This window comes from Amblyraja radiata, chromosome 12 (genome assembly GCF_010909765.2).
Source record: "Amblyraja radiata isolate CabotCenter1 chromosome 12, sAmbRad1.1.pri, whole genome shotgun sequence".
NCBI classification, from domain to species: Eukaryota; Metazoa; Chordata; class Chondrichthyes; order Rajiformes; family Rajidae; genus Amblyraja; species Amblyraja radiata.
The window spans coordinates 34,259,485-34,331,573 of record NC_045967.1 but is presented as its reverse complement, the minus strand read 5'-3'; the positions used below and the strand labels follow the sequence as shown (position 1 = coordinate 34,331,573).

At 42.9% G+C, this 72,089-nt stretch overlaps 2 protein-coding genes across 11 annotated transcripts; one reads left to right on the top strand and one right to left on the bottom strand.

The window, feature by feature from the left end:
* The first annotated feature begins 23,451 nt into the window (after positions 1 to 23,451).
* Positions 23,452 to 62,927, top strand: LOC116979055 (calnexin-like). Of its 9 annotated transcripts, XR_004413622.1 has the most exons (15): positions 23,458 to 23,630; positions 26,100 to 26,236; positions 26,986 to 27,059; positions 29,903 to 29,955; positions 30,818 to 30,959; positions 35,886 to 35,967; positions 36,643 to 36,835; positions 37,327 to 37,516; positions 40,034 to 40,147; positions 40,879 to 41,032; positions 42,620 to 42,835; positions 49,369 to 49,488; positions 49,863 to 49,962; positions 53,542 to 53,650; positions 54,380 to 54,763. XR_004413622.1 is itself a non-coding variant. In XM_033030474.1 (14 exons), exons 2-14 carry the CDS (start codon positions 26,105 to 26,107, stop codon positions 62,913 to 62,915), a joined length of 1,629 nt encoding a protein of 542 aa, XP_032886365.1. In that variant the 5' UTR covers positions 23,452 to 23,574; positions 26,100 to 26,104; the 3' UTR covers positions 62,916 to 62,927. The 9 variants fall into 9 exon arrangements, 7 of the variants coding, with proteins under 7 accessions (XP_032886365.1, XP_032886366.1, XP_032886363.1 ...); XM_033030474.1 differs by lacking the exons at positions 53,542 to 53,650; positions 54,380 to 54,763 and adding an exon at positions 62,840 to 62,927 and having other exon boundaries at positions 23,452 to 23,574; positions 49,863 to 49,945; XR_004413623.1 differs by lacking the exons at positions 49,369 to 49,488; positions 54,380 to 54,763 and adding an exon at positions 56,587 to 56,958.
* Positions 62,928 to 62,999: 72 nt separating this feature from the next.
* On the bottom strand, positions 63,000 to 71,746 carry LOC116979056 (short coiled-coil protein B-like). 2 transcript variants are annotated; one of them, XM_033030481.1, is made up of 5 exons: positions 71,571 to 71,746; positions 70,584 to 70,670; positions 68,518 to 68,601; positions 64,645 to 64,830; positions 63,000 to 63,187 (listed from the first exon to the last, which is right to left on the bottom strand). In XM_033030481.1, exons 1-4 carry the CDS (start codon positions 71,626 to 71,628, stop codon positions 64,688 to 64,690), a joined length of 372 nt encoding a protein of 123 aa, XP_032886372.1. In that variant the 5' UTR covers positions 71,629 to 71,746; the 3' UTR covers positions 63,000 to 63,187; positions 64,645 to 64,687. The 2 variants fall into 2 exon arrangements, with proteins under 2 accessions (XP_032886372.1, XP_032886371.1); XM_033030480.1 differs by having other exon boundaries at positions 64,692 to 64,830; positions 71,571 to 71,742.
* Positions 71,747 to 72,089: the final 343 nt, after the last annotated feature.

The following is a 72,089-nucleotide window of genomic DNA, read 5'->3' as shown; positions in this document are numbered from 1 at the left end:
AGATGAGGAAGTCAGAGTGCCTGCCAGAAGTCAGGAAACCTGGAAATACAGGAAGAGCAGAGGTCCTGCTGAATTTAACAGCAGGACATCAGTGAAATGTTTCTATTTCATTTCCCACCTGGCAAATGAGCGCATGCGGAGACTAGCTAATTCCAGATGAGAATGGGAGGTCAACGGGTCCACAGCTGGGAACCACAGAGGAGGAAGGGAGGGTTTGTTAGCAGTGGGGAGGGGTACAGAGTGAAGGGAGGGGGGGGAGTAGGTGGAGTGAGAAAGAGAGAGAGCACAAGAGAGAGAGAGTATGTCAGGGTGTGAGAGAGCAGTAGATATCACTGGGAGGGTAGTGAAAGAAGAAAAATGGAGAGATTGGAGGAGGAGGTCAGAGGCATGGAAAGTATAGACCATATTTTAGGAGGACAGTGACCAGGTAAAGAGAGATCTCAGGGAAGTTAATTGTTGGGGGAGAGGGAGAATACAGATGGGAGATGTCTGCAGGGAGCTCGGAACAAGGAAAACCAATTGCAGGGGATATAAAACCATGAAGTGCTGAAATTACCAAGCAGAGCAGACTACCAGAGTGTGGTAGGGAAACAATGCAGAGGAGTTTGGTGAAGAAGGGCAGTGGATCATGGTAGATTTGCAAAGTAATGGGAGAGCTAGGGTACAGGTCAGGAAAGGACAGCACGGTTAAGCCAAACGTAAGAGAATTTGCAAAATGTTTTTGAGCTTAGTTTATGTTGAGCATGCTATTTAAAAGATTTTAGTCTCACAGCACACTTTAAGATACTATATTTCACAGTGGCACAATGGTTGAGTTGCTGCCTTATAGCACCCGACAGCTGGGTTCATTCCTGACTATGCTGTATCTCTAAACTAAACTAAACCAAAGCAGTACAATCTGTTGTGCATCAAATGTACCTCAAGGCCCTAGGAGAGATATTTCTGGAAGACGGGTCACTAATGTTGTTCTGTTATTTAAGAAGAGCAGCAAGGGAAAGCCAGGGAACTACAGGCTAGTGAGTGTGATGTCAGTGGTGGGAAAGTTGCTGGATAGGATCTACCAGCATTTGAATAGGCATGTACTAATAAGGAATAGTCGGCATGGCTTTGTACATGGCAAATTGTGTCTCTCAAATCTGATAAGGGTTTTTTGTAGGAGTTACCAAGGAGGTTGATGAGGGTAGAGCAGTGGATGTTGTCTCTGTGGTTTTTAGCAAGGCCTCTAACAAAGTAACACATGATAGGCTAGTCTGGTAGGTAAGATTGCATGAAATCAAAAGTGAGCTTGCTAATTGATTTCAAAATTGGTTTGGAGGAAGAGTCAAAGGATAGTTATGAAGGATTGTCTTTCCGATTGGAGGCCTGGGGGCAATGGAGCATCACAGGGGATCAGTGCTGAGTCCACTGTTGTTCGTTATCTACATGAATGATTTAAATGACAATGAAATTGATGGTGTTAGTAAATTTGAAGATGACCCCAAAATAGGTGGTTTGGTGGACAATGAGGAAGAATATCTAAGTTTCTTCCCAACTGATCTAGATCTCTAAGGATCTAGATCAGTTGGGAAGGTGGGCCAAGGAACGGCAAATGGAATGTAACTCAGACATGTGTAAGATGTTACACTTTGGTATGTCCAGGACCTCCAAAGTAAATGGTTGAGCCCTGGAGAGTATTGTAGAACAGCGAGATCGCGAAGTACAGGTGTGTGGTTCCTTGAGAGTGGCGAGTCAGGTGTGAAGGGTGATGAAGAAGGCGTTGGCATGCGTATCTTTGTCGGGAGGGTATTGAGTACATTATGATGCAGCTGCAGAAGGTGTTGATGAGACCACACTTGAGAGTACTGTGTGTAGATCTGGTTACCCAACTATAGAAAGGATGCCAATAAGCTGGAAAGGCACAGAAGAAATTCACCAAGATGCTACCTTAAGTTGCAGGTTTGAATTTTAGGGAGAGGCTTGGACTATTTTGTGTAGGAGGCTGAGATATAGCCTTACTGAGGTGAACAAGACCATGAGGGGTGCAGATCACGAGGGGCGTAGATCCAGTCTTTCCCCAGATAGAGGATTCCAAAACTAGAGTGGCATAGGCTTAAGCTGAAAGCGGGATCTCCAGGGCAACTTTATCACTCAAAGGAAATATGTATCTGGAATGGGCTGCCAGAAAAAACTATAAAAGCAGATACAAATACAACTTTGAAATTACAACATTTGGACAGATAGGAAGAGTTTAGAGAGACATGGACAAAATGCTGGCAGATGAACGTCCAGAATTCCACTGTTGTTGGCATGGAAAATGTGGGCCAATAGGGCCTGTTGCCATGCTGTGTAGCAATGATTCACTGACTCTGATCAACACCTGAAATTACTTAGTACTCGCAAATAAAAAACAGGATGTATCATTAGCCATAATTCTACTCGAACAAAGACATATCTGGCCAATATCTCTCATTGCATGTGGACACAAGGAACAGCAGATGCTGGGTTACAAAAAAAGGACACAAAATGCTGGAATAACTGTCTGAAGAAGGGTCCTGACCCAAATGTCACCTATCTACCTTCTTCTTCAGAGATGCTGCCTGACCAACTGTTATTCCAGCACTTTGTGTGTTTTTTATCTCTCATTGAATGCCTTCCTCAGATATTAAAGAAACCCAAAAATCACCAATAGTAATGCAATTGGACCTAACTACACTAATCCATTAATTAGGTGACATAGAAACATAGCACAGGAAAAAGCCCCTTAGCCCACAGTCCATTCTGAACATGTATGCACATTAACTAATCTTCTATCGCCTCCACATGAACCATATCCCTTCATTCCCTGCATATCCATGTGTGTACCCAAAAGCCCCTTGAATGCCGCTATTGTGACTGCTAAATGCCACTATTGTATTGTGACATTGACAACTATTTCTTACCAGGGTTATTTAAGCTTGGTTTATAATATCTGATAAATATTAATTTAATCCTTTCTACTTTCTAAAAAGTACAACTACTGCCAAGTACAATGCGGCAATCAGTTGGCATTAATTATCTAATAGTAGTAATCATTTTTTGCTGAATCAATATCAGAATTTATTTCACAAATTCCAAATCCTGAAATCTGGAAAAAAAAAGGTAATAATGTCTTCAACACTATAATATTTCCATTGGCTCTTTTTGCACTTGATTTACTTCGAGCAAAACACAGACTGTGTTTATGGAGCAGGAAGGGTTAAGGACTAAATTTTTAATTAATCTTCACAGAACAAAGTATTGATTTTGCTATCATTGCAGATTCCTATTGCTCTGTCACTCTGGAAGACTCGATTATCCCTTGTGAGTTCTATCCGAAGTATAGTAACTGGGAATAACCGAATTGCATTCAGAGCCCTCTCATCCTTGGAAACCAGAGGCGGATTTAGTCCCAGGAGTTTGACCAGAAGTACGCAAAGGAAAACAGACAGAAGGAAGCAGGATAGCATCCTGCTTATTCAGGAAAGACAACTCAAGCTAGGGTCAATATGGGACACATGTGAAGCAATGATACATCCCCACTCAATTTAAATGAAAGGCTGGGATTCCAGATTTTCCCATAGATTTTTACATTCTTCCCCCATTATGTCACCTAATGACTAATATGTTTATCAGGAGTGTATAGTTGTTTAACAAAGCAGACTTCACAGAGCTGTAAGTTAATTAATTTTCCAAGTAACTTTGTTACACAAGGTCATCAAATATGGAAGGAAAATTTGACTTAGCAGACGAGGGTCAGGAAATAAACCCAGACTTTGTGAGTGTTTTTATCAGATCTCTTTGTTAAATTGTGAACATCAAGTTTGCTTCTGCTTCAGTCTGTATTGTGTCTCCCAGTTTTTTTCCAGTCTTCCAGTCTTGTTCAACAGAGCTGAATCATATTTAGGGTTCATTCCCATAGGCATTTCTCCCAGGCCTCCAATCGGAAAGACAATGCTTCATAGAATCTGCAGCCCCCTGTGTTATATGAGAAAAATGATTGTGATTATCTCCTAGTTATTCACTCATAAGATTGCAAATAATCTGCTTAGATTTAGCATTCGAATGCATACACTTCCCAGTAGATTTACTTTTTAACAATCATAAAGAGAGAGATGTCAAATGTTTTTCTCTCATTTCCTCAAACCAAAGAATTCAAATGAAGATGCACCATTCCATAAGCTCATAAGTTCATAGATTCTAGGAGTAGAATTAGGCCATTCAAGTCTACTCTGCCATTCAATCATGGCTGATATATGTTTCCCTCTCAACCCCATTCTCCTGCCTTCTCCCCATAATCACTAATCACCCTTTACTAATCAATTGTGATGCAATCACGATGGAGGAATATGGGAATTTGGTTGTATGATCCTGTGAGTACAAATGTCAAGGTTGCAGTTGACTAGTCTGTGGTACACGTTTCCAAATGAGGACACTCATCTCCAGATGTTTGTCATGAGGATCTTGCCACATTGGAATCCAGTGCTTTGAAATAGCCAAGTGGCCCATTAGTTTTACTCACTCAATTTCAACACAATAATTTTACTACAATTCTTTGCACTGCTGGATCACTGGACAATTTTGGAGGGCAATTAATCGTTGCGATGGTTCTAGATTAACTTCTAAGCAAGACACAGCAAGCATGATAGATTTCTTTAATTGAAGTACATTTTTGAGCCAGACAGTTTTTACAACAATAGGGCCCTACAGCTCCAGAAACCAGGTTCCATCCTGACTTCAGGTGCTATCTGTACGGATTTGCATGTTCTTCCTGTGACCTCTAGGTGGTCCGGTTTCCTCCCACATCCCAAAGACATGCGGGCTTGTAAGTTAATTGGCCTCTGTAAAATTTCCCCCAATATGTAGGGAGTGGATGAGAAAGTGAGGTAATGTAGAATAAGTGTGAACGGGTGATCGATGGTCACCGTGGTACCAATAGATCAAATGTCCTGGTTCCATGCTCTAAACTAAACTAAAAATGTATTTAATTGAATTTAAATTTCCTAGCTGCCAGTGTAGGATTGGATCTCATGTTTACATATTTTATATTTCCTTACAGCATAGAAGGAGAATATTCAACCCATTGAGTCTATGCTGGCTATCGGAGCAATCCCATCAATCCCATTACCCCACCTATTTTCCTGTTCTCGCTTACATCCCTATTAATTCCCTCCTGATTCTCCCACCATCCACCGACACAGAGGGTAATTTAGAGTAGGCACCAGGAGAAACTGTAGATACAAAGAACTGCAGATGCTGGTTTATTCCAAAGATAGACACAAAGTGCAGGAGTAACTCAGCAGGTCAGACAGCATCTCTGGATAAAAAGGTTGAGTGACGTTTTGCATCATGAGTCTGAAGGAGGAGCCCAATCCGAAAGGTCACCCATCCTTTTTCGCCAGTGACGCTACCTGATCCTCTGATTTACTCCAGCACTTTTGTGTCTATCTTTACCAGGTGAAACCCACGTGTTTCATGGAACACCTGCAAGCACACAGTAAACACTGGAGATCAGGGTCATATCTAGGTTGTTGGACCAGTGAGACTGCAGTAATACTGCTGAACCATGTCTCCAGATTGCAAGTTCAGGCCTTTGGTTTGCTAATCAAGTAATTTAACTGTCATGGTTCGTTTGATAAAATGGACCCTGTTGTACCATGAGGATTTGAGAATATGCTCATTAATAACATAATCTAATGGGTTGTCTTCTGGCTGTCCAACCAGAAATGGGGCTTCTTATATGCTCTCCTCCCTTCCTTCCATTATTTCTCTCACTACCAACACTATGCCCATGTGATTGTTAGGTTACATAGCCTAATTACATCATAGAGTCGCCTTCCAGAGGGAAGTGATTCAAAGAGTTTGTGGCCAGGGTGAGAGGGGTCAGAGATGATCTTGCCCGCTCGCTTCCTGGCCCTTACAGTGTACAGTTCATCAATGGAGGAAAGGTTGCAGCCAATAATCTTCTCTGCTGATCGGACGATTCGCTGCAGCAACCAGGTGTCGTGCTTGGTGGCTGAGCCAAACCAGACCATGATGGAGAAGGTGAGAACAGACTCTACGATGGCCGTGTAGAATTGGACCATCATTGCCTGTGGCAGATTGTGCTTCCTCAGCTGCTGCAGGAAGTACATCCCCTGTTTTGCCTTTTTGACTGTGGAGTCGATGGTAGCCCCCACTTAAGGTCCTTGGAGATGATGGTTCCCAGGAACTTAAAAGGCTCCACAGATGTGACTGTGGTGTTGTTGATGGTGAGTGGGGTGAGGGGAGGGGGGGCTCTCCTAAAGTCTACAATCAGTTCCACTGTCTTAAGAGCATTGAGCTCTAGGTTGTTGCGACGGCACCAGGACGCCAGCTGTGACACATCCTGTCTGTAGGCAGATTCCTCCCCATCCTGGATCAGTCCAATCAGGGTGTGTCGTCCGCAAACTTGAGAAGCTTGACAGAGGTGTCTGTGGAGGTGCAGTCGTTGGTGTAGAGAGTAGAGGAGAGGTGAGAGTACACAATTACACATTTAAATTCAAATTTCACTGTACCTTAACTGGTACATGTGACAATAAACTGATCTTGGACCCTTGAAGATCATGTCCATTCCAGTTACGGTGTCTCAAAGGTTTGGGAGAGAAAGGGGCACAAACTTGAAGACTGGGCTTAAGAGGTGAAACTGAGAAACGGAAACAAATAAAAGATGGCTTAATAGCCATGCAAGTATTGTATAACAAATGAGTCTGCACTGTTATTTTAAGTTAACTTGGGATAATAAAGCAATGGAATACAAATTCAAATGCATGAAAGAAATATAGTACTTGGAATATATTTTCACAAATGAATAGATAGCTAATTAAAACAGTAAAAGCAATATCCTAGCATTAGTTCGGAAGCAGCTAGATGCTGTGATAGCGAGTATGAAATAGGAAAGCTTTCTTTCATCCACTAATCTTACTAATTCTACAGGTTGACAGAACCATTTTTTTTTAGTTTGGAGAAGATTATCTGACTCACAAGTTGAGAGTTCATTATCCTGTTCTTGAATGTAAAGCAGGCAGCCTTGAATGAGGCTCCTCAGAAGAAATGAATGCTAAAGTAAAAGCCCAAGGGATCAAAGAGGAAGTTGTCAACTGGACAATGAATTAGCTGAATGATAGGAAACAGAGAATAGCTAACACTGTTAAAAGTTCTAATTGAGCAGCTGTAACCAGTGCAATTCCCCAGAGACCAGTCCTTAGACTCTACTGTTCATAATATGTATTAATAATCATGGTAGGAGTTATTGCAAGTGGGAATCCTGAGCCTGAGAGAATATCATGTGGTGAGGTAAAGCATAATGTTCTGAAAGGAAGCTTATTTTTCGTAGACATTTGCAGATACTGGGCAGATGGGACGTAAAGGCACTATGAGTCACTGAATGAGGATGAATGGGAAATATTTAAAGAATGGCAGTCTGTTTTGAACTAGAAGATGTTTGCTCAAATGATTGGAGAGTGCATTCTCTAATCATGTATTCCTTCTTAAAAAAAGAAGCACAAAACAAGAGATGTAACAAGGAGGGCATTTCTGTACTCCATAACTGCTGTTCTTCTTTAATGAAAGTAAATCCAATTCAAAAATTGGACTCCGCCATGTCAAAGGAGACTTTGTTGTTTCTATCAGCAAGAACGTTGTAGTCAGTTTGTCTGGCTCAAAGCTTCTGAACTAAGTTAAATCATATTATTGGTACTTTGAAGGATACTGGGTATTTCATGTTAACTTCAGCTAATGCCAATCAGATGAACAGTTGTCATTTTAATTGCTATGAGGTTCCAAAGGCACAAAACCATTAACCACCAGACTGTGGTTCAGATCTTACAGTTTATTTCTCTGCTCCACCCATCCCTTCCATTCAATCTGGTGTAACGGATGTGCATTGCTCTTGCATTAAGCCAAGATTTCTGGCCCATATCATTTATATAAATTCCTCCAGTGTAGGCCTTGAACTGTCAATTAAGCTTAGGTAGTGCTAAAGAACTCTAAACAGGAAAAGGCAACCAAGTCTTAGCATGGACTTTTAACAGTTCAAAGATAGAATGCAGGTAGACGAAAAAAAAATTATGAATTATGAATGCATGGAGCATGCGGATTCACTGCTGCTTGGATTCCTGTACAAAGGTAATTACCATATGATGATTGGAGTCAAGAAAAGAGCGTTCACATCGCTGCTCTGTTTCCACCAATCTTTCCACCACCACGCATAAGAAGTACAAGAAGCACAAGAAACGCGAGACGCCATTATATGCAGATGTCGAGAAGTGTGTTCAGCTCTGGCTGAACAATTTCTAATCTTGTGAGGTGGACTCAATAAGATAAGATATGATGATTTATACCCATGTGGGAGCATATCCATTTCAAGTAAGACATCTTAGGTCGCCCATCCTCATGCCTCTGGTTTGGTGCCAATTTTTGCCCAATGATCCCTGGTAAGCGTGCATTATAACTGCACACTAATTCAGTATAGATAGAAGAGGTGAGAAAAGAGAGGAGACAAGGGGGCAACCCAATCCATTGCTTAAAGTATAATTCTGGAAGGCCTCATATCATCATGAGGACCATCCCAAAAAAAGTCTTCTGAACACACTTACATTGTAAGCAGCCTAGAATTATCGAAGCTGATCAAGGGAAACCTATTCAGAATTGGTGCTGTTGAGCTACATAAGAGAATTAGACTTTAAACTTTAGAGATACAGTGCGAAAACAGGCCCTTCAGCCCACCGGGTCCATGTCAACCAGTGATCACTTGGTACACTCAAACTATCCCACACACTAGGGACAATTTACAATTTTTACCAAAGCCAATTAACATATAAATCGGTACGTCTTTGGAGTGTGGGAGGAAACTGGTGCACCCAGAGAAAATCCACCCGGTCAAATGGAGAACATACAAACTCCATACATACAGCACTCATAGTCAGGCTCAAACCCAGGTCTCTAACGCTGTAAGGCAGCAACTCTACCGCTATGCCACTGTGCCACCCAAATTAATCACAACTTAATTGTAAGTTTAATCACACCGTGGAACTATTGTTGCATTCCAATATTTCTGAACAGTCAAAAGCAAACTGCTTTGACCTCAGAATAGTGCAGAACAATAGAGACACAGGGGTCTACAGATGTTGGGATGTCTAGCAACAAACAATCTACTGGAGGAACTCAGCAGATCAAGTAGCATCTTTGGAGGGACATGACCTGTGGATGTTTTGGGTTGGTACTTATCATCTGGACTGAAGGAGTAGAGGGGAGATGGTCAATATAACAAGATGAGACCAAGTGCAGGCCCCCACTGTTCCCATTTGCCCTCCCATTACCTCCGTTATTTGGTTCCATGCTTCACATTCCTTTCCTATCAAATAGTTTTCCCCTGGTAAGGGTATCGAAAACAAGAGGGCATAGTTTTAAGGTGAGAGCTAGGAGATTTAAAGGGGATCTGTGGGATAAATATTTTACATCATGTGTAGTTGATAGCTAAAATTTGTTTAAAAGGTGTTTAAACACTATGTCTAAAAGGTGTTTAAATAGGCACTTAAATAACCAAGACACAGAAGAATACACTCTGGAGAAAATGGATAGGTGACGTTTGGGGTCGGGATTCTTCTTCAGACTGATTGTAGGGGAGAGGAACTTTAAGCAAGAAAAGACCAGGATAAATCACGGCCGGCAACAGATGACATCAGATGGTGGCTCCAATAGGCTGATTGTTGGCTCGGGACGGTGTGATCCCAAGAGGGATACATTGTTGCGAACTGTGGAACTGGTTAACTGAAGTATAATGGAGGAGCCTAAAAGGTGCCTAAAATTAGAGAATTCAACATTCATTCTGCTGGGTCATTAGTCACCCAAGCGAAATATGAGGCGCTGTACCTCTAATGTGCCTGTGGCCTCACTCTGGCAAAGGAGTAGGTTGAGGACAGTAAGGTCAGTATGGGAGGTAGACAAAAATGCTGGAGAAACTCAGCAGGTGCAGCAGCATCTATGGAGCGAAGGAAATAGGCAACGTTTCGGGCCAAAACCCTTCTTCAGTATGGGAATGGGAAGGGGAGTTAAAATGAATTACATTTATACTGTTACAGACCCTGGATGCTTGATTTTCTATGCCTTTAAATCTAGGGCACCTTTTGGGAGGGTTGATTTGTTGCATTTGATAGATAATCTGTTTCTTGTATCCATCCATCATCAGTCTAATACCAGGCATAATGGTGCTGCTTTACTCAATGATGTTGCCTGTCAGATAGACAGTGGATAAGTTAAAAAAAAATTTTTAAAGGACCTATGAAATATTGCCAAGATTGATGGACCAGATAATTTATATAAATTCCTCCATATAAATTGTCATCTATATTAATGATTTGGATGAGGACATACATGGCAAGATTAGCAAATTTGCTGATGATACAAAAGTGAGTGGTTTTGCAAATACTGAAGATGGCTGTAAAAAAAATTGCAGCTGGCTCTTGATCAATTGGCCAGGTGGGCTGAGGAATGGTTTATGGAATTTAATACAGAAATAAGAGGTGTTGCATTTTGGGAAGTTTAACATGGGCAGGACCTACACAGTGAATGGTAGGGTTCTGGGGAGTGTTGTAGAGCAGAGGCATATAGGAGTGTAGGTGCATAGTTCCTTGAAGGTGCAGTCGCAGATAGATAGGGTGGTCAAAAAGGCTTTTGGCACATTGGTCTTCATCAGTCAGAGTGTACAGTATAGAAGTTGGGAGGTCATGTTACAGTTGTATAAGACGTTGGTGAGACCCAGGGCCGGTGCTAGGAATTGCGGGGCCCAATTAGAAAACTGATGGCGGGGCCCCTACTCTAGAAAAGTAAAAATTTATGTATGTTTATATTTCGTGTAGTTTCGGGAATTTTAAGGCAAGCTGGTTGGTGATTGGATGCAACCCCCTTAGAGACAGCGTTTGATTGGCCGCCAAATAAATTTGTCAAATCTGTAACAAAAATCGCTGGTCGGTGCGAACTCAGTGGACTATCTGGTTGTATCTCCAAACTAATCTGGTTGTATCTCCAAACTAATCTGGTTGTATCTCCAAACTAATCTGGTTGTATTAACCAGACTATCTGGTGGTATCTCCAAACTAAACAGTATAACATGCAGGTACATTCATTTAAAATTAAATTCAGTGCTTATTTCACATGATTTCTCACTGTGTAAAGCTCAATATCTGACCAATTTCTGTTTAACACGTTTGGTCTGCCGTGAGCATTTTTCGTTGCATCTCGTTGCATCTCCCCTTTTCCTAATCGGCCACAATTCAGATAATAGTCTACTTTCCTGTTTTTGCCACCAAAGTGGATAACCTCACATTTATCCACATTATACTGCATCTCCCATGCATTTGCCCACTCACCCAGCCTATCCAAGTCACCTTGCAGCCTCCTAGTTTAGAGGGGTTTAAACGGTTTAGAGATGTTTAGAGGGCTTCAGATGGGTTCAGGTGTGTTTACAATTGTTTAGAGGGGAATAGAGGGAAATAGGGGGGCTAGAGGAGTTTTAGAGGTGTTCAGAGGGTCCCAGAGGGGTTTAGAGACGTTATAAGCCCCCCGTGAGAAATTGTATTTCTCTGAAATTGAAGATAGACATAAAGCTGGAGTAACTCTGCAGGACAGGCAGCGCAGCGACTTTAGAGAGAAGACCCTTCTTCAGACTAAACTGAACTCTCGTCGGTGAGATTAGTTGTGATTGTCTGAAGAAAGGTCTCGACCAGAAACGCAACCCTCTCCCCAGAGCCCTTGCGCGTCCCGTTGAGCCACCTTCAACTTCAGAGCCAAACAAAAAACACAGAGTGCTGGAGGAACTCAGCGGGCCAGGCGACTGCCTCACCCGCTGGGTTTCTCCAGCATTTTTGTCTACCGCAAAACGTCAATGATTCCGGGAATGCCGAGGCGACAGTGTGAGAGAGCTAGAGAGAGACGAGATGGGGAGCGGGAGAGGGAGAGAGGGAGGGAGAGAGCAAAACACAAAGAGACACAACGTGGGTCGGTAGGTGAATGACTAACCTGCACACCAGGAAGAAGCCCCTTCTCGCGCTCCGGGGCCCTCACTCATGATGGTGAGTTTAAAGAAATTCTCAACGTGTCATCGATCTACATTACATCTACATGTAATTGTGTTTTAAACAAGTATTAATGACGCCGCGTGAATTTTATTCAAAGGAACACGACGTTATTAATACTTGTTCAAAACACAATAACATTTACTGAGGAAGGCGGATGGATGCATTGATGACATGATTGTATAACAACGAGTTAAGTACTTGCTGATAAGAAGTGCTAACAGTACTAGTTAACACATCGTTTGTGTCTGATGGCCGTGCAGCGGTTGTTATACACAAAGATCCTATAGTGGAGCTCTGCTAGAAGATCTTTGGTTATACATGTTCGTTTAAAAAAAAAATCCGGATGGCGAATTAAAAAAAACTTTAGTTAACAAAGAGAATTCGTATTTCCATACGAAGTATGGAACATTAGTGCGGGGCCCCCCTAGGCGCGGGGCCCAATTGGGAGCAATCGGTCAAATCGGCTTAAAACCGGCCCTGGTGAGACCACATTTAGAGTATTGTGTTCAGTTCTGGGCACCATGTTATTGGAAATATGTTGTCAAACTGGAAAGGGTACAGAGAAGATTTACAAGGATGTTGCCAGGACTAGAGGGCCTGAGCTATTGGGAGAGGTTGAGTAGGCTGGAACTTTATTCCTTGAAGAGCAGGAGGGTGAGGGGTGGTCTTATAGAGGTGCATAAAATCATGAAAGGAATAGATCAGGTAGATGTACAGAGACTCTTCCCCTGAGTAGGTGAATTGACGGACAGAGGACATAGGTTTAAGGTGAAGGGGAAAACCATTTAATAGGAATCTGAAAGGAAACTTTTTCACACATAGGGTGGTGGTTGTATGGAACAAGCTGCCAGAGGAGGTAGTTGAGGCAGGGACTTTACCAACGTTTAAGAAACAGTTGGACAGGTACATGGATAGGAGCTGGCATATGTTGGCCGGTGTGGGCAAGTTGGGCCAAAGGCCCTGTTTCCACGTTCTATCAATCTATGACTATGACACCAAATGGACCACTGTGAGCTCTGCCTTAAGATTTTGTAAAGTTACACAGAATGATATGGAATGTGCAGCATAGAAAGAGACCAGATGGAGACATAAGTGACTGCAGATGCTGGAACCTTGAGCAAAAAGGTGGAGGAACTCAGTGGGTCTGGAACATCTCTGGAGGAAAATGATTGGTAATGTTTTGGGTCAGGTTGCTGCTTGAGACTGAAGAAAGGTCCTGACTAAAAATGTCAACTGTGCATTTCATCATCAAAAGGTCATCATAAGACATAGAAGTAAAATTAGGCCGTTTAGCCCATCGAGTCTGCTTCACCATTTGATCATGGCTGATCTATTTTTCCCGCTCAACCCCATTCTCGTTTAGTTTAGTTCAGTTTAGTCTAGTTTAGTTTAGTTTATTGTCATGAGCACCGAGGTACAGCAAAAAGCTTTTGTTGTATGCTAACCAGTCAGCGGAAAGACTATACATGATTACAATCGAGACAATCGCAACGTACAGATACATGATAAAGGGAATAATGTTTAGTTCAAGATCAAGTCCAATGAAGTCCGATTAAAGATAGTCCGAGGGTCTGCAGTGAGGTAGATAGTAGCTCAGGACTGCTTTCTAGTCGTTGGACGATTCAAATGCCTGATAGCAGCAGGGATGAAACTGTCCCTGAATCTGTAATCCACAATTTATAAACCACTTAGCATGACAAAAAACAGCCTTGCAAACTGTAAGAGCTTACTGCAAACAAAATGGTTGCAAAAGCGATTACTTTTCATAAGTCTTCATTCCCAATGCAGTTCATTGGGGGCATGTGAGGTTAATGGTGCTATATACTGTAAATACATACCTAAATTAGAGGAGACAGACTTGAACATTTGGAGGAAGCTTTTGGTTTTTATGGTTCCAATGTGACAGAATGGATCAGCAGCTGTAAGCCACACTATGACAATTAATAGATGGATATGCAGCAGATGCCCCTAGTTATTATTTATTCCGTTCATTACTGTGCATCAGCACCTCCCACATGCAGGATGTGAAGTCCTGTAAGCGAATTGCCACCATGTAGATGCTGCTAAGCATATGATTCAACTACAGCAGCAACCTCTCATGCTCTGAAAGCATTCTTTCCCTTAAGGCTAAACCACAGAGGTCTGTAATCCTGATGCAGCTGCTGGAGAAGGCTCTTATCCACCAACAACAGGCCTCCTCTTCCTTCTGCTGCTCTTCTGTCTCTGCTGTCTGACAATCAGTAATTGCACCTCATTGAGATCTTCATGCTCATGTCTATAACTCCTGCCACTCCGTCCCACAGGCTGCTGCACATCATGCCTCAGAACAGGAAGATAGTCCAAGGGTCTCCAGTAAGTTAACCCTATGAAACCAAAACAAAGCAAACCGGCAATTAATGGATGGATATGTGACGTCTTTGCCATTACTCTCATCCATATGGAAAAGTCCTTAAGGTTTAAGTTGGCCGCTGCATTGAGCAGAATTGAGAAGGAAGTGAAAAGGAAGTTAAAGGTTCCACAGGCTTTACATCTCACTTCTTTCTGCCACCTCTGTGAACTTGCATTAATGAAGATCTATTACCTTCTCCCAAATGACTGGGGCTTCCGTGTAGAGTGTCAACTTCCCTTCTGCCTTCTCATGTAGAGCCAAAATTTACACCTGTGAGATCCTGCTACAATTAGCAGGGCCATTTATCTTTACATTCAAATCACTCAATGAAGGTGCTACTGATCTGTCATGCATTCAACCCTTGCGGAAGTGCCTATGGCTTGTGACTATCAAACTAATCTTTATTGTACAGTGGATTCTATCCTTATTGTGTAATGCCATTTAACAACCTAATAAAACTGAGCATGAGGGATACTCACCAGATCCCAGATGTCTGGCATACATTTTAATCATTGTAATGATTCGCACAAAATGCTGGAGTAACCCAGCGGGTCAGGCAGCATCTCTCGAGAAAAGGAATAGGTGACGTTTCGGGTCGAGACCTTCTTCAGACTTCAGTGTAAACCATCATCTGCAGTTCCTTCCTACACATAATGATTCGCACATTGGTTTCCGTCTAGTAGAATATCATTCTCAGAGTGTCATAGAGTCATAGAGCACGGAAACAAGTCCTTTAATCCAACATGCCAATGCTGACCAAGTTGCCCCATCTACACTAGTCCCACCTGTCCACATTTGACCCTTATCCCACCAAACCTTTCCTATCAATGCACCTATCCAAATCTCTTTTAAATGTTGAATCACTCACCTTCTTCGGGACTTACACCTTGACAGAATGCTGTGGTTGTGATATCCTCAGCTACCTTTTGCAATGGTCAGCATGACTTTATGTCTCTGGGATGACATTCTTCATCTGTTTCATTTCCTGACAGCTGCTTTATGAACATAGCAACCATTTGCAATCAACCCATTTACATGCATGTTGATCAAATGTTGGTTTCATTGCTTTGCACTGTCACTGTGCTATTACTTTCTGGCAAGGAGAAACATTGAAAATTACTTCTGAAAAGCATTCCAGGATATTTGTCTGTAAGGTTTTGGTTCCTGCATGGTCAGTCATGTCCAATTGACTCCGCAAGCTATCTCAAGGCCCAAAGATGCCCAATTTCTATGTTGCCAGTGTCCCACAATAGGGCCTCACAGTGGCACAGCTGATAAAGTTGCTGTATCACAACTCCAGAAATCCAGTTTCAATCCTGACTTCTGTTGCTGTCTGTGTGGAGATTGCATGTTCTCCCTGTGACCATGTGGTCACAGGGAGAACATTTGCTAGCAAAAGGATTTGAGTATAGGAGCAGGGAGGTTCTACTGCAGTTGTACAGGGTCTTGGTGAGACCACACCTGGAGTATTGCGTACAGTTTTGGTCTCCAAATCTGAGGAAGGACATTATTGCCATAGAGGGAGTGCAGAGAAGGTTCACCAGACTGATTCCTGGGATGTCAGGACTGTCTTATGAAGAAAGACTGGATAGACTTGGTTTATACTCTCTAGAATTTAGGAGATTGAGAGGGGATCTTATAGAAACTTACAAAATTCTTAAGGGGTTGGACAGGCTAGATGCAGGAAGATTGCTCCCGATGTTGGGGAAGTCCAGGACAAGGGGTCACAGCTTAAGGATAAGGGGGAAATCCTTTAAAACCGAGATGAGAAGAACTTTTTTCACACAGAGAGTGGTGAATCTCTGGAACTCCCTGCCACAGAGGGTAGTCGAGGCCAGTTCATTGGCTATATTTAAGAGGGAGTTAGATGTGGCCCTTGTGGCTAAGGGGATCAGAGGGTATGGAGAGAAGGCAGGTACGGGATACTGAGTTGGATGATCAGCCATGATCATATTGAATGGCGGTGCAGGCTCGAAGGGCCGAATGGCCTACTCCTGCACCTAATTTCTATGTTTCTATGTTTCTATGTGGGTATCCTGGATGCTCCAGTTGTCTCAAACATCTCAAAGACAGTTAATGGCTAATTGGGTACTATGAAAATTCCCCAGTGTGGAGTTGAGTGATGGAATCTGGGGAAAGTTTATGGTATTTGACTAAAATAAAAAACATGATTAGTGTAAGATTGATGTAAATGGACACTTGATGGTGATGCTGTCGATACGACAAAGGACCCATTTTCGTGCCTTTTAACTCTTAGTTGGAGAGCTCAACAGCTCATTTATCTGAAAACCATGCAACCTCCCCATCAGACAGGATGGATTACATCAAATTCTAGCTTATCAATTTGCCTCCATGTAGACATTGCTATAGACTTGCTATAGACTTGTACAACATCAGATCTAATGTCCTGCAGGTGACCCAAGAACCCAAATGATGACCTTCTCAATCTCAAAGTGTTGTAATGTTGTTTCACGAGAGTCTCTCAGCATCTCACTCTGATTCCTAAAATACAGACTAAATCACAAAATGGTCACATCTTCCAAAGTTTACAACAACCTCTGGTCAAAATTGAGCAAAGTGACCTAGAATTAGCAACCACAATTAACAGGGAAATTGCCGTGATTCTCTCAGCTGCCACATGCTTTAATGGGATTTGAATACCCTGTAGGCAATTGTTGTTTATGAGTGGATTATACAAAATGCTGTAAATCCAGAGACGGAAAACAATAATGACTTCTAAAAGTCACCAATACATGAACTATTGTGAAACAATTAAAAGGGACTTCTTGACAATATTTTTTCCTGAAATGTTTTCCAATTCACAGCATTTATAATGAAGACAAATTATTGCACAAAAGGACCATATCTTCATGATGAGCTTTTTCCCAGGGGACATGGTTCTTTAAACTGAGGAGGAGAATTGGATGTGGGCCAGTTCTCTTATGGCATTGCTGTGTGTTCTGCGGTTCTCCGATAAGCCTGGCTGCAAAACTTCCAGCTGTGTAAGCCAGACTGCTCTAATCTACGCCTATCAGTCCAGCACGGAAACTTCAGCGTGGACAAGATGCAAGCTATCAAACTGCAAGATATCAAACGCTGACTCTGGATCCCAGACTTGAACAGGCCTACAGGAGACAAATAGCACCCCCCTGTGGACACTCAATCACACTAAAAGCAAGAAAGAAAGTATTTGAAAGGTGCCCCAAACTGAGACTTAGTTGCCGTGGGGTGAGGATGGGTGGGGTGCGCAGCAAAGTTAAAAACGATGAGGGGTCCATTATATAAAAGCAAATCATTTTTACATTCAATGTTTAAAACCTGAGTAAAGAATGGAGGGAGGGTAATAGTGAAAGCACTAATCTGAGCGAATAATGCCTGGGAAGTTCTGATCCACAAAATACACGATAAAACTTGGATTCTCTGATGATTAAAAGTAGAAATTAACCTAATTGTGGTCCATCTAGTAATTATGAAAAATTAATACACCATGTATTTTAGGATGTTAGTTTACTGTCCTCTGATGTCATATGATGAATGTCTTTTACTTCATGTGGTATACATTGATCCAATAAACTAGCTACAGCAAAGGGATTCATGTCAATTTGGTCAACAGCACTGATGACATAACAGATAACAAAATCTAGCAGTTGGTGGATATCCGAAACGAAGGTGAGAGATACAGTTGAAATATTTGCAGCCATTATCATCTGAAAGAGTCCAAGTGTGCGACTCATCTTGGCTTCTCATATGATCCATATAATCGGAAGGACCAGTCTTACAATTAATCTTTCCAGGAAATGGCTGGATACTGTAAAGCAGTGCTCTCAACCTGCTGGGGATCGCTGAAATCGGCTCCGGCAAGCATCAAACAGACCTCGTCTGCTCCAAGAACGCCTGTTCGAATAGCAGACACGGGCGATGCCCGTCCATCTGGGCCAGCATCTTCGCCATGATGGTGGATGGCCGCCGATCGCCGACACTGTCCATGTGCAGGATCTTCGCTGCCCTGTCTCTACGGCTGAGACCAAAGGTGTATAACAGCAGGGCCTTCAAACCTTCGTACTTTGCGATCGTCGGTAGGTCTCTAATATACGGCAACAGCCTCGAGGCGCAGTCCTGTCGCAGAGCTCCTACCACATGGAAGTACATTGTGTCATCCGCAATTATTCGATGCAGATGGAACTGTGCCTCAACGTTGGCGAACCACACCTGAGGTTGATCTGGCCAAAAGGAAGGTAGCTTGAAGCCCGGTGAGCCCTGCCTCGTGCCGGCCAATTCTGCGGGGACGTAGTCCTCCTGCATGATCTCTTGTCTAACGACAGCTAGACATGTCGGGGTCACCAATTTGGCGGACGCAGAGACGACAACCAAGTTTTCTGAACTGATTTATTAACACAATCGCTCCTTGGCATACAGGTCTCTGCAAACACGTCTGATCACAACGGTGGTCAGCAACACAACTTTGGTGCAAAAGCGAAACCGCGCGAAAACAGCAGCCCGTCCCGGGTCACGTGACCGCGGCTTCCGAAAGCCAGGTTCGATACCTGTGTGCGCCAGCAGGCGCTGCTACAGTACAATTATAGTTGAACTGTGGATTCCTGTAAATTAAACTGTTGTATAATTAATTTCCACATGAGGGCAACAGTGAACATAGATCATAGTAGCAGCTTCTTCTAGCATCTTGTAATTCTGGTTGTGCAGATATTAAATTTACCGCCAGGACTAGGTGTTGGTGGAAGGAGTTGGGTCTGGATTTGCAAGATCCAGTCTGGGCACAAAATGTAAGGGGTTTCCGCTGGCCATGGGAAAAATTACATGAAAAAGCACGTAGAATGGAAGGAGATGGCCAAATGGGGAATACAGGATGTTGGCGATCTAGAGGTTTGGGAGGGGGTGTTCAAAGATCAAGGAGTTTATTATAGTTCGAACCAAGGTCAAATTTCAAGTTAGTGCCAGGGTGATTTGAGGGTGATGTAAAGAGAAAGAAGGAGAATTGGTGCTATTGTGGTTGGGCTCAAAGGACAAAAGAAAGTGGCGGAATTACCTTAGTGGAATCCCAGTCCAGAGCATTGGTAATAAAACCTGGTCACCCCATGAGGAACCAATACCTCACCATTCCAGGGCAAGAGGGTCTAATTTCTTCCACACAATTTCAAACGGAGCATTACATTGGAATGCAATCATTTGACAAGGAATAAAAGCCCCATATAAATTCAGAATGATCAGAATCTGCACCCAATCTGAGTGAATCTTTAAATGACATGAATGCCAATCATGGCCTAGGGTTCTTGGTCAAAATCACATTGAGCAGAAAAAATATTGTCAGACACTATAATGGAGGGTTCAGGATGTATTGAAATGTTCAATCATTAAAATGAGGCCAAACTGGACGAACAAATTTAATATGCAAAAAAGATGCGGCAAGAAATGTCCCAAGAGTTCTGCAGTTCAGTCCAGGCAGGGAATGCTTCACCAGGCCAGGAAAGGAATACAGTTGCAGGTTTACATTCACAGCCTTGGAACTCATTCCAACTATTCTTACACAATTAACCTTGTACATGCAGCACATCCTTTGCTTCAAATCTCCATCCGTCCATCCACAACTGCCAGTTACCATCATCAAATGCATTCCCTTTGTTGTGAGAGAGCACATCAATATGCACATGCATGGATCTGAATTTTATCCAATGATGAGGAAGCACAGAACAACAGTGAGTTAACAGTTCTCTGCATATCTCATACAATCAGAATGCACTGGAGGACAAGAACATTAATGATGGAAGACAAGAGCTCAGTTACCCGGTGATGCAATTACATATTGTAACATAACACTCACTTAAATTTTGTAGGTATAGAAGGTTACAAGGTAAGAGCTTGAAAATAGGATTAGTAGGGATGGGAAGCCATTGATCTGCATGTGGTGGGCCGAATGACCTGGTTCTGTGTACTATGACTCCATGACTCATGCCCATGTCAGTGATCTGATGAGCAAGGAAATGTGGTTGTATATGTGTTAATAACGTAGAACATAATCTTACAATGTTTTTAGTACCACCCGTCTCTTTTATCGCTGATTAAATCTTCAAATTGATCTCTAATGTGCTGGACAATAATTCTTCAGAAGAACTGGATTCTTCTAGGCGTGGTCTATCACAAGATCTGTTTATTATGCACCAGCTCATTTATTTGCATTTTGGTGGGACCATAAGATTAGTTGGGTTTACACCTCACAACACACATATCACAAAGTAAGGGCAGGAGCAGCTAGTGCTGCAGGAACAGCAGTGGAGAGTTCGTACCAGAAGATACTATTTTTCCCAAACGCTGCTTCAAGAGAAGGAGAATAATTTAGCAGCAGTAAAGAATGTGTTATGCACTAATAGGCCAGCCAATCACATGAACAACATTTGCAGAGATAAGAAAGGTAAACCTCCTCACTTGATGTGGCATGAAATTGCAAGGATGCTTTACTGCATAAAGACAGTGGCCAACTCCAAGGATCATCAAATAATGCAATCCCTTGTACACCTTATCATGGCTGTACACACTCTGGAGGCCAATACAAGTCTCTTCGTATTTTTAGAGATCACAAGATCATAAGGAATTGGAGTAGAATTAGGCTATTCGGCCCATCAAGTCTACTCCGTCATTCAATCATGGCTGATCTATCTTTCCCTCCTAACCCCATTCTCCTGCATGCTCCCCATAACCTCTTGGTTTATCACCTTATTTTTGGTGATACACTCCTTATTTGGGGCCTTGGAGCGCTGCATTAATCTGTACCAATGTACCGTCCAACAGAACTGTGAGAGTGAAGTATGGTGGGACCAGGAGACAGATGACATTGAAATGTGACATGAAAATAGAGATTTCCTTGCTTTCACTTCTCAGTCATTGCCAACTCAATGTCCTCAGTGCCTAACTGACATGCTGCCTCTTCAATGAGAGGGATAACAGGGAGGAGTGGTTCAAGTGGATGCACGTAAAGCAGACTTTAGTGAGATTCTCGCACTCCAAAACTCTGAGACATTAGTCAAACATATTCCAACAGTCAAATCTGAGATATGCTGCTTTGAGATATGCTGGCAAGGCAAGTAGTAAATGCCTGTTAGGGAGCAAAACATAAAGTGCTGGGATAACTCAGTGAGTCAAGCAGAACCTGTGGTGGGAAAGGGTAGGCCAAGTTTTGGGTCGGGACACTTCTTCAGTATGATTATAGAAGGGGTACAAAGAAGTGAAATATATGGGGGGCAGGACAAAGCAAGTGATAGGTGGATAGACACAAAAAGCTGGAGTAACTCAGATCCGAAACGTCACCCATTCCTCTCCAGAGTTACTCCAGCTTTTTGTGTCTATCTTTGGTTTAAACCAGCATCTAAGGTTCATAAGATTCATTTATTGTCACATACACCAATTGGTGTAATGAAATTCAAGTTGACATTGCAGCACATTAATAAGAATACAACATAACATTATAAAGAAATGTCACATAAAACATAAAAACACCCCCCCACAATGGTTCTCACTGTGAGGGAAGGCACTAAGTCCAGTCCCCATCCCCTTGTCCACCCATAGTCGGGCCTATTGAGGCCTCCGCAGTCGCGGCTGCGGTGGCCCGATGTTTCAGGCCCTTCTCGCCGGGGGATGGTGCTCCGGCGTCGGGAGAACCCTCACAGCGGTTTGGGGTGCCTGGAACGACCGCGGCTTCCGAATCCAACAGGCCGCGCTGGACGAAGCTCCACCACAGGTGATCTCGAAGGAGCATCTGCAGTTCCTTCTTACACAAGTGATAGGTGGATACAGGTGGGGGAGGGGGGTGATTGGAAAATGGGTGGAGTAATTGACAAAGGCTAAAAGGAGATGAGAGAAGAGGAGTGAAATGTAAAGACAGAGAGAAGATAATAGGTTGAAGGGAACCGGGGATGGAAAGGAACAGGGGCAGGGGTGGGATCGAGAGAGAAATTGGTGCATATCATGGGTGTTACTTAAAATTGGCAAATTCGATATATCATTGCAATGTAAGCTACCCAAGCGAAATAAGAGGTGTTATTCCTCCAGTTTGCGCGTGGTCTCACTCTGGCATTGGAGAAGGCACAGCACAGAAAGGTCAGTATGGGAATGGAAAAGGGAGCTAAAATGATTAGTAACCGGGAGATCCGGCCGGCCTTGGCGGACCAAACACAAGTGTTTGGCGAAATGGTCACCTAGGAAATATTTAAAACATTGCACAACAAATAAATTGAGGCTGTAAAATTGCACATTGAAGAGCTGAAATATACTTATTTAGAAAACATCACATGGCCCCTTACATGACAAAGAGGGTAAAAATATTTAGGTAAATGGAATAAAGGAATGGTGTGATCCACAAAGAAGTAGGAAGGGTGGCTAATCAAAATAATGAAAAACATTTTAGAGATGTTAAATAATTTTTAAGGGATATTTGGAAGGTTAAGGTAGCTGGAAGCTTTATCTTCTGGAGGAGATACGAGAGACTGAAAGAGACAAGGCCCAAGGAAACAAGAACAATATTTTTAATTTAATAAGTTGTGGAAGATCAAGTCCCAGTATATACTTACCAGCGAGTCAGTGCTTTTATACCAGTCAGGAATAAACATCTGATTTTTATGGTGTAACATCACAAAAACATCTTATATGGAGGTTGGCACCTACTTGATTTCTCCAGTGCAGAAACTATCCAGGAACCAACTTCTCCGGATATTTGTGGAGGATTCATTCGGTCGACGAGTAAAATTTATATGGTTTAGAAACAAAAATATGAATGGCAACTACATTCAATAAATGGAACTGAATTTATATCTCAAAGTGAAATACTGCAAAGTGAAAATATGTAACATTTTGAAAGTGAGCGAGTCGCACTGAGGAGAGCAAGCTTGCTGCACGTTCTAGTCCTGGCTGGTTGCCATGACTCCACCTGGTGAAAGTTCCCTCTGGTTGCCGGGGGCAAAGGTTGAGAAGTTAGAAGCTGCTCCGGCCTGCTCTGCGCAGCAGTGTCTGTGAGAGGTGCCACAGGATTACATAGAGGAGCTGGGAACACCCAGTGCCCAAGGCATAGTTTATCAAAAAGTAGCACTAAATGTAGGTGAAGATTATAGTTCCTTTCACTTACTAAGCTCCTTATTTTGAAGCAGTGGGTGAGTAATGTTCCTGTTCTATGTAATATAATAGCTGTTATGATGTGTTATCACTCCTCATTATTACAAGAGTGTTCGAAGCAGGAAAATGGAAGGCCTCCCTTACCTGGGGAGAGATATGCCCTTGTCTGACTGGAACAGAGAATCTACAGTAATGTGCTCAATTGCCTCAGCAACCCCTTAATGCGCTATTAAGATGACGGTGTCTGCCAAAATTAACAAATTTGATTCACTTTTTTGGGAGAGCGTCCAAATAATAATAAGCATAACATCTAAAATAATGCAAGCTTGTAAATAATACTGTTACCAGTGTACACTACAAGGTAAGTTACCATCATGCACACTAGCAAACAATATGTGTTCCTTCTGCAGAGCAATCCTGAGCAGTTTGTGAAGAACAGTGGCCACCATCAAACTCCTGCCACTCTCATTCATTTGGGTTAATTTAATTGGGGAATATTATTAGGTAGGTGAGAATAAGCACCGAGTTTACGAAGAGGTTGAGAGAAAAAACATATGGTGTGCTTGCGCTCATCTTTCGAGGCATTGAGTACAAAGGTCAGGAAGTCATATTCCAGCTTTGTAACACTTTAGTTAGGCCGCATATGGTGTACTGGATGCAATTCTGGTTATCCCATTACAGGAAAGATGTGGAGGCCTTGGGGTGGGTGCAGAAAAAGTTTACCAGAATGCTGCCTGGCATGGAAGGATATTAGCAGAAAGGAGAGGTTAGGCAAACTTGGATTCTTTTCTCTGGTGCATCGGAGGTCAAGGGGAGATCCGATGGAAGAATATAAAATAATGAGAGGTAGACAGTCAGAACCTTTTTCCTAGGGTGGAACTGACAAAGAATGGAGGTCATAGCTTTAAGGTCAGAGGAAGAATGTTTGAAGAAGATGTGCAGGGAATTTATTTTACACACAGAGAGGTGAGTACCTGGAACACACTGCCAGGGAGCAAATACAATAGTGGGATTTAGGAAGCTTTCAGATAGAAACATGGATATGCAGGGTATGGAAGGATCTGGATCACGCGACAGCAGGGAAGATTAACTTGGCATCATGCTTGACACAGACATTGTGGGCTGTTGGACCTGTTCCTGTGCTATACTATTCAATGTTTTGAAAGTTAATATTGGGTAGTAACAAGCAATGATTAAAGCAAAATCAATGAATATAATCCAATAATGTCCTGAAATCTGAATGTAAGGTTAAACATGGATATATGGCAGTGGTTGACTGAGTTGAACATTCCTTCAGCCTTTAGTGTTGTCCCTCACAGTCTGGTGCACCATTGAATTGAACTATGCAAATTGAGTGCACTTGCACAGTAGACATGAATTGAACTACCGACCGAAAGTTAGATTATCAACCAGAGATTTTTTTAATGCAAGTAAATTAATAAATATATTTGAAATATAAAGCAAAACATTATGGACATAAAGTGCTGGGAACACTTGGCAGGTCAGGCAGCATGCGTGGAAAGAGAAATAGAGTTCATGTTTCAAGTTGAAGATCCTTCACTCTGGAAATACTCAGCAGGTCAGGTGTCATTTGAGTTCTCATGAAATCTCATTCACCTGAAATAGTTATTGTTTGTCTCTCCACAGATGGTGACGTTAAGTATTTTGAAAAGTTTTCCATTATGGTTTGTGATTTCCAGTATCTGTAGTAACATTTCATATTACTAAACTTTGAAAGATGTAGAATATATTTTTAATTTCTATGAGATTGACTGGTGTACACCTGTCTAACCAAATAAATGATTTTTGTATATTGTTAGTCATATTCAGTGTTATGAATGAAATTCAGTCATTTTGATGAGAGATCATCTACATGAAATGTTAACAATCTTTTCCTCTCTCTGCAGCTAATGTATGATTTGCTTAATATTTCCAGCAATTCATGAACTAACACTGTGATTTAAAATGCCTAGTTTTTATGAGATATTTTCTGGATTTTCAGCTCTAACTTTTAAACTTTACATATACAACAAGGAATATATTTTGAAATATTTCTTAATATAAATGATGATTTAAATGCAATCTGATTGCACAGGTTTATATCAAATCTAAATTTAGTGAATGAGTTTGAGTGGAAAACGACAGAGGAAACACACACACACGCGCGCGCGCGCGCGCACACACACAGAACTTATCAAGCTCTCAGTTTTCCTGGAGCATCACTTGAAGGGTTATTGAAGCCCCAAAGTTAATCCAATGATTCTAATATAGGCTTTTCTTTCTCTCCTGTATTATATTTTATGAGGTTATGGAGAAAAGATGTTTGTAAAATGTGATGCAAAATAGTTTGTCTGGGAACATACAGGACATTGGACTTTATCTATGGGACTGGTGCTCTACACATGACAATAATAAACCTCAATGTTAAAGGCTGAAGTGGGATTTGTGGGAGTGGACAATGGCTGTGTTACCATCTATTAATGAATTGATTACTTCACTTCCACAAGATAGCATGTGGCTACATTTCTTCACCTGTCTCGGCATTTCTGGACTGGCTCTGGTCTTTGCACAAAGACCAGATGTTGATGATTCCAAAAAGGATGAGGAGTTTCAACAAAATCCTGACTCCAGCCAACCGCACAGGGTGAGAACTCATCTTGTACAATTAAATATATTGTCCAATATTCCACGTGTAATTATTGTTGAATTTTATGTAAATATTTAAATTCTCTGACACAACAGCCAGAAGTGAAAACATGCCAGTTGAAATGGAGATTACTATCAAACATTAGTAATCAAGATTAGAAGCATGAATTCTAACTGATTTTTATTTCCATTGTGAAACTCCATTAGTCGAACCACAACATATTGGGGATTGATCCTGAGACCATGTTGATCTACTTCTCTCAGTTGCAAACCAGGTGGTTGATCCCACATTTAATTTTTTTTTTGCGGTGAGACAGCCTGAAGAAGGGTCCCGACCCAAAATGTCACCTATCCTTTTTCTTTAGAGATACTGCCTGAACTGCTGAGTTACTCTAGCACTTTGTGCCTACCTTTGAGACATTGTTATTACCCATTAATAATGTATTGATACAGATCAGATCTACCAGCTTGCATCTGATTTTCCAATATTAGCAGTCAAGAGGTTTATTAGATCTGCACAAAAACTTGTATGTTTGCTTTCTTTCCTCAGTGTGAAATTTCCATAAACAGACTGTATCTGAATCCACAGTGAGATAGATTCAAATTGCAACACTGAAATATAACACAATATTCTCAGCTCAGGTCATTAATTCACCCAATACAAGTAGCTTTCTAAAGAGTAGATCTTCCCTCCCACCAATCTTTTAACAGATACACTCTGTTTTCATTGTACCATTATTTTTTCAGAGTGTTCATAAGCCACCAAAGCCTGCTGGTGATGCCCATTTTGTGGCTTCCTTTGACACAGATGGTTTTGAAGGGTAAGCTTGCCTCCATGTTTGATCTCACTACAAGCGTGTAAGTAATCTATATAGGTGTCTGTGACTTTCTTGACTGAAGCTGGGAGTAGATGAATTAACGATAATTAATAATATTCTTTCTGTAACTATTACGTACAAATATCTGATCATTCAGGTGAATGGGTTAGATGCAGTTAATTGCTGTTTAGTCCAGTTCCACTGTGAAAAGCCAGCTGATAACTTGATTTTCCAACAGACAATACAGGTGACAGGATGCACTTGGTTCCCAGCCCATTCCAGCAAAGATTTTACCATCCTACCGCAACCAGAGAACAGTCTTGAACTACTAACGGACTATGTTTGATCAAACTTTACACTGTGAATGGCTCGATTGTAATCATGTATTGTCTTCCTGCTGGCTGGTTGGCACGCAACAAAAGCTTTACACTGTACCTCGGTTACCATGACAATAGTCAAGTCAAATCAAGTCACATTTATTTATATAGCACATTTAAAAAACAACTCTCGTTGGCCAAAGTGCTTTACATTTGTTATAAGAATAGTATAAACAAACAAACTACATACATATATACATGTAGCCCTCGCTCAGTGGACGTCAGGAAAGGCTTGGGAGTATAGATAAGTTTTTAGTCTTGACTTAAAGGAGTCGATGGAGGGGGCAGTTCTGATAGGAAAGGGGATGCTGTTCCACAGTCTAGGAGCTGCAACCGCAAAGGCGCGGTCGCCCCTAAGCTTATGCCTAGACCGCGGGATATTCAGCAGCCCCAAGTCGGCCGATCTGAGGGACCTGGAGGTGGAGTAGTGGGTGAGAAGACTTTTAATGTAGGAGGGGGCAAGCCCATTGAGGGCTTTGTAGACATAGAGGAGGGTCTTGACTAATCTAGTTTAGTTTAGTTGACCAATTTAGTTGACAATAAACTAAACTGATAACACAGTGGTCCGTACCATTATGACAAACCCATTATCTAACCTCCACCATCTTTATTCAATCTCTTTGAAATATAAGAATCCTTCACCTTTTTTGTTTACCTTGAATCCATACTTAGATTTCAGAAGTAGAAGCTCTATGTGGAATGCACTAAAATGACAAAAAAAAATTAACTACTCTAGCGTGTAAAGGATTAACTGTGAGGAGCAGATGGACAAATATTGGTTAGGGAGTGCTTTACACCTCTAACAGTTTTCAGTATTTCCTCCCTATTATGATAAATTGACTGTATATAGCACGGAGTCAATTACAGACAAATTCCCTCATGTGCTCTATCCACGTAAATTAATTAAAGGAAAGAAATTACCCTTTAATATACTAGTAATTTATCCTTGAAATTACTCATAATTATTAACATTAGGAATGAAAATTCAAGACCCAGTGGAAAGAGTTTTGGAGACAAATGACCATGCACTAACATGACTATGTGGTAAGTAGAAACTACCAAACAGGGACAGTTTTGATTTGCAGTGTGATTCTCTATTATAAAGACACCTGTTCTATTTACCTGAAATATTAACAATCAGATATTGTCCAATGATGCCAGCATCCGGAACTAGAAAATCAGAAAATGGAGAACCAATGAACTGCAGATGCTGGTTAATACTCAAAAAGACATAGAAACATAGAAAATAGGTGCAGGAGTAGGCCATTCGGCCCTTCAAACCAGCACCACCATTCAATGTGATAATGGCTGATCATCCAAAATCAGTGCTCCACTCTTGCTTTTTCCCCATATCCCTTGATTCCTTTAGCCCAAAGAGCTAAATCTAACTCACATAAAGTGCTGGAGTAACACAGCAGGTTAAGCATCATCCCTAGAGAACATGGGTAGGTCATATTTCAGGTCAAGGGCCTTCTTCAAACAGTAGTATTAGTATTGATGAACACTATCATTATGAAGAAGGGTCTCGTTATGGCGGGCGAATAAACGAGCCACACGTGGTGAAAACAAAAATAACCTTATTGCTCAGGTAAAGAGATCAACACACACGCGAATGGGGGAGGGCTGACCCAGGTCTCCATACTTATACTAGGGCACACACCTAAACCTCGTGATAACTGCTTCCAGCCATTATCCAATCACGTGACCCTACCCCCGACTGCCAAGAGTTTGCATACAGGTGGCCTAACCACCGGGTGGCGCCACATCATACTATAACAGCATTTAAAGGACACTGGATATGTACATGGATAGGAAAGGTTTAGAGGGATAGGGGGCAAATGCTGGCGAATAGGATTAGATTAGATGAGTCATCTTGGTCGGCATGGACAAGTTGGGCCAAAGACCCTGTTTCCATGCTGTATGACTCCATGACTCAGGGAGCACATTTGCTTCCCATCCTAGAGAAATAAATCACCACAATATTTATTTACTCACAGTATCCTTTGAGAGTGATTTACTTTTGCAGTTTCACTTTCAATTAAATCAGTCTGAGCATAGTCAGCCCTTTATGAAGGGACTATGGGTTGTCATCAGCAAATAAATCATGGAAACACAAGCGCTTCGGAGAATGATGCACTAACAGATTGAAGCGACATGTCAAATTACTGAATGGTCAAAGTTATAAATACTGAATTAGAAAGTTGTGCATGGGGGTCAGAGGTTTATACAATAGTTATCCACCAGTGTCATGTATATGTATCTGGAAGTGGAGAGGAGGGTTTCAGTTGAGGTTATGTCTGATAAAGAGAAAAGGATATTGATACGTAAACCATTCAGAAACTGGTGCTATATATTTCACAGAGGTTGGATGAAGAGCCACACTGGCAGAGGTAATGGAGATGTCAGTATTCAGTGGAATATACACTGTTTGCCACACAAAAACTGAAAGCTTTCATATTCCCTTTCCAGGTGGGTAGTATCTGAAGCTGCAAACGACGATACCAGTGACAACAGATATGAAGGTAAGTCACCTCAGTGAAATATCAGTGATTATTGATATCCCATTTACTTACAGTTTTACCTCGTGTTTGGAAGCCAGACTGGATTTTCAACAAGCATGCCTAGAAAAAGTTCACCTTTTTAAGGTGAGGAGCAAGAGGATTAGTGGGGATTTGAGAGGGAAAAAATAACGAAAGATGATGACTAAGTATTGGAAAATAGGATTAATATAGATGGTCAGCACAGGCATGGTGGGCCAAAAGACCTATGACTATGAATCTCAGAAGTGCTGTGCAATATAAAGTATGTTTATGCCCGAGGATGTGCTTGTATCCCACCATAGTCTGTTTGTTGCTGTTTTCATGCACATAGCAAAGACGTGAATAACCTGCAACATTTTAAGAGAGTATTGCCCCTTCTGTAAGATTGATCTAAACTGAGATGCAATTGCAATCACAACCTCCCATTACTTCATAAACGTAGCCAATTTCTGTGCATTTTCAGTAATTATGTCAGCTATTTAACCAGGGGTATGACTACAAATGATCCATAACCTATCTCGTTAAATTACCTTCAATATACAGTTATGGCTAACGTAATGGGAAGAGCTGCCAGCACATCTCTAACAGCAGCAAAGTACAAGAAAACTCCTGAAACAGAAAGACCATTTGAGCACCCAGCATAGGCCACTCATCAAAATGGTAGCTGTAATTAAGGGTGTTCCTGTTTCATTAACACTAGTGCTGTTGTGTTTGGAGTTCCAGGGCTTGAACTTATTTTCTTTGGAGTTGTGTTCAAATACATAAAGGTGTCATATACAATTGATCTGTTTGTTTCACTTCACTGAATTCTGCAGGTCATGGCTAATTAATTACTGCATTGCAGGAATGTGGGCTGTAGAAGAATCTTATAACCAGAAAATCCCAGGAAACAAAGGACTCGTGCTGAAATCCCGTGCCAAACATCACGCTATTGCTGCAAATTTGCAGAAACCCTTCCCTTTCAAAAACAAGCCTCTCATTGTGCAGTGAGTATTGTGTTCATGTACAAAACATAAATCGTCTAATTTACATTTTCAATAGCACCGCTAGTCGGGATTACTGTGAACTATTTATTTAAGAAGGAACTGCAGATGCTGGAAAATCGAAGGTAGACAAAAGTGCTGGAGAAACTCAGCGGGTGCAGCAGCATCTATGGAGGGAAGGAAATGGGCAACGTTTTGGGCCGAAACCCTGCGTTGCCTATTATTGTGAACTAATTGTATACAACTGCATGTATACCAGCTGCCCTCCACACTATCATCCATGAACCCATTTTTAAGATACTCAATAAGATCAGGGTTCCATTTTTTTCTCCTGGAACTTGGTTTGAAAAGGTTGCCTCAGCACAGCAACCTCTAAGAGTAAAGGGCCTGTCCCACTTACGCGTCCTTGGCTCGCAAATTATGCGACCTCATGGTCGCTTGAGGCGTACGGGCACTGTATGGCCGCGCGGGGCTGGTCCCACTTAGAAGCGTGGAGGGGTATGGAGTTGTGCGGGGCCGGTCTCGACATCGCGTGGGGCTTCGAAATTCTTGCAGTGAACGAAATCTTCGCGCGCCAATGGACTGTCGCGGAACTGACGGCCAAGTGGGACAGGCCCAAGATCCTGGCGCGACGCAACATCTCACCTTCAACAGCAGCAGAAGCAGGCAAACGATCGCTGAACTCGGCCTGGGGCTCACGGCCGTTGTGGTCCGGATCCGCCCCCACTTCTACTCCCAGAGCAAGGCCAAGAAAATTGAAGATAGACACAAAATGCTGGAGTAACTCAGCGGAACCGGCAGCATCTCTGGAGAGAAGCAATGGGTGACGTTTCGGGTCAAGACCCTTCTTTTCAGACTGAAGATGAGTCTCGACACGAAACATCACCCATTGCTTCTCTCCAGAGATGCTGCCGGTCCCGCTGAGTTACTCCAGCTTTGTGTCCATCTTCAAATGATGTCACGCGCTCCAGACGGCTGTGCGTATGCATGAAATCGCGCCCGACCTTCGCTCGACCGTCTCGGCTCAACGCGACCACGAGGTCGCGTAATTTGCGTGCCAAGGACACGTAAGTGCGACAGGCCCTTTAGTGCAAGAAAACTACCAGGGGAAAAATAATAATGTTTTTGCATTGGTCGTCCTAAGAAGCACATATTGCTATAGAGAAATTGAACAGCTGAAGCAGTATGGAGGTGCACTGGCCCATATTATAGAGCTTTGCACTGGTTGATATACAATAATGTTGGTAGATTTAATCGTCTTGCATCTGGACAGTACACCAGCTTTAAGGATGCTCAATGCATCAAATTCAGACCAGGTCACAGGTTAACCATGTTATACCTGACCCTCGAACCTGAAGTAAGTTAAAGACTGCATTATCAACCCTGTTCAGTCTTGCAAGATCCTTGCAAGGGTAATCACAACCTTCATCTTCACCAATTTTAACAAATATATTTTACCCCACATATGATTTCAGAATTCATTTACAAATTGTGTGCATTTATCCAAAAAGCATTCATTCGTATTGAGCCAAAACATTGTATCGTACACTGGTCTGCAGCAGATAGAGACTGACATTTATCACAATCCAGTCCTTGTCAAATGTTCAGACAGACATTCTTCTCTATAGTGATCAGAAGGGTTGGTTATAGATAGAGTCATAGAGTGATACAGTGTGGAAACAGGCCCTTCGGCCCAACTTGCCCACACTGGCCAGCAATGACCCAGCTACCCTAGTCCCACTTGCTTGCGCTTGGTCCATATCCCTCCAAACCTGTCCTATCCATGTACCTGTCTAACTGTTTCTTAAACGATGGGATAGTCCCAACCTCAACTACCTCCTCTGGCAGCTTGTTCCATATACCTACCATCCTTTGTGTGAAAAGGTTACCCCTCGGATTGCTATTAAATCTTTTCCCCTTCACCTTGAACCTATTTCCTCTGGTCCTCGATTCCCCTACTCTGGACAAAAGACTCTGTGCATATACCCGATCTATTCCTCTCATGATTTTGTATACTTCTATAAGATCTCCCCTCATCCTCCTGCGCTCCATGGAATAGAGACCCAGCCTACTCAACCTCTCCCTATGGCTCACACCCTCTAGTCCTGGCAAAATCCTCGTAAATCTTTTCTGATCCCTTTCAAGCTTGACAATATCTTTCCTATAACATGGTACCCAGAACTAAACACAGTATTCTAAATGTGGTCTCACCAACGTCTTATACAGCTGCAACATGACCTCCCAACTGCTATGACTCCCATTCACTACCTAGACTGCAGTCACAGTAGTCAAATGTTGTGCCAGCACTAAGTTCAGCTAACTTATACACTGGTTATAAAGCTGCCTATCTTTATGTCAATTGAAAATATGCGGTTAACATAGAAAAATAGAAAATAGGTGCAGGAGTAGGCCATTCGGCCCTTCGAGCCAGCACTGCCATTCAATATGATCATGGCTGATCATCCAAAATCAGTACCCCGTCCCGCCTTTTTTCCCATATCCCTTGATTCCATTAGTCCTAAGAGCTAAATCTAACTCTCTCTTGAAAACATACAGTGGATTGGCCTCCACTGCCTTCTGTGGCAGAGAATAGCACAGATTCACAACTCGCTGGGTGAAAAAGTTTTTCCTCATCTCAGTCTTAAATGGCCTACCCCTTATTCTTAAACTGTGACCCTTGGTTCTGGACTCCCCCAACATCAGGAACATTCTTGCTGCATGTACCCTTTCCAATCCTCTAAGAATTTTATATGTTTCTATAAGATGCCCTCTCACCCTTCTAAATTCCAGCGAATACAAGCCCAGTCGACCCATTCTTTCATCATACGCCAGTCCCGCCATCCCGGGAATTAACCTGGTGAACCTATGCTGCACTCCCTCAATAGCAATAATGTCCTTCAATAGCAATAATGTCCTTGGTTCCTATCCAAATTGAGTGTACTGGATAGTTGTGCTCTTTTTGCATAACCTAATGGTTGCCAAATTGACACATTCTATTATTAAGAACACCAACATAGTCTCTGTTTCCTCGTCTTTCGACTTCCTAAAGAGATTTATAATCCAATTCTTACGATCTTTATTGAAGGACTTTAATCTAATACCTTCTGAAAGTCTGCATTAGTTACATCAATAAACATTTCACTGTCCAATACTTTATTTGCCTCTTCAAACAATTCAATCACATTCATCAAGTATGTCCCACCCTTTCTAAATCGCTGCTGCTCTCACTGATTTGCTAAAAAAAATCTTCATGATATTCAGTAAGTTATCTCTTGCCTTAATATCTTTCTCAATCACTCTTTATGATACTGGAAGATGACTGGTTAATAAAAATAATAAAGTACATTATTAAAATAATTAAAAAAGAATTGGGAAAGAATTTTAATGTTGTGATTACTCCACAGATGTAAATAACCTTCACGTATTCTGGAATCATGCCCCCTGGTTCTAGATTCCTCAGTCCAGGGATACAATGAGAAAGTCAAGCGCTTCAGGAATGTTGTACGTTTAAGATCATAAGAGATAGGAGCAGAATTAGGCCATTCGGCCCATCAATTCTACTCTGCCATTCAATCATGGCCGATCTCTATCTCTATCCTAACCCCATTCTCCTGTCTTCTCCCCAAAACCTCTGACACCTGTGTTTAATGACATTTCTTCTCTAAACTCAAGGGAATACAGGCCCTGTCTACTCAATATCCCCCGTATAGTAATCCCACCATTCTTGGAAACACTTTAGTGAAGTCTTGATGTTTAGAAAGTACCTCCTTTCTTAGGTAACAAGGCTATAACTGTGTGCAATATCCCAGGTGAGATCTCATCAAGGCCTAATACAATTAGAATAAGGCTTCTTTATCCTGCATTTAAATCCTTTCATAATACGAGCTTGCATACCATTTGGCCTGTTAATTGTTTGCTGCACCTGCATGTTGGCCTTCAGAAATTCATGTAAAAACACACCTTTCAATACTGATCTCATTTTTGTAATGGTTGCCATTAGATGAGCTTTCATCATTATTATGTTGTTAAATAAAACTGATTCATAACTCATTTTTAAATCTAACGAGACCTTCCAATTGGCGGTTCTAAGCCCTTCGAGCCAGCACCGCCATTCATTGTGATCATGGCTGATCGTCCCCTATCAATAACCCGTGCCTGCCTTCTCCCTATATCCCTTGACTCCACTAGCCCCTAGAGCTCTATCTAACTCTCTCTTAAATCCATCCACTGACTTGGCCTCCACTGCCCTCTGCGGCAGAGAATTCCATAAATTCACAACTCTGTGTGAAAAAGTTTTTTCTCACCTCAGTCTTAAATGACCTCCCCTTTATTCTAAGACAGTGGCCCCTGGTTCTGGACTCGCCCCACATTGGGAACATTTTTCCTGCATCTAGCTTGTCCAGTCCTTTTATAATTTTATATGTTTCTATAAGATCCCCCTCATCCTAAATATTTCTAATATTCTAAATATTTCAAAGGTTGAAAAAATATTGAAAAAGACCAGGGGACAGAGACAATTTTTTTTCAAATAACTGCCACAGGCACATTGTACACTGTATTGTATCATTCATTGATTCCCTTCTACTGCATTTCCTGGTTCTCTTCAGCTTTTTGACATTGAATCTCTCACTGGGTTTCCAGTAGTTGTCATTCACCGGACTGGAGACTGGACATTCCCCAATGATAGCCACAAAAAAAAACATGAGCGTGGTTTATTGTTGACCTCTCCCTTGTAGCTCCTAGCAGGGTGAACAACGATGCATTGGAAGGATCCTTAGAGCAAACACTCTCCCTATCTTGCTGAGCATTTAACCATGACAATGAGTGAACATGGGAAATAGGGAAAAGAGCATTGAATAACAAAGGACAAATAGAGTTTGGCACTGGAATTAGCTATACTATGGTATCCCCCATCACTCTATTCTTTAGGTATGAAGTACATTTCCAGGATGGGATTCAGTGTGGGGGTGCATATCTGAAGTTGCTGTCTGAAGATGATCAGCTTGATCTGGTAAGTCATCCTTTTGATACGAATCAGATTCCTATTGTGTGTGCTTAAGTGCAAAATGCCTCATTATTAAAGAAAGTTAACTTAATAAGAGAAGTATCATTTTTTTCAATGTTTCACTGACATTGTTTACATGAAATTTCCTCCAAATAACAGTATTAAACTAACACGTTTTTGTAGCAGTACAATTAGAAGTCATTTGATCACCACCCTTTATTCTAGATTGTACTGGTCAGTGGTTACTGTCAAATCCAATGATCTGTTAACAAATCATTTCCAGGCCAAGTTAAGGATTAGTATAAATCTCAGATTACATCAATGAATAATCATGGTAGATTCCAGACTGTTAGTTAATGGATAATTACCATTGACTATGTCAGTCATTTCTCACCATTGCTCCAATACTTTGTCAATCAATAGTTATTATTAAAGTCCAACTCATTTTATCAATGATTATATTCGATATTCATCTGTGTTGATCATTGATTCCAATTGATTTCTACCTGTCACCACATCTAAGGACTGGTTGAGTAACAGCTTGACATTAGAAAAAGAACACAGTTGAACAGTTTAAGATGGTTCAGCAGATAGATCCTACTCAACCTGAATAATTGGTAAATCACTTTTTGATGACAAATTTCTTGCGCTCATTATGAACTCTGACATTGTTTTCCACAGAAAAAGTTCTTTGACAAAACCCCTTACACCATCATGTTTGGACCAGACAAGTGTGGCCACAACTACAAATTGCACTTCATATTCAGACATAGGGATCCAGTAACAGGTGCATTTGAGGAGAAGCATGCCAGGAAACCGGACGTGGACCTCCAAAGTTACTTCACCGATAAAAGACCTCACCTGTACACACTGAGTAATGTGATCTTTTTAACCATTCTAACAGAAACTAAAATAGCTGCAAGAGAGGGGAGGAACTCTTAATTGGTTATGTTTAAAGTGGAACTTGCAGTCTAAATTGCTTTTCGAATCAAACGGCACAGAATATGCAGCTCATTGGATTCATACACATTTATATATACTGTAGCTAAGCAATCTGTCAATTTTCTCTTATGTAACTGTTAGTGAAAATAATAATTAAAATGAAGAGCAAGGTTCCCTGTATTCAGCACAATCTGTGGTGCTTGTCCTCCTGGTGTAAACTTAGTTTAAAATGTGGATGTCAAAATCCAGCTGTTGATTTGTGGAGTAGGTTTATCACACCTCAGCATCACTAGTATATTGTAACATATTTACGTACATTATAGGTATATTCTAATATAATTGCTGTACTGAAAATAATCACTTGACACTCTCTTTCATCTCTCTTCCTATTTTCTATGACAAATCAAATAATTACTGATTTAGTTGTGAGACCAGACAACAGCTACGAGATACGAATTGATGAAATATCTGTGAGTAAAGGAAGCTTCTTTCATGACATGACTCCATCTGTCAACCCTCCCAAAGAGATTGGAGATCCCAGCCATCAAAAACCTGAAGACTGGGATGACAGGCCTCAGATAGCCGACCCAGAGTCAGTGAAACCCAATGACTGGTAAGAATTAAACCAATCCAGATTAAGTAGAAGCACCTGTACACTTAGTCCTCTGTCCAGGTGTATTCACCTTTTCTTCTTCAACTTAGTTACAACCAAGAATCCAGAGAGTATTTATCAACTCCAATACTATGGAGCATAATTGGATATGAACAGCTTCGAACTTTAGAGAATAGGTCAGCAGGAAATTCATAGCAAGGAACTGTAGACGCTAGTTTATACCAGAGATAGACACAAAATGCTGGAATAACTCAGCGGGTCAGGCAGCATCGCTGGAGAAAAGAAATAGTGGAAGTTTGGGGTCGGAACCCTTCTTCAGATAGTCTCCAGTCCAGTCTGGACTTTTCTCCAGAGATGCTGCCTAATCCGCTGAGTTCTTCTTCTTCTTCTTCTTCTTAAGCCCTTTGCTCCTCTAGGGAGCATAGGCCATTGACAAAAGTCCTCCACCTCACACGGTTGTTGGCAGTTCTTTCGAGATCTCTCCAGTTGAGTCCACTCTCAGACATTTCTGAGTTACTACAGCACTTTGTCTCCGGCAGGGAATACAGCAGTTTTCCTCTAACATTAAAAACCAGCCGTCCTCAGCACCAATCAACTGAAAATAGAGAAAGTTCCTTCTTGGATCAGGCAACCAGTGAGTTATATATATTATACATATACACCTTTTTTTTTTCCAGCTAAATACATCACTGTCAACATTAAATTTCTTTAGACACCTACAGTATCTTTCTATTCCACTGCCTATTAATATCTCACAAAGTCCATCACAATCCCCCTGAAACTTCACTGTGCCCTCATGTTTTATATCATAGAAACATAGAAAAATAGGTGCAGTAGGTCATTCAGCCAGGTTCGAACCGCCATTCAATATGATTATGGCTGATCATCTAAAATTCATTGGGCGAATAAGTTTTTACTCATCTCAGTCTTAAATGGCCAACCACTTATTCTTAAACTGTGACCCCCTAGTTCTGGACATCGGGAATATTTGTCTTGCATCTAGGCTGACCAATCCTTTAAGAATTTTATATGTTTCTATAAGATCTACTCATCCTTCTAAATTCCAGTGAATACAAGCCCAGTCGACCCATTCTTTCATCATATGTCAGTCCCACCATCCCGGGAATTAACCTGGTGAACCTACGCTCCACTCCCTCAATAGCAATAATGTCCTTCCTCAAATTAAGAGACCAAACTTGCACACAATACTCCAGGTGCGGTCTCACCAGGGCCCTGTACAAGTGCAATAGGACCTACTTGCTGCTATACTCAAATTCTCTTGCAATGAAGGCCAACATGCCATTCGCTTTCTTCACTGCCTGCTGGACCTGCAGGCTTACTTTCAGTGACTGATGTACAAGCACACCCAGGTCTCATTGCACCTGCCTTTTCCTAATCTGACATAATTCAGGTAATAATTTGCTTTCTTGTTCTTGCCACCAAAGTGGTAATCTCACATTTATCCACATTATACTACATCTGCACACTCACCCAATCTATCCAAGTCATCCTGCAGCCTCATAGCATCCTCATCGCAGCTCACACTGCCACCCAGCTTTGTGTCATTCGCAAACTTGGAGATGTCACATTTTATTCCATCATCTAAATCGTTAATATATATTGTAAATAAATGGGATCTCAGCACCAGGCCTTGCAGTCACTAGTCAAAATTTGATAATTTTGTCCAATTCTAAATTAATAAGCTTAGAGAAAAGCAGCAATGCTAGTACTGATCCCTTGGAACCACAATACACTTCACAAATCTATCTTGACAAAAAAAGTGTCACTACCATTCTATTTCCTGATACTTGGCCAATTTTCTATCCTGTTGCAACCCCCTTTAATCCATTGCCTTCGTTCGTGATGATGAACCCATTAAGTGGCACCTTGCAAATGCCTTTTGAAATTCCACATATATCACATCAAACATATTTCCATTATCAACCCTCATCCATCACATCAAAAAATTCTATAATTAATTGGACGAGACCTTTCTTTAACAAATTCCAATAGACTTTCTATAATCAGTTGAGTCCATTCCAAGTGCTTGCTAATTCTGTCCCTGGCTGCTAATAAGCAGAGAAATATGTCTCCATCAGCAATAAAGTGAGTAAAGGTAATTCCTCAATTGACACAAATTTGCATTAACAGTAGTAGATTGATCTTGCTGAAAAAGGTACACTTTCATAGCCATGGAGTCTCTAATCTCAGATAGAGATCGTCATGTGAATGATCATATTTCATGCTCTGCTAACATAAATACTGGAAATTGGAAGGAAGAAAGCTGGAAGGGAAGGAATAAAATACAGGTTAGCGACTGTTACAATGTCAGAACTGCTTCAGAACTGGCTCTCCGTCTAACTTCAAATTGCTCCTGTATTTTTGGGTTCATATGCAGTCATTTCTTCCTACTGGTGTATTATGCTTGCAAACCTTAATGTTCTTTGAATATTTTACAATGTGAACAAATGTCAGATATTCACATGAGCAGCTGCTATGGGATGCTTTGTAATTTAGGGATGAGGATGCTCCCCGCAATATCCCAGATCCCACTGCTGAGAAGCCTGATAACTGGCTGGATGAGGAACCAGAATACATTCCAGATCCTGGATCTAAGAAACCTTCAGATTGGTAAGTTGACCACAAAAAGAGTACAGGCTGCTTACGGATATGATTCACCCTCCCACAACGCTGCTTTATAAGTACAAACTCATCCAGACACCTGTAGTCCCCTCACCAAGCCCTTGATATACACAACAATTTCATTGGTGTATACATTCATATACCCAAATCTTCACTGTCATATACCGTGAAATATTATCACAAATGTTTAAGAAACATTTAGAAAGATATCTGGATAGGTCAGGTTTCGAGGGATATTGGCCAAACACAGGCAGGCAGGACTTGTGGAGACGGGACATATTGGTTGGGGTGTACGTTGGGTCGAAGGGCCTGTTTCCACTGTGTAACTCTATGACTCTATGAGCAAAGCTCATGCATATTCATCTCCTGTGTGCCACACATCTCAATATAACATTCTTTCACACACCAAACAAAACTCTTCATAGTGTTCTCTGATTAAATATCCATTCCTCATCAATTACCTTACCAAAGTATTCTTGGCCTATAAATGCCTCATACAATAGCTTAAGAAATCTTTGTGCACTCTTCAACCATTATTGCAGTTAAGACAACTCTTAACAAAGGTTTTCTCCACCGTGATGAAGAAAAATAACTTTCTAACGTTCAAAGTTAGATTTAATTTTTTAAAGTAATTCCTGAATTCACAAGTAAAATATTTTGTTATTTTTCTTATATTCTGGAATTACTTTTCTATCAGAATCATTTAATTTTTCATACAGGGATGTAGAAATGGATGGTGAATGGGAAGAACCAAGGATCCCAAACCCTCTGTGTAAGACTGCGGGCTGTGGAACTTGGACACACCCCATAATCGCCAATCCTGACTACAGGGGCAAGTGGAAGGCACCAATGATTGACAATCCCAAATATAAGGTAAATTGATACTGCATGGAACAATTCTCACCAGTGTTGCAATCTTCCTTACAGTAGCTAAAACCTTTGCACAGTCTGTAGCGTTCCTGTTAGTGATGAATAAATACGCAAGCTATGGAGGAAAAAAAGAAACTGCGAGAAGAACTCAACAAGTCAATGTCAGTGGAGGGAAAGGAATGCCATTGTTTCGGACACCCTACATTGGTCCTGCATTTTATAGGTTGTAACTGTATTTATTCTCTAACTATTCCCATTAATCTATGAACGAGATGCAGGATCACATCCCAAAATATCTACCATTCTTTTCTTTCCACAGATACTACCTGACTGACTGAGTCACTCCAGCAGTTTGTTTTTGGTCCAGATTCTAGCATCTGCAATATTTTGTGTCTCCAGGGGATATGGAGCTTAATTCTCAGCCCCTGATGAATTAACTGATCACACTTGGGGACTGGAGTTGGATGTTACATTTATTCTTGGTATCTCTGAAATAGGGAATTTATAACCCGACCCAATCATCATCATATATGAGCTTCATGTGAAGATAGCTTCTTTGGCTATAGCGACTTTTACTGGGAATCCACACATGAGATGGTCATTTGAACAGCTAGACCCATGGAATCATTCTGTAGGATCTGCCAGGCAACTCTTCAGCAGAGCAATTGAAAAAAATTGGATGAAAAACTTTTGTTAATTGTTGTCACATATCTTGTTGTCACGCAGCATGCAAATGCCAAATACTAGAATTATTCTCACATCTTTTGGTTGAAACCACTTTTTTCCTAAAGAAGGTGGAAGTATAGGCTCATAGTGTTACAGTGGGGGAAACGGGGTACCTGGGACCCGAATTAGCTCAGACAAACACGATAGCAACAAACAAGATAGTAAATGAGACTAATGGAATTGGAAACAACGAGTAGAAAGCCAAACGAGATGGAAGAATGAAAGCAGGCGAATTAAAGCAGTTAAAACAACCTTAGTGAGCCCAATGTTGCCATTGATCAGTCAGTGGAGAAAGATCTTTGCAGAAGATCCAAACACTTTTATCACCTCGCTTCACTTTGTCTTGAGTTTTTTCTTCAACAGGTCCCCCCCTCCCAAGAGGTTCTGCTGTCATGGTGAGATCTCATCATCAGTCCTGACCCATACCCTGTAACTGAGCACACTAATGACTTTGTTGCCATTTACTTTGAAACAAGTAGCAATTATAGCAGTTTGGATGACCTAATTTCATGACATATTTTCTGGCTTCTAACTTGGTATTAGGGCAAAACATATAGTCCTTTAGCATATCAAAAATATATGTAATCCATTTTCTAATTATATACTTTTAAAATGCCACTCAGTTACAATCTCTCCTATATTCCATGTACATTTTTAGATGGTACTTTTCTCTATAACAGCCAATCTTTTAATAAACTGCTTCTCATTCACTCCAATCTGAAAACAATATGTTATACATAAACCATGAAGTAAGTGACTCCTCTACCCATCCTCAAAAATATACAATACATCTTCACTCTGCTGTAACAAATCCAGAAATCTAAGTTAGCAAAAGTTCTAATTTTTCCAACTTTGTTCCAATAGGGAGCATGGATACCTCGAACGATACCTAATCCAAACTATTTTGAGGATACAAACCCATTTGAAATGACTTCAATCGGTGCAATTGGACTGGAGCTCTGGTCACTCACTGCCAACATTATGTTTGACAATTTTATTGTCTCATCCGATGAGGAGGTTGTCAAGCAATGGGTGAAAGACACGTGGGCAAAAACAAAAGCAGCCTACAATGCAGATGAAGTAAGTAAACATAGCTCCTGTTCAGGTGAGCTGTAGGCTGCTTTTGTTGTGTTACAGCTTGTCTGGAATGAAATTAGGTAACTTTTAATGTACAGATCTATATAGGTTTGTATCAGCAGTGCAGGGTTGGAGAGAGTTGCAGCCAGATAATAGGAATAAAACCGAGAAGATTTTCAGATCACCAGGCCAACTCAATACCATCATCGTCCATCTTTAACTGGGCAGTGATGGAGAGACAACCAAGAAGAGGAACGAGTCAATATTATGTGATAGGAGCAGAATTAGGCTTTTAGGTCCATTAAGTGTACTCCGCCATTCAATTATGCCAAATCTATCTTTCCCTCTCAACTCCATCTTCCTGACCCCTGACACCCATACTAATCAAGACTCTATCTATCTCTGCCTTAAAAATATCCATTGACGGCCTCCACAGCCTTCTGTGGCAAATAATTCCACAGCTTCACCACCCTCTGACTAAGTAAATACCGCCTCATCTCCTTCCTAAAGGAATGTCCTTTAGGTCTGAGGCTATGACCTCTAGTCCCAGACTCTCACACTAGTGGAAACATCCTCTCCACATCCACTCTATCCAAGTCCTTCATTATTCGGTGGGTTTCAATGAGGGTCCCCTTCATCCTTCTAAACTCCAGCAAGTACAGTCCCAAACGCTCATCATATGTTAAGCCAAATATCAGTCACTCCATTACATGTAATGGTAATAGGCCTGTGCAATTTAACTGTGGTTTGTGGGTTTTTTAGGCTTCCTGATATTTAGCAGTGAAAATAAAGTGGGAAAACTCCAGTAATTGAGAGGTTTGTAGAAATAACAGGTAATTATGCCAGTAAGTAGGAAAAGCTCACTGCTGCTTTCCTGCCTATCGTGTGGAAGGTTTTGTTCACAGTAATCATGCCGGGGGCTTACTTTGGCAACTTCAGAGCTTTGCATATTTGCTTTGCACTTTGGAGATCCGACCTGTCAGATTAGATTGGGTGCTGCCTATGCTGCTGTGCATTTGGCCTCAGATGTGGACACGGAGGGCAGCAACTCCAGCAGCACAAGGAAAGGTGCCTCCAGCACTGGCAGGATCTGCAGCAGCAATGCCATTACCAGCAGGGGCTACACTAGCAGCAGGAGCTATGTCATTACCAGCAGATGTTGCCTTAGCAGGAAATCCACCAGCAAGAGCAGAAACCTGAGAACATCAAGCTGCCTTTTACAAACCTGCAGCCCCGCATATATTAGCAGTGCGGCCCAGCTTGCAGGGAAACTATACTTGGTGTATGCAGATTAAACTGAGGATGGGCTTCCTCAACTCATCAGGGTTTATGGTGATGGCAGACAGTAGAAGCAAAATGTGTGGAAAATGTCAACTACATCCTTGGCCTCATCTTCCATGAGTGCTTCCAGGTTTTGCCAGATACATTTACAGTCCCTTGCTAACAGTGACACATAGATGCATAGGACTGATGATTTGGTGGATTATTTTTCTGGGTGGACAACTATGTAACTCTTCTGACAATGGAGCTAGTCAGTCAAAAGAGTCAAGAGTGTTTTATTGTCATATGTCCCAGATAGAACAATTAAATTATTACTTGCTGCAGCATAACAGAATATGTATTCATAATAAATAATATAACAAAACTAAAAAAAACAAACAATAACAGTGCAACAATAGACAATAGACAATAGGTGCAGGAGTCGGCCATTCGGCCCCTGGAGCCAACACCCCCATTTAATGTGATCATGGCTGATCATCCCCAATCAGTACCCTGTTCTTGTCTTCTCCCCATATCCCCTGACTCCGCTATTTTTAAGAGCCCTATCTAGCTCTCTCTTGAAAGCAGCCAGAGAACCTGCCTCCACCACCCTCTGAGGCAGAGAATTCCACAGACTGATAATAATAGACAATAACAGACAATAATAATAAAAGTCTATTGGAGTCCATTGTAGTTCATAGCTTATGAGGTTTTAGTGTTTAACTAGAGCAAGTGGGACCCGACGGCGGTTGCGGGGGGGGGGGGGGGCGGCCCAAGGCGTCACACACACACTAACCCCCCCCCCCCCCCCCCCCCCCCCCACACACACACACACGAACTAACCACCTCCCTTAATATTATATTAATATTATTCATTCGCTCCTTTTACCCCATCCCTGCCCTATCCACTCACGCATAGCCCCCAACTCGCAGGCACATCTAGAGAGGGGGAGGTAGAGAGAGAGGGCAGAGAGAGAGGGGGCAGAGACAGAGCGAGAGGGGCATAGACAGAGAGAGAGGGGCAGAGACAGAGAGAGAGAGAGGCAGACAGACAGAGAGGGGCAGAGACAGAGAGAGAGGGGTAGGGACAGAGAGAGGGGGAGGGACAGAGAGAGGGGGAGGGGGAGAGGGGGAGGGGGGAGAGAGGAGGGGGGGAGAAAGGAGGGAGGAGAGAGAGGAGGGGGAAAGAGAGAGGAGGGGAGCGGGACGAGCAGCTCGCGGGGGGGGGGGCGTCACTCGCAGCACCGACGCGGCACGCGGAGCCATTGTGACGTCATCAGCCAAAGCCGTTAGGTTTTATTTTCAAAGTTATTTCAGATTCTTGAACATTTTGATTAATAACTCGAGAAATAATGCATGAAATTTTCAGATAAGGCAATTTTTGACTTCAGGGCATAAATCTCTATCGGAATATGTGAAATTTTTACCATTAGCGCGTCGTTTTTTCGAGAAGATATGACAACACTCAAACAAATAAATACACACACACACGCACACACACACGCACACACACACATCCACATACAAGATCAGAGCTTTATAGTTATATAAGGATAGCCTGATGGTTGTAGGGAAGAAGCTGTTCCTAAACCTGGATTCTCATGCTCCTGTACCTTCTTCCCAATGGTGAGATGAGTGTGTGACCAGGGTGGTGTGGGTCTCTGATGATGTTAGCTGCCTTTTTGAGGCAGCGACTCCGATAAATCCCTTCGATGGTGGGGAGTTCAGAGCCGGTGATGGATTGGGCAGTGTTTACAACTTTTTGCAGTCTTTTCCGCTCCTGGACGTTCAAGTTGCCGAACTAGGCTGCGATGCAACCAGTCAGTATGCTCTCTACTGTGCGCCTGTCGAATTTCAAGAGAATCCTCTTTGACATACCGAATCTCTGTAACCGTGTCAGGAAATAGAGGTGCTGATGTGCTTTCTTTATAATTGCATCAGTGTGCTGGATCCAGGAAAGATGGTTGGAAATATGTACGCCCAGGAATTTGAAGTTTTTGACTCTCTCCACCATCGTCCCATTGATGTAAACAGGATTGTAGGTCCTCAACCTTCCTCTTCCAAAGTCCACAATCAGTTCTTTGGTTTTGCTGATATTGAGAGCCAGGTTGTTATGCTGGCACCATTTGGTCAGTCGGTTGATCTCACTTCTATACTCTGTCTCATCGCCATCTGTAATTCGTCCCACAACGGTGGTGTCGTCAGCGAACTTGAAAATGGAGTTCGACTACATCTACATTCCGGCTACACCATCATGAGTATAGAGTGAGTAGAGCAGGGGGCTGAGCACGCAGCCTTGAGGTGCTCCCGTACTGATTATTACTGAGGGTGAAGTAGTTTTGCCATTCGAACAGACCATTGGACATACATGTACCAGATTCCCGGAGCAGCCGGGTGTTTTTGATTGCAAGCATAAGGTTATTAATGCTCTCTAGAGTGTTCATCAACAACAAGAGCTACCACTCTATCAATGGAGCACAAATGTAAAAGTATGTTTTAAGCTTGCAGTAATTCTCAGGCAGCTGCAGTGGTTGCTTTAGTACAGTAAAATTATGTTAATCCAATATCTTATTGTACAGAAACACTTATGGTTTAACATCTGGCTCACTGGGTCCATTTCCCGCATTTCCTTTAGACTCACCAGGGGGTTGTTTCCCATGCTCCATTGAAATCCTTGGGGACCCATGCTCCCGTGCTTCCTTTAAACATATGGGGTCCTGTTGTCCACTCTCCCTTAAACTAACTGGAGCAATCTTTCCATGCTCCAGTTAAAAATACCAGAGCCCTGTTTCCTGCTCTGTTTTTAAACTCACCGGGTTCACGAGAAACTTTATTGTACTGCTGTGTAACATCTTAAAAAGAAGCGGATTTAAAATCATTTTGGTTATTAATAGGAGTAACAGCTGCTGGGTCAGACATTCTGCCAGTCCAGCACTACCAATGTCCTGAGGGTGCCAGGATAGCGGAGATTTACTGTTCTGAAGTACTTCACCCTATTTGATCTTACATTGGCCATCTGCTCAGTAACATGCATACTTCAAACATGGCATTTAATACGTGCAAGGAGCCCAAGCAACAAGATCCAGAAGCAAATACACATGTACACTATCTGCACGCAGATGATGTCCAGGCAAATCCGGAGGTGCCCATCAGAATGAACCAGGCAGAGTCTCAGAGAAGTGGTGGTGATGTAATGAGCTGTACAACATTTCTCAGATTCTTTTGAGACAATTCTCAGATATGAGAGAGGTGAAAGAATGTAATGCAGCCAATGCACCAGCAGTATCACACATTGGTCCCCAGGATTCCCTCAGTATTGTATTGTTTCCATATGCCACCTGCCTATCTAGTTTCTCAAATCTATCCCCACCACTTCACCCTACTGTAACTAGCCTCACTTTTAAGGACCAAACTTCTGAGCTTCAATTTAGATACATGGGATATCAAGTACGATGACTTGATGACTGATGAAGGGTCTCGACCCGTAAAGTCGCCTATTCCTTCTCTCCATATATGCTGCCTCACCCGCTAAGTTTCTCCAGGTCAACATGAGAACTGTAGCCATCTGCCTGTATTGTTTTTAATTCCGTCATCAGGTAAATGGAGAGGGTCTGTTGTCCTTCATCAACAGCCAACCCATAGCGGAGTTCAGAGGAATCGCTGTGGTTTTCAGTTGAGGGCTTGTTGAAGAGCAACTATGGGGCACAACATTAAAAAAAACATTGCCAGTGCTGGATGGACAAATAGGGATGTAGAAACAAAGAACTATAGATGCTGGTTTATCCAAGCACCGGAAAGGTCTGGACCCGAACCATTCACCCATCCTTTTTCTCCAGAGATGCTGTCTGACCCGCAGAGTTACTCCAGCATTTTGTGTCGATCAAATAGGGATGTACTTGGAGCAAAGGGTGGGTGTATCTGCAAAGTAAGTGGATGTGAGGTGCTGTGTGCTGAAGAAGGCTTGAGCAAGCGGTGTATGGCTCGGTGTGATACATCAGGTTGAATCCCTGCTTACGTTTCAGACTCTACAGGTTGTTGATTCCATCAATCATGTTATTATACTCCTGTAGTTGGCCATAAGCAACAGAAGCAAGAATCAACCATGCAGTCTTTTATTTAGCCCCAAGTACCATCATCTTTCTTAACCTCAAAACTACTTTCCTGTAGACCACACATCCCTTGTTTCCTATAATATCTAAAAGCAATCTAACTAAAATATTCTCAGTAACTGAAGGTCCATTGCCCTCCTAGGTAGAGAATGCCAAAAATATGCTACCCTGTGGGTGAAGAAATATCTTGTCATTTGGTCCTGAATGGCCAAGCTCTTACCTTCATTAAATCATTATCTCTGGTTCTGTATACACAGCAAAGGGAAAACATTATACCTACATTTATCCAGTGAAGCCCCGTAAGAATGTTGTACGTCTCGCTATGATCACTTTTTTTTTTCTAAACTCTGGAGAGTGTGGGTTCAGTCTGCGTAACTTCTTCTCATGTGTCAATCGTCCTTCCTCCCAAGAATCAAGCCCAAGAACTTTTGTTGCATTCCGTCAATTGTAAATATATTCTTCCTGGGGAAGGGAGAAGAAACCTGTGCATGATATTCCAGCTACAGTCTAACCAGATCCCTATATATTAACCACTTACAATAAAGGGCAACATATTATTTACCATCCCAATTACTTGCTATACCTGCAAATTAATTTTGTGTGATGTGTGCACAAAGGCACACAGATTTCTGAACAGCAGCAATTATCCAGTCTCCCATTATTTAAAAAATGCTTCAGGACCATGAATGATCTAGCCTCAAGTGCAAGAGGTCGCACCAAAATAAGATGATAAGATAAAGTAAAATATGAATGGCCTTTGAATATGTGAACTCCATTCTTTCATGTCCTTCCGTTCTGCTATCAAAATGTATATCCTTCAGGTTACCTGTTTATAGTATTCCTTCAAATACTGGAGTTGAAATCAATTCATGTTGGTCATTATCACAACCAATCAGAGTTAATAGAACATATAGTACAACACAGGAATAGGCCCTTTGGCATGAATGGCTGTACTAAATATAATGGCAGGATGCACATTTGGAAGCTCTGTTCTGCCAAAAAGGAAAATTTACTCTGTCATTTGTCCAACGGTGCCATCGTGTGGCAGACCTAGTCTTGATGTGTTTTCATGTCACTGCTGTGGTTTTATTTAGTTGTTTTTGAGCATGAATGACTATGTTTTCTCATCATTGACTGACAATTGCTATTGTTTACCATTGTCTACAGCCTGGTTTAATTATGCAGCTCTTTATGGCAGCAGACAAGCGTCCGTGGCTCTGGGGAGTCTACATATTCACAGTTGCCCTTCCAGTTATCTTATTCATCAGCTTATATTGGCCAAATGTGGTAAGTTTGTTCAAAAAAAAAAAAATTTTAACCTTTTTCTATGGTTTGTATGGAATCTTATTATCTATTTTATGCAAAGCACTTTGGTGTCAATGCGAGTTGACTTAAAACATGCTATATAAATAAAACTTACTTACTTACTAAATAATATTATTTCACAATAAATATAAAGAATGGAGTAAGAATGATATACTGTTATGTTCCTATTCTATATTGTTTGTTCCCTTGTAACTATAGCTCTCTTTTCTATTGTGTTGATCTACCTACTTTCTGTTGTGTTGTGTTGTGTCTCCTGCCTGTGTTATGCGCGATGCTGTAAGCTTCTCTGCTGCATTTTATCCTGATGTGTTGTATTCTGTCAATTGTTTTCACAGCGGTTTGGGCACCCTGATAATTATTACTACAAGAAGACAGATGATGTGCAGTTTGGTGATGAAGAAAAACTGGTTACAAAAGAGTCAGGTAACCTCAATAATATTAATGGTAAAAGGGATGTATTGTTTAGCATGCCAGAGTCACATGTTGATTTTGATAACCTTTGCACGACGTTCCAAGATGTGGAAAGGTAAGCCTAGTAAGCCTACCACTTCATAAAAAATTAGTGATGCATTACTTTCCATTTGAAAGAGACCTTACTGTCAAATAGAGAGTGATCTCTATTAGTATGGAAACTGGAAGTTTAAGTAGGATTATTGATGGGAGCTAATTGTAGTCTGTTGGAATGCTTCCCTGGTGGGAATAAATCAGTCAGATAAAGAACGACACGATGGCGTTGTGGTGGAGCTACTGCCTTACAGCGCTAGAGACCCTGACTACAAGTGCTTGTCTGTACAGAGTTTGTACTTCCTCCCCGTGACCTGCATGGGTTTTCTCTGAGATCTTCTGTTTCCTCCCACACCCCTAAGACGTCAGGTTTGTAGGTTCATAAGATCATAATATCATGTGATAGGAGCAGAATTAGGCCATCCAGCCCATCAAGTCTACTCCACCATTCAATCATAGCTGATCTATCTCTCCCTCCTAATCCCATTCTCCTGCCTTCTCACCATAACCTCTGCCAGGTGTGTTAATTGGCTTGGTATAAAAATGTACAATTGCCCCTAGTTTGTGTAGGGTAGTGTTAATGTGCGGGCATCGCTGGTCAGTGCGGACTCGGTGGGCCGAAAGGCCTGTTTCCATGCTGTAACTCTAAAACGAAAAATTAAAAAAACTAAAATGAGTCTGTATTAATATATTGCTTTTCACAATCTTAGGATGTCCCAGAATACTTAACACCCAGTGAATATTAGGTACAATCACTATTTTTATGGCCTTCCAATGATCACCAAGCTTCAACTTCTTGTAATGAGTTCCGAAGCATAATGTCCCACTAGAGGTGATGGGTCTCCCACCTGACCATTAAGTACATGTTCTGACGAAGGGTCCCGGACCTGAAGTGTTAACTGTTCTTGCAGAGAAAGTAAAGGTCTGTAATTCTCTACCCCAGATGAAATGCCAAGTATTTAAAGTAGAGGTAGATATATTTTTGTAAGGTCAGGAGATTGAGAATGTGATCATGAGAATATGACACAGAGGAGGAGTGGATGTCTGGGGTAGATCAGCTATGATCATACTGAATAATAATAATAATAATAAATTTTATTTATGGGCGCCTTTCAAAAGTCTCAAGGACACCTTACAGAATTTAACAAGAGTAAAAAACATATAATCGGAGTAAAATAAATAATAAAGACATCACCAATACACAAATTAAAGACAGAATTCGATCCAAAGACAAAAAAATCAAAAACACAATGTGAAGAGAGAGCAGCGGCAGCTAAACCGCGCCAGCGTCCACTCTCCCTTTCCGACAGCCATCTTGGACACAAACTAAAATAATCACTTACACACAAAAATCATCCCCCCACAATGGCTACCACTGTGAGGGAAGGCACAATGTCTAGTCCCCATCCCCAGTTCTCCCAAAGTCAGGCCTATTGAGGCCTCCGCTATTGCCTCTACGGAGGCCCGATGTTCCTGGCCGTTCTCGCCGGGTGCTGTCGGGAGAGTCCTCTCAGCGGCTGGGCCACCTGGAACGGCCGCTTCCTTACCGGAGACCGCGGCTTCCGAAGCCGACAAGTCCGCGCCGGTTTGGAGCTCACAGGCTCCCGATGTTGAAGTCGGCGCTGCCCGCTCCGCTCCGCAGACCTGCAGCCCGGAGGTGTTGAACTCGGCGGTCACAGCTCCAGCGCGTCGATCCAGCGCGGCGACCCAGGCAAGGCATCGCCCGCTCCGCTCCGCGATAGCGCTCCAGCGCTGTGCCGCCACCGAAGCCGAGGTGCTGGGCGGTCCCCACCAGGAAACGGCGCTCCACACCCGCTGGTAGGCCACGAGGTCGGGTCGACGAGGCAGCCCGGAGAAAAAGCTGCCTCACCGACCAGGTAGGGACCTAGAAATATAGTTACCCCCTTCCCCCCACATTAAAAAGTCTATTTCTCCCACAAACAAAACACAGGACTCACCAGAACTACAAAAAAAAAGTGAATTAAACGGACGGCTGCTGGTTAGCAGTGCAGGCAAGGCCCTGGGTGGCCTACACCTGCTCCTATTCTCTCTTGTATTCAAGTGCTTCCCTTTCCACATATACAGCTTGACCTGCTGAGTGTTTCCAGCACTTTCTGTTTTTATTTCAGGTCTTTGGCATCTGCAGTTTTTTTACTTACATTTTGGGATTTTCAGCAAGTTTAAGCTATTGACCTTTCTCCGAGTTTCCCTAGATCTGGGGAGAATGCTTGGAAAAGACTGGAGATGATGAGTTGGCAAAGGCTGGGGAGAGGTTGAATGTCGGAAAGGCTGGAGATGGCATGGGATGGAGAGGATTGGAAAAGTTGCAGATCAGGAGGGCTGGAGAAATGGTTTATATGCAGACAAATGGAACACATGGGGCCATCTTATATAAATTATTAGCCTCATTCAGAAATAACCTGACTGTCTATTACACCAGGTAATCATTTATTGGAATGCTGCATCATTTTTACATTAAGGCAGATCAGTCACTCACTTTCACCTATATGGCTGAGGTCCAAGCATAACAACTTGTGTCAGTGCTAGAGTTCAGCAGGATGCAAGACTTTTCAGAACTGGGAGATAACCGCAGAGCTCCCAATGGTCCTTCTGACTCCATTGGGACTTCAGTGGCATAGGGCCAGTTAGGTGATCAGCAAAGTTCTGCCGGAAAAGCCTACATTCATAACAAGGCAGTAACTTCCAGTGGGCTATGGTAGAGCCAGCCCATTTTGAAAAGAGTTTGAGTACAGTGAGATTCCTTTCAGCAATATAAACAGAATGTGTTCTGTTTAGCAATCTTGGACAGAGGTACATACCTTGACTAGTTTTTTTTTCAAAATAGTCCCATAACTGCCTGAAAGAAATCAGACATCGGATCCTTACTTTGAGGTGGCACCTCTAACTTTGCAGTTTATATTACCTATTCAAGTCTCTGGAGTGGAATTTCAATCTGACTGAACCCCGATAACCACCTGATTACTACACAGTGTCTGGACCTCCAACGTTTTGAGTTACTGCAGTTGTCCCGGGATCTTTGGAATTGAAGGTTTGTGAGAGTCTTATGTGCAATGGAGAGGAGACAACTAAGCAGAGAAAGTATAATGCATTGGAAAAGATAAAAACATTATTGCAGTTTCCAGCAAAGCATTGCAGCCACTGAGGGATGTCCAACCATCCTTCAGGCTGTTCACCTCAATTTGTAAAAGGTCGTTGCAAATAACCCGCTTCAAGAACCCAGTTACTCTTTTCTCAAGAGAAATGCTGAAAAAGAGAATGCTCCTGTGGTTTTTGATCTCCCCTCAACTGTGAGAGTGCCTCAGATCCATAGGGAGTCTGTCTTCCGGCTAATCTTTTAAGCTGAAAATTGGATTGCAACTTGAAATATGTTGGCTGGTGGTATCTAGTTTATAGACTAGTTCAAATATTAGATTCCTTAATGCAATTCTGCCATGCTTCCAACCTAGCTTGGACTGTATTTGTTAATGATTAATATTTATGACTTATATTCTCAGGTAACCCTTCACATGTTCAACAAGTTAATGAAGAGGAGACTAATGGGATGAGAAAACAAAGTGCCCTGAGAGAAATGAAAGCAGATTTGGAAATATCTGCACAGGTTGGAATTTCAAAATATGTAGATTATTATTTTTTTTAAATTAAAATATTCATTAGTTTTTAGCCATAACATTATCCAGCACCACGTTGTTGAGGGGAACAGGTTTCTAAATCACTAGCCACAGTAGCACAGCCAACAGGGCAGCTAAAGAACCATTGTTTGAAAATTGATTCAAGTTGCTTCAGGTTTTTATGTATCACCAACTAGAGACCGCTGTTGAGCTACCATCTAACTCATTAGAGACCCTCAGTCTATCTTTAATTGGACCTTTCTGGACTTTAACTTGCACTAAACGTAATTCCCTTTATCCTATATCCGTACGTTGTGGACGGCTTGATTGTAATCATGTATAGTCTTTCCGCTGACTGGAAAGCACACACCAAAAAGCTTTTCACTATACCTCCGTACACTTGACAATGAAGTAAACTAAAACTTTTAGATCACAAAAAGCTTGGTTCTAGGTCCTTTGTGTGCCTGATACAGATAAACTTGGACATGTACATTGTGATAATACAATGTACCCCTTGATGCTATTTCTTGCACTGTGAAAAGGTATATACATGCTCTTTGATTCCAGCAAACGCACTGTTGAGAGGATAGCTACGATGGAGAGTGTTATTGATATCTTCGCAGAGTGTGAATTTGCGTGAGGGTCTGGAGAAGGCTGTAAGGGTCTTTGTTACAGTTCATCCTGAACAGCTCCCTAACAGAGGACTCTCTGATTTACAGGCTATTCCTAGGGACACATTTTGAGACAGACATCAAGTGCTGCTGGAAGATGCACTTTAGTCTGCCCAAAACATTTACCAACTGCCCATTCCAGATTTCAAGAGTACGGGCTGAAGGACATACTGAAGTTTGGTGCAGACAACACAGGCTCTGTAGAGGAGGACCACTATCTAAGGTCTCCGCTGCCAGACATTGAGGGGCAGAGTCCGATGAGGAAACCCCACGGACAAAGGGCGGGGATATCATCCCAGGGAGCCACATGAGTGGCAAGGGTGTTTTCCTTACAGAAAAGTGCAAACATCACTGAGTATGACACTACACTGAAAATCTATGAAGGGTTTTTGCAGTTTTTGTTTTGTATATTTTTTTTTTCTGGTTTATTTTTTTAATTAAAAAATGTTCTCAGGATTGGAACTCTGTTCTAACGTGGGGAGGACCTGTACAAGTTCATCAACATTAGAGCACCATTAGCTCAATGCTGCACTAAAATGTGCTCCAGTCCCAACATTTGTCATAGAAGCCATAAACCTCTGACCCTGACGAGAGAGTTAACAAGAAACTAAATGCCAGTTGTGATTTAAGAAAACTATTATGCACAAAGGTCATGGGTACACAAAAATGCTGGAGAAACTCCGGGTGCAGCAGCATCTATGGAGCGAAGCAAATAGGCGACGTTTCGGGCCGAAACCCTTCTTCAGACTGTTGGGGGGTGGGGGGGAGAAGGAAGGAAAAAGGGAGGGGGAGGAGCCCAAAGGCAGGGGGATGGGAGGAGACAGCTCGAGGGTTAAGGAAGGGGAGGAGACAGCAAGGGCTAGCAAAACTGGGAGAATTCAACGTTCATGCCATCCGGACGCAAGCAACCCAGGCGGAATATGAGGTGCTGTTCCTCCAATTTCCGGTGTTGCTCACTCTGGCAATGGAGGAGACCCAGGACAGAGAGGTCGGATTGGGAATGGGAGGGGGAGTTGAAGTGCTGAGCCACCGGGAGTTCAGGTAGGTTATTGCGGACTGAGCGGAGGTGTTCGGCGAAACAATCGCCCAACCTCCGCATAGTCTCCCCGATGTAAATCAGCTGACATCTAGAGCAGCGGATGCAGTAGATGAGGTTGGAGGAGATACAGGTGAACCTTTGTCGCACCTGGAACGACTGCTTGGGTCCTTGAATGGAGTCGAGGGGGGAGGTGAAGGGACAGGTGTTGCATTTCTTGCGGTTGCAATGGAAAGTGCCCGGGGAGGGGGTGGTACGGGAGGGAAGGGAAGAATTGACAAGGGAGTTGCGGAGGGAGCGGTCTTTGCGGAAGGCAGACATAGGGGGAGATGGGAAGATGTGGCGAGTGGTGGGGTCACGTTGGAGGTGGCGGAAATGGCGGAGGATTATTTGTTGTATTTGCCGGCTGGTGGGGTGAAAGGTGAGGACTAGGGGGACTCTGCCCTTGTTGCGTGTGCGGGGATGGGGAGAGAGAGCAGTGTTGCGGGGTATGGATGAGACCCTGGTGCGAGCCTCATCTATGGTGGCGGAGGGGAATCCCCGTTCCCTGAAGAACGAGGACATTTCCGATGCCCTGGTGTGGAACGTCTCATCCTGGGAGTAGATGCGGCGTAGGCGTAAGAATTGGGAGTAGGGGATGGAGTCTTTACAGGGGGCAGGGTGGGAAGACGTGTAGTCCAGATAGCCATGTGAGTCAAAGGTACACAAAATTGCTGGGGAAACTCAGCGGGTGCAGCAGCATCTATGGAGCGAAGGAAATAGGCGACGTTTCGGGCCGAAACCCTTCTTCAATGGAACAGCCATGTGAGTCAGTTGGTTTGTAGTGTATGTTGGTCAGAAATCTGTCCCCTGCGATGGAGATGGTGAGGTCAAGGAATGGTAGGGAAGTGTCGGAAATGGTCCAGGTGTATTGGAGTGCCGGATGGAAGTTGGTGGTGAAGTGGATGAAGTCAGTCAGTTGTGTGTGGGGGTCATGCACAAAGGTCATGATACTTCTCTAAGTAGTACAGTCATAAGCAAGAAGCAATTTTAATTCCCCCTTATCCAGAAAGCATCATGCCATGGGTACAGAGGTGGACTGTGGTTGTTACATTTTTAACAAAACTGCAAGAAAGCCCCATAGTCTGTAATTTCCAGTGAGTTGAGTAGAAGAATTTCATGCAATTGTAGGCACATAGGAAATGAGACAATATGTATCTAGAATTAATTCTGGTTGCAGGCACAAGGGGGCGGTGAGCCGGATCTGGGACAGATTCCAGTCGAGGAGATTCTGCGTCATCGCAAGACCAGGCTGGAGTAATGCGCAGAAGATTTGCCCTGTCAAAAAGATGGACTCTTATGCAAAATATTCACCAGTTAGGCTTACAGAGCTTTGCAGAAAACCTTTGGACATTTCTGAAGATACACACCTAATTGCTATAAATACAAGCTGTACATCAGATATTAGAAAGATTTTTTTAATTTGTAACAAGACGATAAAAGTATTCTTTATTTTTTGTTTATACTTTTCCTGGAAACATAAGCAAGAGTAAAACTTTCCACGTTATTACGTTGTGATAAAATTAAACCATTTTTCTTCTCTTCTTTGAAATGAGAGAGAATGTATTTTTCAATGTTGATGCAATACTCAGGACCAATTATGGCACAGATGATGAGATATTCCATCAAGGTAGGGTTACAAAATTCTCTCAGTCCTTGCAAGCATCTCGTACCATACTTCACTAAACTCATGATAAAGCTGCCAGCAATATCTCCTTGATGTTTCTACCAGCAGATTCGTGATTAGTACGGAGTCAAGGATTGTGGGGAAAAGGCAGGAGAAAGATAGCTCGGCCATGTTTGAATGGCCTAATTCTGCTCCTATAACTTATGAATTTATCTTTATGTTTTCTCACTCATAACAAATTATTTATTATCAAAATTGTACTGGTCATTCCCATCTGTCCTGAGACCTTTAATAATGAAACAAAGTATAACAGAGGAGTTAAATAGGACCTGGAGTACATGTCCTTTCCCAAATTTGAATTTCCAGATTTCAGGGTTACCTTTTCTGGTGCAAGCCTTCATATTGCTGAATTTAAAGAGTTTCCTGGTGGGATTCTGAACACTAGTTTTTAGTCACTAGCCTTCCATACCCTACTCCAATGTTCCTCTGTTAGTATTCAGCCCTTGAGACAACTGCATGTTTTCTTGCCCCTTTAAGAAAAATCAAACGTTAAAATAATTGCTCTAAGTGTTCCAGCACCATGTAAAGACAATTTTCAATAATCTGGACCAGAGGTTTTGGATATCAGAATTGCAACACATCATGGTCCCTACATTAGGGAATGAAGAGAAGGATTGTCACTTTGTTATTCAAGTTACTACAGTGATATATACACATGCTGCTCAATTAGCCTTTTACTAGTGCAGCTCCTAAAAATTGCTCATGGAAAAATGATATAATAGAAGAAAAGCCCTTGGCCTGCATCTGAAATATTGCTCAACAATTTTGAGTCATAGTTATACAAGGAAAATGGCCCATTGGCCCAACAAGTCCATTGGACCAAAGTGTCTTCATAAGCAAGTCCCATTTTTGGGGGTTTGTCCCATAACTCTCTAAACCTTTCCTATCGTGTACCTATCCAATGTTTGTAATGGAAGCAGTCAGGGCTGCCACCATCAGTTCATTCCATATACACACCACCATCTGTGTAACAAAGACACCCATCAGGTCTTCTTTAAAAAAAATTTCTATGCCCTTTAGTTTTAAACACCCAGGTTTATTTTCCTTCCTGACTGGAAAAGGCTGTGTCCATCCACCTTATCTGTGGCCCACATGATTTTATGAACGTCAGTCTCCTTTGCTGCAGGGAAAACAGTCCAAGCCTATCCAGTATCTCCTTATAACTTAATCCCTAGTCACAGCAACATCCTTGTGAATCTTTCCCGCACCCTCTCAAGCTTAATCACATTCTTCCTCCAGTATGGTGACCGGAATTGCACACAACATTTCAGGTATGGTCTTTACAACGTCCCATGCATCTGTAACATGACGTCTTAAGACTTGTACTCGCTACTTTGTCCAATGGAGGCAGGCATGCTCTACATCCTCTTCACCACCTTGGGTCGCCAATTTCAGGGAATTATGTCCTTGCACTCCTAGATCTCTCCATTCTACAACATTCCCCAGGGCCCTGTCATTCAATTCTGCATGTCCTGCCATGGTTTAGTTTCCCAAAATTCATCACTTCCCACATGCTAAGTTAAGTTCCATCTGCCTTTATTTTGTTCACTTTCTCAGTTGATCTAGATCTTATTGCAACCTTAGAAGAGGTCATAACTTTGAAGATGGAGATGGTGAATAGATCTCTTTGCAAAAGTTCTTCAGTGTGACCACAAATAAGCAAATGGTCATAAATATTCCTGATGTGCAGCATTGCAAGAGCATAGATAGAATATGAAACCACGTGAATAAACTGTCTTCTATCCCAGTGAAAGATCACATGGAAAGGTAAAAGTTCAGAGATAATAAGATGATCTCAAACATACAAGGTAGATGATAGGATGACGTTTTCTCTAGTCAGAATGTGGGATGTGGTAGGATCTCCTAGACTGGAATCTGTCTCATATCTGGCTAACCAGGGATCATAAAATCATAATAAGGGGACGTCCATTCAGAACTGAAAAATGAAAATATTTCTTCATCCAGAAGACGGCGACTCTTTGGAATTCTCCACACAGGCAGACTGAGAAAGCTCAGTCATTGATATTAAGGTTGCAACAGATCTCTCTGTTATGGAATATTGGAGAGAGGCAAGGTATTGTCAGAGGCTACTGTCAATTTGATATTCAAGTTACTATCATCATCTATGTACACATGCAACTGAATTAACTATGCTAATGTAGCTCTTTATCACTTGGCCACGTTGCTCAACACACTGAAGAGGGAGACAAGATAGAGAATGTTAACTGTTTTGGATATTAAGGGAATCAAACGATATGGGGATAACATAGAAACATAGAAAATATGTGCAGGAGGAGGCCGTTCGGCCCTTCGAGCCAGCACCACCATTCATTGTGATCATGGCTGATCGTCCCCTATCAATAACCCATGCCTGCCTTCTCCCCACATCCCTGGACTGCACTAGCCCCTAGAGCTCTATCTAACTCTCTCTTAAATCCATCCACTGAATTGGCCTCCACTGCCCTCTGTGGCAGGGAATTCTATAATTTCACAACTCTCTGGGTGAAAAAGTTTTTTCTCACCTCAGTCTTAAATGACCTCCCCTTTATGCTAAGACTGTGGCCTCTGGTTCTGGACTCGCCCAACATTGGGAAAAATTTTCCTGCATCTAGCTTGTCCAGTCCTTTTATAATTTTATATGTTTCTATAAGATCGCCCCTCATCCTTCTAAACTCCAGTGAATACAAGCCTAGTCTTTTCAATCTTCCCTCATATGACAGTCCCACCATCCCAGGGATCAATCTCGTGAACCTACGCTGCACTGCCTCAATCACAAGGATGTCCTTCATCAAATTAGGAGACCAAACAGTACACAATACTCCAAATGTTGTTTCACCAGAGCCCTATACAACTGCAGAATAACCTCTTTACTCCTATACTGAAATCCTCTTGTTATGAAGGCCAACATTCCATTAGCTTTCTTCACTGCCTGCTGTACCTGCACGCCAACTTTCAGTGACCGGTGTACAAGGACGCCCAGGTCTCGCTGCACCTCCCCCTTACCTAACCTAACCCCATTGAGTTAATAATCTGCCCCCTTGTTTTTGCCGCCAAAGTGGATAACCTCACATTTATCTATATTATACTGCATCTGCCACGCATCTGCCCACTCACTCAACCTGTCCAGGTCACCCTGCAACCTCCTAACATCCTCTTCACCGTTCACACTGCCACCCAGCTTTGTGTCATCCACAAACTTGCTAGTGTTGCTCCCAATTCCCTCTTCCAAATCATTAATATATATGGTAAACAGTTGCGGCCCCAACACCGAGCCTTGCGGCACTCCACTCGCCACTGCCAGCCATTCTGAAAAGGACCCGTTCACTCCTACTCTTTGCTACCGGTCTGCCAACCAATTTTTTATCCATGTCAACACCCTACCCCCAATACCATGTGCTCTAATTTTAGTCACCAGTCTCCCGTGCGGGACCTTATCAAAGGCTTTCTGAAAGTCTGGATACACTACATCCACTGGCACCCCTTCATCCATTTTACTTGTCACATCCTCAAAAAATTCCAGAAGATTAGTCAAGCATGATTTCTTTTTCATAAATCCATGTTGACTTGGACTAATCCTTTTACTGCTATCCAAATGCCCCATTATTACCTCTTTAATAATTGACTCCAGCATCTTTCCCACCACCGAAGTCAGGCTAACTGGTCTGCAATTCCCCGTTTTCTCTATCGCTCTTTTCTTGAATAGTGGAATAAGACAGGAGATGTTACAGGCATAAAATAAATCAGTCACAATATTAAAAGTTAGAATAAACAAGGGGCTAAATGGTCTCCTGCTTCTATTCATTCAGGTCTTATTGCATGGACAACAATTTTTTATCTTTGATAGTAAAGATAAATACTGTAACTGTTGATAATATACCAGTCTTCTACTACTAATAAAAATAGAGGAATGTACAGTGTGTGCGTCGGTGATATGGTTATCATAGGGATGGCAATCCATGCACAAACTTTACATTGAGCTGTAGTGCTCAGGATGTGGAGCTGTTAGTATCTCCAATCAACTCAGTGACAGTATATACCTGCATCTGTTGTCATAGTGCAATTTAAGAAATTACCTTTAAGTAATAAGTAAAGTATCCTTTATTGTCATTCAGACATTTCAGTCTGAATGAAAAGGTAACATTTCTGGTGATGATAACTTAGAAATGAGTAAGACAACAGTGACTAATAACTTAGACAGAGGCTGGCAATGCTCCAAGCACTGTTAATGGCTGACCATTCAGTTTGATTTATTAACATAGATCAAATTAATAGAATAATCAGAAATTGTGGCATTTTTCCAAATCAACTGTGGGAGAGTAATGGTTTATTTGCTTTATAATCCCCATGATGCATACATCCTGTCATATTTTTGTAAGTGCAAGCGAAGATGATTTAAAATAACTAAAGTCTTCTTTGCAATATCAGGCAGGAAAATTATTTGCAAAATAACTGCTTGTTCACCGATACTGACAACAATAATTTCTTGGCCATAATATTCAAATTCTTGGCTTCAATTACAACAGGCAAATTAAAACACAAATGTGGTGAAATATGCACATGAAGCAAATACAGATGACTCTTCCACCTACAAATATTTTTTGCAATATTAGTTCAGCACATGAGAAAAAGGCTTTAGCATAATAAGCATATTGTAGGTGATCAATGCATTATCAAGACCACTTTAAACCGATCTGGAATAGGATCTATTTAGAAGATACTTCTAAAAGTTGTTTTAAATATAGTGCAGTGGTCCATCAGACTATTGACTTTGATTTTCTGATCAGTTGTGGTCATGAGACAAGAGAGATGTTGGAGAGAAGTGCAGCAAGACCTCTTTCTCAGATTCACAGGACTGAGTTACTGCACCAAATTTCAACTTTTGGCCTTGCACAGTTCTGGTTGCCCCATTACAGAAAGGGTATAGAGGCTTAGGAGAGGGTGCAAAAGATTTTTACCAGGATGGTACCTGAATTTGGGGGTAGTAGCTATAAGGAGAGGTTGGACAAGCAGATTGTTTTCTCAGCTACTTCGGAGGCTGAGTGGAGACCAAATAGAAATTTATAAAATTATAAATTGTATACATAAACAATCAGAATCTTTTCTCCAGGGTGGAAATGTCAAATTCTGGAGGGCATAGCTTTAAGGTGAGTGGGGGAAAGTTTAAAGGAAATGTGTAGAATATGTTTTTACACAGAGTGGTGGATGCCTGGAATGCGGTGCCAGGGATGGTGGTAAAAGCAAATATGAAAGTGCTTTTTAAGAGGCTTTTAGAGAGGCACATGAATTAGGCAGGGAGTGGATGGATACACAGAACACATGCAGGCAGAAGAGATTAGTTTGGCATCATGTTCAGCACAAACATTGTGGGATGACGGTCCTTTTTCCTGTAATCTACAGCTCAACATTTTATGTTCTATTGGGACAGCTATAAGTAAATCAGTGAAGCATTAAATATACCCAAACACTTGAAGGGTGTTGGTTTTACTTGAAAAGATAAAACCAGAAAACCAGTACGTGGTAGTAGGATTGGAATGTACAGAATGCTATTCTTTCTGTAGGGAATTGGCAACAAGTAGAGAGAACTTTTGTGGAAAATCAAAAGCAAAACGCCAAAAATCAACCAAGAAATAGTTGGATGGGCGAGATGAATGCATTTAGATTGACCAAAGATCTTCACCATTCATTTCTATCAGTAATCTGGTAACCTTGAGGTGAAATAAAACAAGAAAACCCATCATTATTAAAGAAGCCTCAACGTCTGTGATTTTTCTCAATTCTTCGGGATTATGGTATTGCCCTATTGTCTGGGTATAAAGTACTGATTCAATGCCACATGAGTTTAGAACAACTCATAAAATAATCATGCAAACAGAACCCTGGGTGCAAAAGGAGAAGCAGCAGAGCGATATGATCATTAGTGTTTATTATTCCTTAATTAAATAGACTAAATACAAAAGGTATCCAAGCTGACTCAAGACAATCTAATGATTCTAACAGGGTCACAGTCTAACACTGGACAGTCCCAATTCTCAGTCCCCTTTACCATAATTAATGTTACTATTATTTGTCTGTCTTCTTGGAGCTTTTGGTTGGTCTGGAAAATAAAAAAGGACAATTTTTATTGAAATTAATTTGTTATTTGAGGCAAATGAACTGAATTATTTAAATAATCTGGCTGTTTAACCCTTTCACCTTTTAGGATGCAGAAAGAGTTGACAATTATGTAGAACAATCAGATGGTGATGAGACTGTACTGAGTAACATGTGGTACTGAGGGTATGGAATAGAACAGGTAGCCACCCATGGTGCTTGGTGAGCAGTGTCTCTGCCTACCAGCTCCCTCTCCTGGAGAGGCTGCATGAAGTTACCTGCCTCCCCTCTCACTCAGCGAGTTGGCTGTGCTGACAAAAGAGATGCTGCTTATCATTGTTTCTTTCTCACTCAGGGACCGGGTTGTGCTCTGGTATGTAAAGTATGTTGAGAGATGCCTGAAGAATGCTATTTTCTGCAGTGAGTTGCTTAAGGTGCCAATGGTCCTGATCACCTAATCATTAGACTCCAGCATCCCAAACGTCCTGACATCCGATCTTCTCATGACCTAATGATCTTAACCCTCTGATTTCTCCATGGCAATATCCCATATACCCAATCATCTATCCCTCCCACGCACATGATGGAGGGCTTGATCTCCACCTCCCCCTAGCTGGACCCGATCCTTTAATATAACCAAATACCTACCTCTCCCAAAGCCTAATCAGGCCTCTACCTTTGGTTGTGACCTCCTGATGCTACCTTCTGCATTGGATGGTTTAATTTTGGTGACAAATCCCAAACTGCAATGGTCACTGGTATATCGCACATGACCTATCGCTTGACTATAATTACAGATTACACTTTTTGAGTGCCTGGAATTTTTTAATTGACCTCACATGGTTTGTAGCACATGGTTCTTCTTATGCTCTACTCCTGGGCTTACCTTCAGGACTTACACTTTTCAACCTTGTCTCTAACTTTGGGTTCCCCAGCAAATGTTCTTAAATATTCAGGCATGGAACAGAGAGCCAACTGGGCACCTGCCTCGTAGCTCAAGAGCAGAGAGCTTCATCACTTCACACTGTGAATAGGTGCCTCCTGGTTTCCCTTGAGCAAGTAGCTAGCCTCCTTTTGTTCCCAGAACAAGGTACAGGCCAGAAAACAGAACATTTTGCACCGTGATTACACGGTGCAGTCTCAAACAATACCTTATTGTTGACCTTGTATTCTATTTTTGCTTTCAATTGCAGCCTTTAACCAAGAATTTTCAACATGGAATGCTGTGGAAGTTTTGGATTTTTAGAGGTCTGCAAATTTTACTCCAGTTTGCTGATGTTTGAAGTGAATTGTAAATTATTGCATGAATTAGCAGTTACTGAATCATATCGTATTAATCAAATTCCAATATGCAAACAGGAGCAAGGAGCTGAGAATATTTGGAGACCTAAATATTAAGGTGAAAAGGTCAAACTGAGATTTCATATGGATGAACACGACATGCAGATTAGCCCACTACACCTGTTGAGATATAAAGCTGACGGGTATCAGCGGAATGAGCTCCTTACTTTCTCTTGTTCTTCGACTCTGTGGTTTGAAAGACGCTGGAGGCTGACATGAGGTTTTCAATGTACTGACCGAGCACCTGGTTCTCAGACTTGAGTTTCAGGTTCTCTTCTTTGACAGCATCAACTCTAGCGGACAGATCTGTAAACCAAACATGATGAGTAGGGAAACAAACCAGCATGAGTTAAGGGCCTGTCCCACTTACGTGTCCTTGGCACGCAAATTACGAGACCTCGTTGTCGCGTGAGGCGCACAGGCATCGTATGGCCGCGTGGGGCAGGTCCCACTGAGAAGCGCGGAAGGGTATGTAGTTGTGCGCGACATTGCGCGGGGCTCCAAAATTTTTGTAGCGAACGAAATGTGTGCGTGCCAACGGCCTGTCGCGGAACTGACGGCCAAAGTGGTACAGGCCCAAGACCCTGGCACGACGCAACATCTCACCTTCAACAGCAACAGAAGCAGGCAAACGATGGCCGAGCTCGGCCTGGGGCTCACGGCAGATGCGGTCCGGATCCGCCCCCACTTCTACTCCCAGAGCGGGGCCAAGAAAATTGAAGATAGACACAAAATGCTGGAGTAACTCAGCGGGACCGGCAGCATCTCTGGAGAGAAGCAATCGGTGACGTTCTTTCAGACTGAAGAATCTCGACACGAAACGTCACCCATTCCTTCTCTCCAGAGATGCTGCCGGTCCCGCTGAGTTACTCCGGCATTTTGCGTTGATCTTCAAATGATGTCACGCGCTCCAGACGGCTGTGCGGTCGAATGAACGAGGACGCGTAATTAGCGTGCCAAGGACACATAAGTGGGACAAGGGCTTTACAGATCCACCACCGATTTTCCAGCAACCAGTGGTCCGGCAATCCGGGTAAAATTACGAGAGTGTATTTGAAATCCGCACCGGAATTCCATCAGAAATGTGGCACCTCAGCAGGTGAGGCAGCCGATCGCGATCATATCGGGACCTCCGTGCCAATCGGCTGGTCAAATTTGCCCCCCACCCTCCCTGCAGCCAGGGTTCTGGAACTCTGGCCCGACCGGAGCCGGCAGATCCATTCCCATAGCTAACTTCCGAGCCCGACACTGCAGGTCGGTATCTCGGCCCCTCGGCAGCCTAGGCACGCCGTTCCCAGACCGTTTACAGATCCGGAAGTGGCGGCGGCGGGAACGGCTGCGGCTCGCCTGCAGTCCGTTTGTCTTTTACTTTTTTGTGTTGTATTTTTTTCGTTTTGTCTAGTTACGTTTTTGGTTTTTAGGTCGTGTTTATGTGGGGTGGGGGGGGGGTGAAACGGGGCTTGCTGTCTCTCCCTTCGGGGGAATACGACCTTTTTGTCGTATCCCCCTTCTCTGCCTCCGTCTACACTGAGGCCTAATGGCGGAGCTGGCGACCTCGGGACTCTGGAGGCAGCTGACAGGACTCACCCTGGGCTCCCGTGAGGGCGGCCCAGCCCGGGGCTGGAACTGCGCTCTCGTGAGAGCGGCCTGGCGAGGGGCTGAGAGACTTTCCCGTGAGGGGCTGTGGCCCGTCGGAGTGGCCCAGCCCGAGGGAGGAACGGCACTCCCGTCGGAGTGGCCCAGCCCGAGGGAGAACGGCACTCCCGTCGGAGTGGCCCAGCCCGAGGGAGGAGCGGCACTCCCATCGGAGTGGCCCAGCCCGAGGGAGGAGCGGCACTCCCGTCGGAGTGGCCCAGCCCGAGGGAGGAGCGGCACTCCCGTCGGAGTGGCCCAGCCCGAGGGAGAACGGCACTCCCGTCGGAGTGGCCCAGCCCGAGGGTAGAACGGCACTCCCGTCGGAGTGGCCCAGCCCGAGGGAGAACGGCACTCCCGTCGGAGTGGCCCAGCTCGAGGGAGAACGGCACTCCCATCGGAGTGGCCCAGCCCGAGGGAGAACGGCACTCCCGTCGGAGTGGCCCAGCCCGAGGGAGAACGGTACTCACGTAAGGGCGATCCGGCTCGGGGCTGGAACGGTGCTCCGGTGGCTGGGACGGCGTTCTGAGGCGGTGACCTGAGTCCGGGGTTGAGCCGCGGGCCAGCGGCTGCGTGTGCTGGACTGGAGGGCGGCAGCTTCGACCACCCCCGGGCCGCGGTGTTTGAACCGGCCCGTTTGCGGGGTTCGGTGAGCCGCGGGACTGTTGTGCCATCGCCCGGTGGGGAATCGCCTCAGCGCAGAGGGAGAAGAGGAGGGAAGAGACAGTAACCCTAAGATTTTTGCCTCCACCACAGTGAGGAGGTGCTTGGAGGATACACTGTGGTGGATGTTAATTTGTGTTTATTGTTGTTTATTATTGTATGATTGTATGTATGACTGCAGGCACGAAATTTCGTTCAGACCGTAAGGTCTGAATGACAATAAAGGTATTCAATTCAATTCAATTCAATTCAATCCCTCCCAGTGCACGTGACCTCTGTTTGTCCGGCAAAACAGATAATCCAGAAAGCTCTGGATAATCCAGTGGCTCTGGAACCAAGGCTGCTGGAAAATTGGTGGTGGACCTGTATTAATTAAGTTAACGGGAATGAAAATGTTTTTTTTTAAACTGAGAGAATGAAAGAGAAAGAAGGGGAGAGATAGAGCGGTAAATGAAAATCAAAAGCACTGCAGATGCTGGAAATCAAAAACAGAAAATTATGAAAACATTCAGCAGGTCAGGCAGTATCCATGTTAAGATAAACAGTTAACCTTTCAGATCTGTAGAAACTGGGAACTGCTGATGCTGGTTTATAAAAAAGACGACACAAAGTGCTGGAGTAACTCAATGGGACAGGCTGCATCCCCGGTGAACATGAACAGGTGATATTTCTGGATTGATATTTCATATGGATGGACACAACATATAGATTAGCTCACTACACCTGCTGAGATATGAAGCTGACGGGTATAAAGTTGTCTGAAGAGTGGTCCCAACCTCACTTATTCATCTTCTCCAGGGATGATGCCTGACCCACTGAGTTACTCCAGCACTTTATGCGTAATGTTTCAGGACAGTTACCTTTTATTAGACCAGAATTTCTGATAAAGGTTATAGGGAGCTGAAACATTAACCCTTTCACGTTTACCTATTCGCAGTGTGAAGTGATCAAGCTAACTGCCCATGAGCTACGAGGCAAGTGCTTAGATGGCCGCATTCTGTTGCGTGCCTGAATATTTAAGGAAAATTTCTTTCTACAGATACTGCCTGAACTTTCTAAACATTTCCACCATCTTCATTTTATTTAATATGGGAGTTCGAGCAGAACAGATGCAGGTGAGGTTTGTGAGGGCGAGGTAGCAATTTGGTTATAATACAGACATGCAGTGAAGTGAGCATAAAAAGGGAACTGAAGGAGTGAGAGGGAATGACTGCAGAGAAAGAGAACACAATGAGAATGAAATGGAGCAACACAAAGAAAAGTAGCAGAAAACAGAGCAACATTCAAAAAAAGCAATATGAAGAGAGAAAAAGGAAACATTAAACTGCCAAAAGCACTCAGTACAGAAGGGGTTGTGAAAGAGAGGAGAGCAGAAACACCAGCTTACAAAAATATTGTGGCACCAAAAGGCTGAGACAGAGAAAAATGCAAAGATTTATAAATCAGTAAAGAAATAAAATTGAAACTAGCATTGAAAAAAGAGGAAAAAATAACTCAAATCCAGAAATAAAATGTTAACAGAAGAAATAAAGGTAAACCAGCAGAGAGGTAAATATCATGAGAGAAATATGAAACTGAGAAGGCTCAATACCAAAGAATAGAGGATCCATCAGGGGGAAGAGTGAGAGGGGATGGGGCACACAATGGAGGGCAGAAATCCTTATTTACTTTTAAACTGAGGTGGTAACAAATAATCACCTTCGAGTGTGTGCTGCAGCTCCAAAACCTGGTTTATTAGCCTTGTCTTCTCCTCCAGCTCCTCTTGATTTTCAAAATCTGTTCCTTTAATGATAGAAAAACAAGCAAGCAGATAACAGTGTGAAACAGTTAGCTTGAAACAATTCAAGCAGTAAGTCTCAGTGCAGGGAAACCCCTCTCTCGCCAATGTTCTCAACACAATATGAAGTAAGATGACATTAATCCACACATGACGATGTAGATGAAACTGGAGACATTGTCACGTGCTGCCCAACAGGAAGACCCACTGCTCCACCAGTGGAAGACATTAACATTCTGGGACATGGTTCCATTTTTCAGCCCAAAAGGCCAGTAGAATCTATTTCCCAAAATAATGACATGAGTTTGAGCAACATTTTACATCTGTCGAGAAATCTGGTTCTAAGAAGACACAAAGTGCTGGAGTAACTTGTTAAGTCGGGCAGCATCCCTGGAAAACATAAATAGGCAGTAGCGGACTGGCCAGGGTGTCAGCTTGCCCGATGGCAAGTGGGCCCCTGATGAAGTGGGCCCCCTATATCAAGTGGGCCCCTGATGAAGTGAGCCCCCTTTGTCTCCTGGCAACCAATATTTTTAGACCCAGTCCGCCACTGTAAATAGGTGACGTTCGGGGCAAGATCAGACAGGTCTTTTTTTGGTTACGTCAGCTTCTTTCTTGTCAGTTACATTGAACAGTCCTTGTTTTGGGCGTACACCAGCCCTATCTTCCATCTCTTTCTCAGCTGCATCAATGACTGCATCAAGGCTGCCTCCTGCACCCATGCAGGGCTCATGAATTTCATTAGCCTTGATGGTCACAATCCTCCTCCCAGTATGTTTGCCATTTCAATGCATTCCCCATTTCATGGCATCCAATCTATCCCAACAAACACCCACAGCTGATATTTTCAGTTGCTGCCAATGGGATCCTCAGTAAAATCGAAACACAAGGAACTGCAAATGCTGGAATCTTGCATGGAAAACAAAGTGCTGGAGTAACTCAGCAGGTCAGACAACATTTCTGGATGACAATGGATGGATGATATGTTAGGTCTGGGCCATTCTTCAGACTCATCTGAGAGAAGAGTAGAGCTTCTTCAAAGTAGGCATACTTTGAGGAGAGTTCATCGTGGTGCAGTTAAATTGAGATACTGGAAACTGCAGATGCTGGAATCCAACACAATGTGCTAGAAAAATTCAATGGGTCAGGCAGCGACTCTGGGAGACAATGGGTAGGTGATGTTTCAGGTTGGGACCCTTCTTCAGTAAATATGTAATTCAAATTTTGGTTAAGCGTTTTTTGATTGTCACTCACAGATAGGTAGAAGTGAGAGTTGTCTCTTCAGCCCCTTGCGACTGTTCTGCCACTCATTTAGATCACTACCTCCTTCTACCCGACCTCCATCTCCATCTCCCCACAATGTTTCAGTAACATTAATTGCTTTCCATGATAAAATAAAAGACCTCCAGTCCTGAAATGTTTAATTGGCCCAGAATGTGGGAATGGAACATTTAGATGGACATTTAGACGACGTTCCAACACTTCTGTGGATCCCTATTAGCAACAACTCTCACCACACCACCACCGCAGTCATCACAACCGCGACCCCCCTCCCTACCCTCCGCTCTATCACCGCAGGTCATAGAGTGATACAGTGTGGAAACAGACCCTTCGGCTCAACTTGCCCACATCGGCCAACACCAGCCACACTAGTCCCACCTGCCGGCGTTTGATCCATATCCTTCCAAACCTGTCCTATCCATGTACCTGCCTAACTGTTTCTTAAATGTTGAGATAGTATTGGAGACACTGGTGAAAATGTACATTTAATGTTCGTAGCACTGATTATGTCGAGCCTGGTAACGAAAAGGAATAATTCATTTCCACAGTCTTTGCATTTTACTAGCAATTTCGCCCTGCATTTGCAGTGGAAGTAATGGCTCCCTATTCCCCTCTAAGACACACGACAACGAGAGCAGGGCTCCACCTAATGCCGTGTGTAACCACTCAATGACCACAACAACTAAACGCTGGTGTTGTCAGCTACCTTCTGCATCTGCATTCATCTTGTCATCAGCCTCCTGTGGAATTTTCATTCGATGGCGTCGCCTTGAAGCTCCTCGGAATCGACAATCTGAAATAAACAAAATAAATAAAGCGAGGAATCGATGCGCAGGGTCCAGGTCTCATACAAAGCCTCCTTTTATGCTGCCCGTGCTTTCGCCCCACACGGCGCGGAGACAAATGGTTGTGTGAGTCCAGGGTCGCTGCCCATCCGGCCCCTGAGACACTGCAGCCCACGTCCACTCGACATTTGCAGAGATTAATGTCGGTTGAGTGAAGTAACTGCCGAGATTCACCATCAACAGCAAATTCGGGAAGATAGCGGGCAAAATGTACACACCGCCCCCAACCTCCACGTCCCATCGCCGCAATCTGTTATCAACGGAGCAGGCATCCGGCGTGATGCTGATCCAAGCCGCGCCCTGGGTCCATGTCTCTGCACCTTCCCCTGCTCCCTGTCACCCCATCTACCCCGGTCCCAGTCTGTGAATCTTCCCCAGATCCATGCTTGCACCTTACCCCGCTCATCCCCATCTACCCCGGTCATTGCACCTGTCACCACACCTTCCCCCAGCTCTCTGTCTGTGCACCATCCCCGGCTCCATGTCTGTGCATCTTTCCGGAGACCCTGTCACCCCACCATTCCCGACTCAATGTCTGAGCATCACCCCCGGGTCCCTGTCACCCCGGCTCCCTCTCTGTACATCATCCCCGGGTCCACGCCTGCATCATCCATGCCTGCATCATCCCCGGCTCCATGCCTGCATCAGCCCCGGGTCCACGCCTGCATCATCCACGCCTGTGCATCATCCCCGGGTCTGCATCCAATGATGCATTGCATGATGCTCGAATGCATCGGTGCACGTTGTCCCGCTTACTCGGTCTTGCTTTCTGTTCTGCCCCATAGCTGATGGAGCGGCTTGGTCCCCCCCCTGCCCGGGAAAGTGAGAGCGGAGGAAGACTTGCTTACCTTCGCTGCGCTCAGCTCCTGCCTGCTTGCTGTCTGTGGCGGCGAGCGCTGGGGACATGCGTCAGCCCGCAGTGCGGAGAGGCGGTGCAGAGGCAGAGCCGCCCTCTCGTCTACCCACACACCGCTGCCTCCTTCCGCCAGAGACACCGCCATCGGCCCCCTTACACCACTGCCACCCTCAGTATAGTCACCGCTGCAACAGTGCATCGCCCTTGCACCTCTGCAACCTCCCTGTTCTATTGGTCCATCCTTTATCACCATTGTCTGTACACCAATGTTGTCACAATTGCAGCCCTCTCGCCCCTGTTGCATACCTTGTCACCATTTCTTTCCACCAATGCAACACCACTAATCACTATAACTGCCCGTGACATGAGGGCAACCGCACCACTGCCTGCTCACTGCCTCACACCTATAACCACCACTGCAACCACCCGAGTCTGGTCCAGCCCGGACCTATCTCCATTGACTCCCTGTATCACCAGAACTGCAGCAGCTCCCTCTTACAATCTCCGACTT

Excerpts from the sequence above, each read along its gene's own strand:
- LOC116979056 (XM_033030480.1), bottom strand. The coding sequence starts at position 71,628 with ATGTCCCCAGCGCTCGCCGCCACAGACAGCAAGCAGGCAGGAGCTGAG. Across the intron at positions 70,671-71,570 it reads AGGAGCTGAGCGCAGCGAAG|ATTGTCGATTCCGAGGAGCT; the intron begins GTAAGCAAGTCT and ends TGTTTATTTCAG. Across the intron at positions 68,602-70,583 it reads GATGAATGCAGATGCAGAAG|GAACAGATTTTGAAAATCAA; the intron begins GTAGCTGACAAC and ends CTATCATTAAAG.
- LOC116979055 (XM_033030474.1), top strand. The coding sequence starts at position 26,105 with ATGTGGCTACATTTCTTCACCTGTCTCGGCATTTCTGGACTGGCTCTG. Across the intron at positions 42,836-49,368 it reads CAGCCTACAATGCAGATGAA|CCTGGTTTAATTATGCAGCT; the intron begins GTAAGTAAACAT and ends CATTGTCTACAG. Across the intron at positions 49,946-62,839 it reads GAAAAACTGGTTACAAAAGA|AAGCCTCAACGTCTGTGATT; the intron begins GTCAGGTAACCT and ends TCATTATTAAAG.